The sequence below is a fragment of the Peromyscus eremicus genome, chromosome 8a (assembly GCF_949786415.1).
Source record: "Peromyscus eremicus chromosome 8a, PerEre_H2_v1, whole genome shotgun sequence".
Taxonomy (NCBI): domain Eukaryota; kingdom Metazoa; phylum Chordata; class Mammalia; order Rodentia; family Cricetidae; genus Peromyscus; species Peromyscus eremicus.
In genome coordinates this window covers 79,976,064-80,037,011 of record NC_081423.1, presented here as the reverse complement: position 1 = coordinate 80,037,011, position 60,948 = coordinate 79,976,064, and the positions used below count along the sequence as shown (strand labels likewise).

Sequence of the window (60,948 nt, the reverse complement as noted above, 5' to 3'; positions counted from 1 at the left end):
CCTAAGAGTGAGCTCACATTTGGAAGGCCGTAGGCTGAGTAGCCTTGCTCTTCTACAGAGGCCATCCCTCTCCAGAGCTGGCAGCTCTCATGAGCAGCCTGGAGACACACATTCCAGGCCTACCAGCAGTGTAGAGCCAGGCCAGAAGTCCCATGGCCTAAAGCCAGCCCCACACATACACTCCTGTAACACTAGCACTAGGGAACCCAGACCCAGTGACATAGTGACATCAGAAAAAAAAAAAAAAGAAAAGAAAAGAAAAGAAAGTCCAACATCCTGTTGTCCGGTTCTACTCCCTGGGAGGGGTGACAGTGGGCTTGGTAGGTAAGGCCTGTCCTTTGAGAAAAGGGAAGAGTCTGATGCCAGAATAGTAGAGCAAACCTGGAGCAAAGGTCACCTGGAGGAGTACTTGGGTGGGGGCTAGGAGACAGGAACAGTGGCCCTATCCTTCCCTCCTTAAAAAAAAAAAAAAAAGGAAGTGAAATTCATATAACATAAAACTGATATTATATTAAAGAATTCAGCAGCATTTAGTAACCCCCCCACACACACCCGGCTTTTTTAGTGTGCTCAGCAGTACTCAGCAGTAAAAAGGAGGAGCTGTGTCTCCTTCCCCCTACCAGACCTAGTGCTTGGGGAGCTGCCACTGGCCATTTAAATTAATGGCCAAAATGCCAAACAGGCCCGGAGCCTGGAGCAGCCCATGACCCCGCCCCAAACCTCTCAGCCAGCCCAGGAAAGAAACCCAGAGCCCTCGACGCCTCCCAACCTTCCAGAATCTAGGATCATCCATCTGCTGACTCTCCACCATCATAGGGAGCCCGTGCCTGAACCCCTCTGCAAACAGTGTAGGGGGCCTGAGCTCAGTGGGAGGGGATGGATCTTGAGGGGCCAAGACCCCACACCAACTGGTGGAGGCAAAGCCCCTGAGAGGAGCCTGAAGCAGGGAAAAGATGCCTATGTGGACAGGTTCAGCACTTCCAGGTACATCTAGTGACAGAAAAGCCAACTCCACCACTCCAAACCCCACCCAAGGACCTCATACAAGCAGCATCCTTGGGAGCATCGAGGGCACTCCAACCCCATCCATTGCTGCCCCTCTTAGAGCCAGGGCTCACAGCCAAAATCTGGGCCCCCTGCTCACTGACCTGACTGGCCAGGCTCTCTGGGGTGTGCAGAGTGACAGGTCTAGCAGGGTACCTTTCCCTGGCCGCTACCCCTAGCCTGCACCCTCAGTGTCCAGCCAGGAACCTGGGTTAAAGGCAGGCAGCCGCCCACCTAGCCAGAGGGGCAGCGCTGCATTTGGGGCGCATGTGGCGAGCCTCCTAGCCCACCCCATCTTCTCATTGCCGTGAAATGGTGGCAGCAGTTGCTGCGGCTGCTGTAACTGGGAGAAGAGGCAGACAGGCTGGGAGAAGTCCCTTGACACGTAGGGGGAAGGGCCGCTGTATCTTGAGTCCCACTGGAGGGTGGAGACCTGGGGGACAACGGAGTTGTACGGCTACCCCTTCATTCTGCAGAGCCCGCGTCCCCTCAGGCCTAGGTTTAGCGAGCAGGGGCTGGGAGCTTGCCTTCCCGACTGGAGATGGGGTTTCTAAATGTGTGTGTGTGGGGGGGGTGGCGTAGAGGGCACCCTCTGCTCGTGCCTCCCTGGCTATCCGCGATGGGGGAGTGCCCCCGAGAGCGCGCGTGTGCATGGGTGCACCAGCTCCGTGTCGCACGGCCCCATCCCTTTCCTCCAGCTCGGCCCCGCCCAGAGCTCCCGCGCCCGCACCCCTCCCTCGGAGTCCGGCCATCACTCCTGCCTCGCCCACCCTCGCCGGGTCACCGCTCCCGCAGCCCTGATTCTCAGACACACGCCCGTACCCGGCATCCACTGACCTGCTCCATGCTGCGACCACTATGCTGTCCTCCGCTCGCTGGCCCCAAGGGGCGTAGGGGGCGGCGGCCCCTCCATTCACCCTGGCCGGGCAGCTGCACCCGGCGACCACGAGCCACGCCAGGAGCGCCTGGACTCCGCCGCCCGAGCCTACCCCGCCGCGGGCTCCGCCCCGCCGCAGGCTCCGCCCCTCCGCGGGCTCCGCTGTCTCCCCCGGCCCGGGTGGGGGCCCGCGCTCCACGAGCTCACACTTCACACACGCAGACACCGGCCACCAGCTGCGCGGAGTCACACACTCTATCACACACAGAGTGCATCCCAGGGCCCCACACATCCAAGGGCTCCTCCTGCCTCCATCCCCAATGCTGCCTGTCCTGGGATCTTTACCGTGGAGAGAAGACACCGGCTCCAGGGGAAGACCCTTGTCACTTTCCTGAGGCTAGCCCAGTCGAGAGGGTCCCACCTCTCCTTTCACGGGCTCCAGAAAGGAGCTTGGCCAAGGGAACCAAGAGGCTTGGTGGCAGAGCTGACCCGATGGCCCAAATGGTAATGGGCCACTTCAGAGACTGAGAGCCAGCAGACATACCCACGGAGTGCTGAACACAGACAGGCACTGTGCCACTCTACAGGGTGATGGTGGTGAGAACAGGCGGCTGGCAGGGGTGGCTCCTTGTTGCCGAGGTCCAGCCTTTCTGTAAATGTGCCCTAAGGCCTTTGCCTGGGGTGTGGGGGTGGGGAGCAGGGACGGAGAGAGATTCCTGTCGCCCACCCAGCATGCCATGTAGCAGCCGTGTGCCAAACTGGATGATGACCTGCTTACCCACTACCAAGAAGGGGCTTTTGGGTCCCAGATGACAAGGTTCACCAACCCTGATGAAGACCAAGCAAGTGCCAAAGCGACTCCTTCTCTCTTTGGCGACCAAAAACAGGGTGTCCCTTGTCACGGACAAAGCAGGACCAAACTGAGAGGGACGTTACATGAATAGGGATAAATGAGGTGGGTGTTCTGCCCCAGGGCAAGAGTGGAATCCAGAGGGGACAGGGGAGGCAATTCACCTGCTCTCAACCGGGTAGTGGGATTCCCAGCATTCATATGCAGGAGTGGCTGCTGATGGCCCAGCCAGTGTCCAGGCTGGCAAGAAATTGACCTCACATTTCTCACCCAGTCTCTCTGTCAGGCACCAGAGGGTGAGGGAGAAGGGAGTGGGAAGCTGAAAGAGTTAAGATCGCAGCCTCCCAGACAAAGGGGGCTTTATAGGCTGGGTGTTGGGGGGAGGGCTTATGGGGGCAGGGAGACCCGAGAGAACACCCAGCTGGTTTATTTGGTATTGAAGTTGAACTTGCCAGCCCTCCTATGCCTCCATAATGCAGGATATTAGGAGCTTTGCTCCTAGGACAGCAGTAGAGTCCCAGAAGCACCCCCATCCTTGGCTGGCCCTGGTACCACCCACATACTCCCCACGTTCTCCACCCAGCTGACTGGCCTCCCTCAGCTTCACTGCCATGCCCTCTAGGTGGCCTCAGGGCCCCTGTCTGCTACCCAAGGGTCCTACTGGCTGCCTGGGGAGGGAGGGCGGTCTTGGGTAGTGTCACAAGGCTATGGGGTCAATGGACCCTTTGTCCCTTTATATGAAGTCTACCCTGGACTAAAAAGACAGGAGTGTACCAGCAAGCAAGCACGTTCCCACCCCCAACTGGCCTCTTCCAGACCCTGGAGGAGCTGGACTCTGGTTGCGGAGGCCAGACTGTATTCTTTCCCGTTGGCGTTCCTCTCAATCTCCTTCAATGATCAGGAAATGAAAGCAGGGTGGCTGGAGGAACCCATTTCCAAGCTCCTGAAATTGCTGCTTGGCCAGAGCTTCGCAAGGTCTATCCCTAAAGATATTGGTTCTGGCCAAATTCATGGTGGCTTGATCGTGAAACCCCAATGTCAAATTATCAACACACTCCAAAGTGGGGGCGTGGCACATACCTTTAATCCCAGCAATCGGGAAGCAGAGGGAGGCAGATCTCTGAGTTTGAGGCCAGCCTGGTCTACAGAACAAGTTCTAGGACAGCCAGGACTACACGGAGAAACCCTGTCTTGGGGAAAAACAAACAAACAAAACACACTCCAAACACCATAGATATACAAGCAGAGTCCTTACAAAGAGGAGTTGTACCATCCAGCATCTCTGCCCAGCCTTTGGGGTCATTACATGTATACCTAGTTAAAGCCCATAAAATTATCTTACCTGGTGGGGGGTAAGGGGACCTCTGGACATGCTCTTACCCTTTTGCACCCTGCTTAAGCCAGAGTCTGCAGCAGCAGCAGCACCTCCTGAGGGTAGAGCAGTGGGGAAATGGGCTGGCATAGCCAGGCCACTTGGTAGGAAGCTTACTTCAGTTCTTTTCTCAAATTAAAAGACAAAAAGACACTCTTGCCTCCTAATGAGTGTGTTGGGCACTTTCAGCTTCCTAATATTTTTTAGACAAGGTCTCACTTGTAATCCTGGCTGGCCTCAAACTCACTATGAAGCTCAGGCTGGTCTTGAACTCATGGCATTCCCTCCTGCAGCTCTCTCCTGACTGTTAGGATTGCAGGTATGAGTCACTATCTCCAAGCCCCCTTTTAAAGAAAATGTTCAGTTCCGATCAGCATGGAATTTTCCAACTGTCCCTTGGTGACATCTGTCAAAAGGAAAACAGACCAAGATTCAAGTCCACAGTCTGCCTGAATGGCCCTGTGGTTTTGGACAAGTCTTCTCACATCTTTGCACTCTGACAGAAAACAGGTGACAGTAGCCCTACCTCACGAGATTGCAGAAAAGATCACACAAGAATATGGGCAGAAAGCACTGGGTCCACACGAGTCACACACACACACACACACACACACACACACACACACACACACACACACACTTCGTACTTCCTGCAAGCGCTGAATTAATTCAGCTTACGTTATTTTTAGCCTTAGAAGCAGGAGAACGTTTCTGACCTTGTCACTCAGTTCTGATAGTCCGTATCCTGCTAGGCCACCTGGTGTTCCTTTTTGGGGGACCACCTTGATCAGCCTACTCTGCCTTCCCCCCTCTACTGGGGCGTGGAGAACCCTGAAGGGAGAGAGGAGGGTGGCCCAGGAGGGAGTGAGAAGGGTGAGAGGGAAGCGCACGGCACTCCTGCACCTGCTTCTTTGAGAACAAAGCCAAGCATGATGCAATCTGGCCCAGTGCAGCTGAGGCTGCCAGGCCCGGAGAGGGAGCGTGGGTGTCAGTCGGGAAAGGTGGCAGGCACCAGAGTGCACACAGGTGTCCCGGGACGCCTTACTCGGGACTCACAGCCAGTCACGGGGAGGCCCCTTCCTACGACTCCTGGATCCCTCTTGAGGCTCCTCCCCCAGGGTCTGGCCCCTCCCCAAATCCATGCAGCTGCTTCCTAGGCAGGAGCTTGACATGATGCAATGAAGACCTCAGGGCAAGCAGCCTTCTCCCCTAGGCGAGGGCTAGACAGGAGGCCCAGGAGTAGCACAGGCCCGGCTGGCCTTCCCCAGCAGGCCTCGGGGTGCCTGTTGTCCCTTGTCATCGTAGAGAAAAAAGGGCATATCCTCCAGAGGAGGTGGGGAGAGAGGCTGGGGGAGACCCAAGGGCCGAGCCGGGCGGGAGTCCCAGCATCTGTCACTGGCCATCGTCATGCTGTAAGAGTGGCACCCACCAGTGTGGGATTGTGGGCCTCAGCTCTGCACACCACCAGTGAGTCTAGAAGACATGGCTCTCTCTGCACCTCAGAAAGGGGTTTTGTCCCTCATGTATGGTCAGGCAGAGGATTCGGGACAAGCCAGGGTCCCTGACTGGCCAAGGTGAAATCTGACCGCGTAAGAGGAGGATTGGAGACGCTGTTTGTGAATATTTATCCCAGCCTCACCCACTACTACCAGCCTGAGAGTGCAGCTGGGTGGCCTGGCTTAGAGCAGCCACTAGGTGGCAGGAGAAGCTTTGAAGGCTCACCTGGCTTCGTCCACTCCCACCCTCCGCCCCAGAGTCCCCAGAATCAGGTGACACTAAGTTCCTGTCCTGCGTCCAGCAGCTGCCTTGGAATTCCTTCCCGGCTGAAGGTTCACTGCTCAGTTCAGTCTGGCCAACCTTAGTCCTGAGTGTTCCAGGTAGGCATTGGCACCCACAAGGTGCATCAGAAAGGGGCATGCCCTGTCCTGATCAGGCTTCTCTTCAACCACTTGGGGCGGATCCAACCTGGTGCCAAGAGTTCAGGGGTTGGCAGTGTGATTGCAGCCCAGAGCTCCCGCCAAGCCTGAGTCCCAGCTCACCACACTCAGCAGCTCTTCTAGCCTCCTCACACATGCTGGGTTCTCCCCTGACCATTGCGGCTCAAAACTCATCCAAAAGTGCTTGCTTCCAGTCCAGTCTGGTTTCCATCCCAGCCCCCTATTCAAAGCCCAGAGGTGATTTCAGCCAGGAGGATCTGTCCATGATGCTATTCCCCCTCAGTCTAACTGTGTACCCTCTGTGTGTCTGTGTGTAGGTCAGAGGGCAATTTTCAGAAGTCAGTTTTCTCCTTTTCATCATGTGGGCTCCAGATCCACCATATATATTCCAAGGATTGAACTCAGGTAGTCAGCCTTGGCATCTTTACCTGCTAAGCCTTCTCACAGGCCCTTACATGTGGTTTTAAAAGGATTTGTTTTGTTTTGTTTTGTTTGAGACAGGGTTTCTCTGTGTAGCTTTGTGCCTTTCCTGGAATTCACTCTGTAGCCCAGGTTGGCCTCGAACTCACAGAGATCCACCTGCCTCTGCCTCTGCCTCCCGAGTGCTGGGATTAAAGGCATGTGCCACCACTGCCCGGCCTAGAAGGAATTTTTTATTTTTTATTTTTTTAGACAAGTGTAACAGGCTTTTTCTTTTTGAGCCACCAACCAGCTCCCAAATCATGGCATGGAGACTTACTAGTTATGAATGGCTTTGTCTTAGCTCTTGTTTTAATCTGTTTAATCTATATTTTAAGATTTATTTATTATGTATTCAGTGTTCTGCTTGCATGCTAGAAGAGGGCACCAGATCTCATTATAGATGGTTGTGAGCCAACCTGTGGTTGACTGGGAATTGAACTCAGGACCCACTGGTAAAGCAGCCAGTGCTCTTAACCTCTGAGCCATCTCTCCAGCCCCCATCCCACCCCTTCTCTTGAGCCTAGATTTCTCCTCCTACTTGTTTTTTATGCTGGCTAGTCCCATCTATCCTTTCTCTGCCTAGCTATTGGCCGTTCAGCTCTTTATTAGACCAATCAGGTGCCTTAGGGCAGGCAAAGTGAAACAGCAACACATCTTTATATAATTAAACAAATGCAGCATAAACAAATGTAATACATCTTTACATTGTTAACAAAGGCAGCAGAAATAAATGTAACACATCTTTACATAGTTAAATACTCCACAACAGACAGGGTCTCACTATGTAGCTCTGGCTGTTCTGGAACTATGTAGACCAGGCTGGCCTCAAACTCACAGAGATCTGTCTGCCTTTGATTACCTAGTGCTGGGATTAAAGGTATATGCCAGCATGCCTGGTTAGAAGGAATTATTTTCTTAAAGATTTGTGTATGAATGTTTTGTCTGCATGTATATATCTGTACCGGGTGTGTCTGGTACTCGTGGAGGCCAGAAGAGGGCATCAGACCCCAGGAACTGGAGTTACAGATGGTTGTGAGCCACCATGTGGGTACTGAGAACTCAAATCTGGGTCCTCTCCAAGAAGTACTGTTAGCCAGTGAGGCATCTCTCCAGCCCCTAGAAGATTTTTTTTAAAGGATGGCAGGAAAACAGGAGGCAAGACCACTTGGGAAATTGCTGAAATTGTTTGGATAAAAAGGGAGGATACTCAAATTTCACATATGGCAAGGTTGTTTTTGTTGTTGTTGTTTTTTGTTTTTTTGGTTTTTTTTTCCTAACAGTCCTAGCTTCTATGGAGACCTGAGTATAGGTTAACGGTGCAGAAAAAGAAAAAGAAAACCCTTCTGAATCCTTTGGGAAGGAATCTCAATGACATGACAACTCACTTGTTGTGAGCTTGAATGAACTCTGAGCTTTTGGCTGAACAACAGAGAAAAATTATGGGTGCTTAGAGTCCAATTGGCACAAATAGCAGAAGAGTCATGAGGTGTAAGATGCTCATTCTGAGATGTGGGAGGAGGAAAGATGGAGAAACACTTTCCTTAGGTCCCCGCCGCCACCGAGGGATATGGGACAGAACAGCAGGAGGATCTTCTACACCATTCCTTGCCATGGACTTGTAAGTCAAGCACGTGCATGATGAGCTCTGCCAGGGTAGGGGATGGGACAGCCTTTGGGACACAAGGTAGCAGCCGCAGTGGACCAGATCACAGGAGGTTGAGGTGGTTTCAAGTTGTAAAGAACATTTTGTGCACAAGTTTACAAAGGGATGCTCATCTTCCAAGGGTTTTATGGCCCAAGTCAGAGGGGACCCAGATCTAGCTTTCCTAAGCTTAGAGTCCAACAGGCCTCACCATGTTGAGTGATCTGGAATTAGAACAATGAAAATTAGTGCTACATTTGGAAAGTAAACTCTGATAACACACTTTAACACCCTAGATGAGGCCTGGCAAGCTCAGGTGCTTCTGGCCAAGATCTCTTGTGATGGGCTCCCAAATGGCTAGTGAAGCCTCCCTGTAATACCGTTGATTTGTTGTTGGAACCACCTCTTCTTTCAAGAACAAAGGACGTTTTACTCAGGCATTCCTGTCACCGTCAGACTATCAGGACCAGTTTCTTCACAAGAGCTGCATCTCCAGAACTGGGGCCAGCAGAGACTCCTAGAGGCCCGCCTCTGACGAGCCCAGTGACGAGGCTTCGCAGAGAATTCAGCAGGAAACCTACAGACAATTTCCAGGCAGCACATTGGCCCCTTAAGCAGGAAGCAGAAGACTCAGGGGAAACGGTAGGTCGGGTTAGTGGTTCCCAGTACACACCTGCATCCATCGGAAAAGTGACACCCTTGCCCCAGATCTGGGAGGGCCAGGCTGGAAAAGCGGCAAGGAAGCCTTTGGCTAGCCTCACCAGGATGGCTACTGCCACATAAAAGTGCCACTCCACACCCAGACAGGAAGGCTTCAGGCACCTGCCCTCTCTCCCCAAGGCTCTCTGGAATGCTCCTGCACTTTCTAAGGCAGATCTGGGGAGTGGCCATGAGCCTCAGGAATTTTCCAACAACTCTAAAGATGGCACTGGGTGTGTTCTGCATGGTTGCCATGCCCGAGAGTAGATGAAGAGTCAGGAGAGAGACTGAAAAACACAAATCCCAGTAACAGATCATTTCTAAACATTTTTATTTCAAATCTCTTTTCATCCCTCCCCAAAAAGACATGGGGTCGGTACAGCAATCATAAAAAGGAGATACAAACACAAGAGTCAAATGTCTCCCGCACTGACACTTACAAAAAACTGGGAATTATACACAGGGTTTCCAAACAGGACCTGCAGCAGCTACTAATGTCCCTTTACAAGAGTCAAACATGCCTATTAATACAGTATTTACAGACACCCCATTCTGGAACTAATCTACAGGGACATCCCAACACCCACCCCTCTATGCCCAGAAAAATACCAAAACACACCCAAAGTGCATTTGTTTTGTTTATATCAAAACATCTTTCCCTCTCCCCATCCCACCCCAGACCCCCCACCCATTTAAGATTGGCCTGCAAGTCTATTTTAACCATTTAGTTATTTTTTATACTTTATGAAAATAAATTATACAGCAACTATTTTAATAAATTAAGCACAAAAAGGGAGAATAAAGGAGGAAAACTAAATGGGAAGACAAACACCAGGCCACGCTTTGGCTCGGAGGGCAGGGGTGGCTAAGCAGGACAGAGTGGTTGCAGGGGTATGGCTCCCCTCTGGTGAAGAACCCCCTAACCACTGAGTCCAGAGTGACACCCCTCAGCACGCAGTCTCTGAAAACTACCAGAATGCACAGTGCCTGTGCCATGCAGCACCAGTGTGGGCGTCTCAATGTCTGGCCTGCCCAGAGCGGCGCCTGGATCTTGTCTGTCCCTCTCGGGAGCACCAGGGATGGAGTGGTCAGAGCAGCCCACTGTCCACTGAGCAGTGTTCACAGCAGGGTCCCCCCGTGGGCTGAAGAAGAATGTCTTGGTTTCCCTATCTGTCTCCAGAAGCAGAGGCCATCGCAGTCCAGCTGCGATCCAATGTTGCTGTCTGCCCGCTACAGCTGGCTGCTTTCCTTGACTTCTCGACGCCTCTTGGCATTGTGAGGAGGATCAGTGGGGCCCAGAGCAGCTCCAGGGACCCTCTAACCCTCTGAAGATGAAATGGGAGTGAAGGCATGTCACAAACTCGGCATGCAGGATTGGCTTTCCGGAGGTAGATGAAGTGGAAAGGGACAGGACAAAGGACAGAAAAGACAAGAGGACACGGAAGCAATGAAAGGTCAAGGACACACGGAATCTGCATGTGAAGAAAGGCCCCTTCTCTGGCAGATTACAGAACCAGCACCCTATTTTCAACTGCAGTCCGGAGTCCCAGAGCTCTCGCTGATTCGATCCCATCTCCCTCCCCAAACGCTGTTCTCCACTGCTTCAAGGAAGGCCTTCTGGCACTCTGTACTGAGCACAAAGGCTGCAATGCCAAAACAGGATGTACCATGGGGACTTGCAGACTTGATTCTTGCGGCCCAGTAATTCTACAGCTATCATAATGGGGCACACCTTTCTTTTTTTTTTTTTTTCCTTTTTTTTTCTTTTTAATACAAAAGGTTTTACTCCCCAGGAGCAAATAAATCATCTGAACTACTGATAAACACTGCTGCAGTGAAAAGAAAGACGGCTACATGTATGCAATAGCACAAGTTCAGTGAGGACAGCTGTGCTGAGGACCAGACAGAAAAACCACGCATCCACTCCCTCCTCCCACAAACCAAACCAAGAGGATTCCCATAGGGAAAATGTCTAACTCAAAGCTCTTCCCCTCCACACAGGGGGCATGCCATACTCTTATTAAAGTGGAAAACAAATCCTAGTCCCCGCTAGTGGAGATGTTCCCAACACCCCACTGCAGGCAAGACCTCTACAAATGAGGACTCACACACAGATCTCTAGACCTTGCTGCAGCTCCTTAGACTTGACCTCTGACTCCTGGGCTCAAAGGTCAGGAGAGGCAACAGGGAAGGAAAATATCTTCCCTGGGGAAGTTTCTCCTGTCCCTACTTCCCACTGGAGTAGGGACTTCCAGCAGGCCATGCCCTTCTAGGAGCATGGGGAAAGGCTGAAAGGGTGGTGGCTCCCTGGGGTCCTTCCTGGAGCTAGACTGAACCATTCCCCAGTCCTTATGGGATGTGCATCAGAGGGGGATATGTCGACATCCCATCACTACTCCCTGCTTGGCCTCAAACAACAGCTTAGCCTAAGGGACAGTGGGAAAAGAGAAACAGGAACTAGGGGTCACTTCCAAGCTTTTTTCCAGAGGCTGGCACTGCCATCTACATTTACTTCACCCTGGCATCAGCCTAAACGTCCAATCAGGACAGCTGGACCCGAGCCAAGCCCCTGCTCTCCCCATGCCTATGCTCCCGCACAGACATGCATTTCAAGGAAATCTAGGTTGCAGCAGCAGCTGTCACTAGCTTACACTGGCACATACCCGTCCTGAGGAAGGTTACAATAGATGAGTTATAAACAAGGGAGGGTTACATAGGCTGCGGCTGGGAAGGACAGTGACTCTCCCAACCACAACTCAGAAACCCACAGCAGGTCTCTAGAAGTGATGGCCTTTCCTGGTTTGTGACCAAAGACAAGTGACTCCCTTCGTGGACTGCATTTCCACTAGCACTGTCCAGCATGGGCAAAGGGCAAAGGCCAATGCTGACTTCTGGGCTTGCTCCTGCCCCCTTCTCCAGCCAGCCTGCAGTCCAGGCAACTGCCTCAACTGCTCTCCCCAAACATCCCCTTCTACACAAGGTCCCCCGGGTGCCAAGCCCTGCCTCATAGAGCTGTCTCCCACAGTGCTCTGCTCTGCAGCCCACTCTGCCAGGGAAGGGTCAGACCAGTTGGGCTGTGTCTGACATACATGCAGATCATGTCCGCCGTACAACATGCTTTCCCAGGACAAAAAGGGCAAGGCTACCCATGCTCCGCAGGAGGTCTGGTTTGCACCTGAATATAAATTCTCCACTGGTACCACAAAGGTGTCTGCCAACTTCTGGTTTTGCCCTCCACCACACCCTCACACCTCCTTAGCCTTCAGACCTGATGAACTACTGGGAGGTTTGAGTCTAGACCTCTGCAGTCAAGTAGGACTCCGATGCTGTTATTTAAGGCAGCTGCGTACTTGCCACACACAGACATCTCCTTCTGTACATTAGTTTGAGTGCTCTGTTACACTGCCCTCGCCTACAACCTAAAGCCCCATCACCCCAGAGCTTTCCTAGACCATCTGGTCTACCCTGATCACGCCCACTCTGTCTTTAAAGATGGTCCTTGACCTTCTGCTGCGATGAGTCGCTCCCCAGTTCCCTCCTATGCAACAGTCACTTTGCAGTTCCCTCAAGGAAGGGATCTTGTCTTCTACCTCATATGTCCTTCCACACTACCTAGCTCAGAGCCATGCAAACACAGGATGAAAACTACTTTTTAAATTATGGGTGGCTGAAATTGGAGACAGAATCCCTCCAAACTCCATATTAACCACTTGAAGATCTCTGTGGATTCTAGATTTGGGGCTCTATTGCAGAGCGGCCCTTTCCGTACGTATGATGATGAGTGACCTGGACCCTCCAGAGGCAGAACTTACAGGTATGCCAATCTCTGAATCATGATCTTATGCTGTTGGTAATATGATGTCAAGGAGGAAAAGAGTACCATGAGCCCTGTCACAAGTGGGCTAGAAAACACGTACACAGTTCATTTCTTTACAGTCTTCTAAGGAAGCACATTTCCTTTCTGGTTAGCTAAAGGAGGAAGAAGGTGACTGACTCCATGCAGAGGGAACCCACAGGGCTTCACCCTAAACCATCCATAACTCCAAACCTGATGTTCGGTTTGTTATATAAGGCAGATACAAGCAGAGAGAACTCACAAGGCTGTCATATGGACACTACAGGAGAGTAAGGAAGACCCAACAGCTCCACCATCCATCTTGACAGTTACTTCTCCCAGAGGAACTCTTTAGGAGAGCAAATTTATGTAGCCTATGACTGGCCGTGGCCAGCCTCAGACACAGAGACAGCTCAGCACTGAAGTTCTTTCCTCCTCCACAGCCCTCTGGAAAACAGGCAACTTTCAAACTAGCATCAGTAAAGGAAGGGCAATGGGGTCTGACTCAGGAAATGGCCGTGTTGCAAGAATGAACATGGGAAAATGAGGAAGCCCTTGCCACCTCCCATCCCAGAGGTGGGACGATGGTGATAAATCTGTGATTGTGAGACTCGATGCTCTCTCTCTCTCTCTCCATTAAGGCTGAGACACGAAGGCTCCTTTAGAGACACAACAGCTGTTTCTCACTTCCTCCACATCTCCTCCCGCTAGCTGACAGATGGGGTAACACCAGCTCCTCAGCTGTAGGCATGCTTTGCCGTAAAGAACCTGGAAGCATGCTCCATTAACCTCAGCAGCCTAGGACTGGAGCTCTGAACGGCCCAGGTGACAAGAACCACCACTGCCTTGACAGCTGGCTGAAGCAATAGGAGTGTTGTTATAACCCAAGTGAAATGCAGTTACTGAGGGAAAGGGGTGAGGATGGAGGGGTTCTGCCTCGGGTCTCTGAGCTTAAGGAATTGAGCACAACAAAATGAACACCGATTCCACGAGAGGCGATTCTGAAATCAGGTTTGTAACCTGAAAAGGAAAGGAGTGGGGTCACCATCCCACCAGCAAACAGGACCAGCCAGTTTCTCTTTCACCCACCAGCCCTTCTCTCATCTCCTACTGAAGCTGGAGACGAGAATCTTCAGGAACTACCAATCTCATTCCTCTCTGCTTCTCCGGCTCCTGGGCCCTCCTCCAGGTTCACAGAGAAGCAGACTTCAAGGCTGCCTTTGGCGCCAGCTGAACCGCCAGCCTTCCCTCACCTTCCCCTGACCTGCTCATCCCAACACCACTTTCAACTCAATGGGTATAAACCCCAGCTGCCTTCAACTGAGTTTTCTACACTGAGAAATGTAAATAGCAAAACATAACTTCTGAAAAGAAACAGTGTTAAGACTTCTTCCAGTTTTCCAAGGAGCTCATCTCTGGGGTGCACAAGGTTGGGTAGAACAGGGAGCCCCACTTGAAGGATGGTTGTGTGCTTCTTCCAAGCCCCAGAGCTGCAGGGGAACCAAAGTCTGTGCCAGGAATCACAACCCTCTCTCTTCTCTCTTTCTGCCAAGTTCTTCTTTTGTGGTAGGTTCATTTGGTTCTTCAGACTGGAGCTTGGCAACCAATATGCCTAGGTAAAAAGGGAAACAAAACAGAACAAAAACCACAGTTCAAGCACAGTAGCAGACCCAAAGGGAGTGAGAGGAGAACACGGCAGCCACTGTGGGCAGGAGAAGAGCAGCCTCAGAGCAGCATGGCAGCCGGACAACCAGATGCTTCCACGAAAACTAACAGCAGATGTGCCAACTGCCTCTGTTCCTTTTGGTCCTTGTTCTGTCTCACAAAGCCACAAAGGACATGAACACTCTTCTTGGGAAAACCCCCAAGGATTTCTTTCAGCTGCCCACCCTAACACTCTTCTCTGGGTTAATTGTATTTTCAGTCCTATTTTGTCCTCCCATATAATGATGTCTGGAATCCCCAACACCGAGGCCTTCTGAATGTGCTCCTATTAATTGTGGGTTTCCTGCAGGGCACAGCACCCACAGAAATCATTTTCTAACTGAAAGATCCTATTATTTTTCAATAGGGAGCTGGAGAGATGGCTCAGAGGTTAAGAGTTCTTACTACTTTTTCAGAGGACCTGAGCTCGGTTCCCAGCACCCTTATTAACTCTGGTTTCAGAGGGTGTAAAGCCGCCTTCTGGCCTCTACAGGCTTTTATATGCATAGGTGTACATTAAATCAAAAGGCCACACACACACACACACACACACACACACACACACACACACACACACACTTTAAAAAAGGAGCAGAGTCCAGTAGATGCTTCTAGTTCCCTATAACCTTTCCATTCTGATCTTTTTATTTTTGAGATAGGATCTAGATACAAAATGCATGGTGGCTGGACATGGTGGCACTCAAAAGGGAGAGGTAGGCAGGTCTTTGAGTTCTAGGCCTGCCCTCATCTCCAAAGAAAAGTCTTTTGGGCTGGTGAGATGGCTCAGCAGATAGTCACCTGCTATAAAGCCCAGGGTGGTCTCATGGAAATGGAGGTCCTGGCTGGAGAGAAGGCTCTGTGGATAAAAGCACTTGCTGCTCTTCCAAGATCTAAGTTCAGTTCTCAGTATCCATGATGTGTGTGTGTGTGTGTGTGTGTGTGTGTGTGTGTGTGTGTGTGTGTGTCTGGGGGGCGGGGGAGTGTTTAACAAGTACCTGTAACTCCAGAGCCAGGGAATCTGACACCCTCTTCTGGCCTTTCAAAGTACTTGCATTCATGTCTACACACTCCTACACAGTAACATAATTAAACAAAACCTTAAAAAAAAAAAATAAAAAAAAAAGGAAACAGATCCTACTGCTTTTATCTTCCATGTGCTGGGATTACAGACATGTCACCATACCCAGCTCCTGCCCTAATGTTCTCTGTAAGGCCACTACACAGAGAACTCTTCCTATGCTTAAGTACTTGGATATGCTAGAAATCACTTCCAAGGCACACAACCTGCATGTAACTAAAAATCTGAGCAGTTTTACATCCAGACCAGAACCCTTAAGTCAGAGCTCCACAGCATTCTGAAGCAACCATCTCTTGGTCTCTGATAATACTTACTAGCATGGCTCTCCTGCTTTTCCAGAGCCCAGGAGACACACACTAATTTACTTCGGTAGAAAACGTAATGGTGGGGCTCAAGAACTGGCTTAGCCTTTAAGAACACTGGCTGCTCCTCAGAGCACCCACATGGCAGTTCACAACTATTTGTAACTCCAGTGCTAGGGGGTCTGATGCCTTCTTCTGGCCTCCCTGGCCACTAGGCATGAATGTGGTACATAGATATATATACAGGCAAAACAGCCATATGCATAAAATTTTAAAAATCAAGGAAGAAAACACGGGACAGTAACTCTAGGTGTCGAGTAACTAGAGCTCCCACTTTAAGACGGAGGAGCACATGAGAAGGACAGATTCAGTGCTTAGAAACAACTTCCAGGTTAACACCAGACTGGCTGGTGACCTGGGATGGAAGGTGAGTATGTGCAGTCGCCAGCATGGCCAAAAGCAACAGTCCCATAAATCTACTTCCTACTGAGGCCAGCCTTCCGGTGTTCACTTCAGTATTAAATAAGCCAGGTGTGCTCGAGCTTTCTAATCCCAGACATTAATCCCAGAACTCAGGAGGCAGAGGTAGGCAAATCTCTGTGAGTTTGAAGTCAACCTGAATTCCAGACCAGCCAAGGCTATATACTGAGATCCCATCTCAAAAAAAAAAAAAAAACTAATTAGACCACACATAGTAGTATATCATGACATAGTAAGACCCTAGCAATAAACACAAATAAATAAAAGAACAAAAAACCAACCTAGTTAGAGGAAAACTATAGAGATTAGTTTAGGTCTTGCATGGGGCATGAATATGGTTCTAGGGGATCTGACTCTTCTGGACTATATGTGCACCTGTGCTCATATGTGTACCACCTCTCCCCACACATAACTAAAACAAAAATAAAATCTTAAAATAAATAAATAAATAACTAGACTCCACTGGCACAGAGGTATGGTGATGTATGCCTATAATCCCAGGACTTGGGGAGATGCAGGCGGAACAACCAGGAGTTCAAGGTTAGCCAGAGCTACATGAGACTGTCTATAAATAAACAGGATTGGCAAGATGGCTCAGTGGTTTAAGGCACCTGGAAAGACTGGTGACTTAAGCTTAATTTACCATGTAAAGGTGGAAGGAGAGAACTCCTTGACCTCCACACGCACACACTACTACAACTGCTACTACCAGTAAAGACAAGAATTTCCAACACAAACCAGTATTCAAAACAACTTACAAAGAAAGAGTAGACCTCAGTAGGGCAGTGGGAAAACGGCCTCCGACTTCAACCATTCCCTCACTTATTCTTTTCTTTCTCTTTTTCATTATGTGTATATATATATATGTGTCTGTGTGGGCTTGTGCATGAGTACAGAGCCTTCAGACACCAGAAAAGAGTGTTGAAGCCCCCTGGAGGTGGAGTTATATATAGCAGGTTGTAAGCTGGTGGACATGGGTGTTGGAAATTGAACTCAAGTCCTGTGCAAAAGCAGTATGTGGCCTTAACTGTTGAGCCTCCATCTCCGAGAATATTTATTTATCTATTTATTTACTTACTTACTCACTTAAATGTTGGTGTTGGGGGAGTAGAGTTTGAAACAGGGTCTCGTGAAGCTGGCCTCAAACTTGCTATGTAGCTGAGGTCAACCATGAGCTCTGATCCTGTGGCCTCTACCTCCTCAATGCAGGGATTACAGGTATGTGCCACCTTGCCCAGTCTAATTTATCCTTTTGAACATTTACTTTGTGGTGGTTGAGAAAAGGCAGGCTGCTTTTTCTCATCCCCCATCTCAAGCTATGGGCCTCAGTGGAACTCTTACTAAAATCATGCCTTTTGAAAATAAAGGCATACGTGAATTCCTTTCACGTTTATCCCCCACCCTTTGGGCTCTTGCTTTCTGTGTCATGCATGCAGTATCCTGGAGATCAGCTCTACCACATATGAGAAGCCACATCTGCAGTCACTTGTCTGCCTTCCTCATCGTATGCTAGTCCACCCCTCCTGCATATATGTACGTGTACCACATGTGTGCCTGGTGTCCATGGAGGCCAGAAGAGGGCACCCCACCCCTTGGAACTGGTGTTACAGATGGTTTTGAGTTGCTATATGGGTGCTGAGAACTGAACCTGGGTCTTCTGTAAGAGACTTAAGAGCTCTTAACCTGTGGGTGCAACCCCTTTGGCAAACCTCCATCTCTGAGAATATTTACATTGATTCATAACAGTAACAGAATTACAGTTGTGGAGTAACAACAAAAATAATTTTATGGTTGGAGATCCCTGCAACATGAGGAATTATATTAAAGGTCGAAGCATTAAGGTTAAGAACCACTGCTTTAAGCCTTCACGTCTGTTGTGTTTTTTTTCAAATGAAGTATGTACCTATTAGGGAACCAAGTATCAGACAAATGCGTGGGTCAGAAGTATAGGTCAGAAATATACTCAGGAAGTAAAAAGGCAGGGTGTTCCTACCTTTATGTTGAACAGCAGAGGCCCTCGCTGCTACGTGGAGGGTTCCACCTCTTGCTTCTGTTTGGAAATGAGCTGCGCTTCCTTTAGGGACAGGTATACCTCTTCCTGAGGATCATAGTAGTAGAACTTTCGAATGTAAGAGATCAGAGGTCTGTGAAAAACAAGGGGACACTTCTCAGGAAATTGATGGTTGTTTCTTTTAAGAAACCTCTCTTGCTGAACCCTCCCTTCTCCATTCATTTATACGGCTACAACTACTGAACAGCCTTTGCCAACCTGACCAAATTCTCACCTCACTCCTTACACACTCGTCTCCCTTACTCTACTGCACTGCACTCTGCCCAAGGCCTGCAGAGTGAGGCCAACATACCTATCTTCCTCCCTTTCTGCTGCAATGATACAGCTCTAGAGTTAAGTGCTAAGACACAGAGAAACGAAAGAACACTGCCTACAATTTTATGCTGGGCTGGGCCTCTGGGAGCAACTTGCAAGCTTCAAAGGCATTTCTAACCCACCACCCTGCCCTAACCCTGATGACCCCATTGTACTTAGGCAGTGGGAGATCCGGGATATGATCTATTCGGACAAGCTGCCGGATCCGGAATCTGCAAAGATGCTGGAGGGACTTGACATTGCTGAATCTGGACACTGGATAGAGCAGCTGAACTGGTGTTGGTGGCAGTCCTTCAAGAATGAAAACAAAGGAAACTCCTCAGAGAGAATAATAACACAGCTAACTACAGCTCCCCGAGGAAGAGAAATGCGGGGCTGTCGTGGGGTTGCTTTAGAGTTCATGTGTACACTGTGCAAAAGCCCCCCTAAAGGGCTGTGGACAGCATCTGTGAAGTACTACTACCATAGTCTACTCAAGGGAATTTAGTGTCCTCTGCTAACCTCCCCAGCAACATTTTGGTTTGGTTTGGTTTTTTTCCCAGACAGGGTCTTACTACATAGCACAGGCTAAATTGAAACTCACTATATAGACAGGCTAGCCTCAACCTAGAGCAATCCTCCTGCCTCAGCCTCCTGAGTACTGGGACCATAGGTGTGAGCTACCACACTTGGCTTCCAGAATCACTCCTAATTGTGGAGAACAGCCCAAAAAACAAGGCCAAGCTAAAGACTCCTTGGGGCCAAAGGGCCAAGCACAGGCCTGAGGTTCTCAGGAAAGGACAAGAACCCAAGTTTCCGGAGCTATTGGGAATGGGAGATGGTTGTTCAGTATGATCTAGCAGTATCCTGAACACCAGGGCTCAGGATGTTCAGAGGTACCATGGCTTGAATAGCCTTTATTACCACAAAGGATGTGCGGTGAAGTTTAGTCCTTGTTGCAGAATAATCTTTTTGTACATAGTGAAAATGTGTCTTTGTCAAGATGCCTTCTGGATTGGTTTAATAAAGAGCTAAATGGCCAATAGCTAGGCAGGAGGTCTACGTGGGACTTCCAGGCAGAGAGAACTCTGGGAAGAAGAGAGGCAGAGAGGCCATGGAGATTCGGAACAAGTCAGACATACAATACAGAACGGGATAGAAGTAAAAGCCACGTGGTAGACTATAGATTTAAATATATGGGTTAAGTTATAAAGCTGGTGGAAGAAGCCTAAGCTAAGGCCGAGCTTTCAGAATTAGTAAGTCTCTGTGTCATTACTTGGGAGCTGGCTGGTGGGACAGAAAGCCTCATACAAGCCCTGTCTGCAGCAGTGCTGGTGTAGAGCATTTAAGCTCGGGAAGGCCCCCCAAGATTCCAACTGGAAGCAGAAAGGAGGGCAGGCGGAGGTGGAACTGGTGTCAAAGGCACCACTCCTGCACCTGTCTTTCCAGGCCAGCTCTGCACCCTCCTCCCTCACTGCCTTCCTTCCCACCCCTGAAGCACGAGGCTGGGTCACAGGAACAAAGATGAGGATACTTCTGAGAGAACTAGAGCAGCTTGAGCAAGCTGAGTTCAAGAGCATGCCAGGCCCCACAGCAGACACCACCACATGGATCAGCAAGCTCTGTGCTAGGGAAGGAAGCCCAACTCCCACAGTCAATGCCACAGAACCCACCAAGAATGGCAGGACACTGAAACACGTTCAAATGAAAGAACAATGTCCTGATTCTGTAAATGAAGGGACTATGGAGAGTAAGGGAAGCAAACTGAAAAGTTACTGAAGGAATGCTGTTTTCTGGTTTTTCAAGACAGGGTTTCTCCGTGTAGCCCTGGCTGTCCTGGAACTCGCTCTGTAGACCAGGCTGGCCTCGAACTCAGAAATCCACTCTGCATCCCAGAGTGCCGGGATTAAAGGCACATGCCACCACACCCAGCTAGGAATTCTTTTCTTAGCCATAGTCCTATTCAAAGAAATACTGCAGACAGGACTGGAGAGATGGCTCAGTGGTTAAGAGCACTAGCTGCTCTTTCCAGAGGACCTGAGTTCAATTCCCAGTAATCATATGGTAGCTCATAACCATCTACATTGGGATCTGATGCCCTCTTCTGGCATAAAGGTGTACATGCAGATAGAGCACTCATACATTTAAAAAAAAAATCTTAAAAAAATGAAATATTGCAGACGCAACTGGTTAGAAAATACTAAAGGCAGCCTGCCTTCAGCACCTGCTCCACCTAAAGAAAAGATCATGGTGTGGCTCTGCCACAGCAAAGGGAACCTTGGGAGAAATGTTCTTCTTAGGTGGCTCCTCTGAGCATCTGCCCTCTGGGAAAGGGTATCTCAGTCAGCCAGTGCTGATTTATGCATGACCAACTTCTGCTAGACACCTCACCCTGACAGACCAAGGCTCCTATTCTGAAGGTCTTTAGTCCTCCTCCTCCATCCAGGTGGCTGGCTTTTTTTTTTAATTTAAATTTTATTTTTTAATTTTATTTATTTATTTACTGTTTGTTTGTTTGTTTGTTGTTTGTTTTTCAAGACAGGGTTTCTCTGTGTACCTTTGCGCCTTTCCTGGGACTCACTTGGTAGCCCAGGCTGGCCTTGAACTCACAGAGATCCGCCTGGCTCTGCCTCCCGAGTGCATATGCCACCACCGCCCGGCTAAATTTTATTTTTTAGTGTGTGTTGTGTGTCTCTATGGCCTCCACTCCTAGGAGGCCAGACGTGGGTGTCAGAGCCCCTGGAGCTGGAGCTGGAGCTACAGGCGTTTGTAAGCCACTGGGAAGAGAAACTCTAGTCCTTTAAAAACAGCAAACATTCTTAACAGCTCAGCCATCACTCCAGCCCCTTTCTCCGGGTTTCTGTTCTGTTTTGTTTTGTTTTGCTGAGGTGAGGGCTCATATAGTCCAGGCTGGGCTCCTTCCTCCTCTACCTCCCAAGTACAGGGAAGCAAGCAGGCAAGGAGAAAGGGAAGGAGAGAGACAGAGAGGGAGAGAGGGAGGGAGGGAGGGAGGGAGGGAGGGAGAAGAGAGGGAGGGAGGGAGGGAGGGAGGGAGGGGGGACAAATGGGAGCTCAGTAACACAAAACAGTCAATTTTGGGAAGAGGAAAGATTTCTTTGGCTTCTGGTTTTGGAAGCTCCAGTTCACACTTGCCTGGTCCCACTGCTTTTATGACTTCACAGTGAGGCAATACAAGGTCAGCAGAGGAATGTGTCACATGAAACTGCCTTTCAAAGGCGAGCATCAAGAAAGGAAAAATCACAGCTGAGGTCCTGGCATGGCGATGCACCCACTCAGGAAGTAGAGCAGACTGGTCTCTGAGTTCAAGGCCAAGGCCAGCATGACCTACATAGAGACCCTGCCCCAAATTAATCCCAGCATTCACAGGGCAGAGGCAGGCAGGTCTCTGTGAGTTTGAGGCCAGCCTGGTCTACAAATCGAGTTCCAGAACAGCAAGGACTGTTACACAGAGAAACCCTGTCTTGAAAACCAAAAAAAAGAAAAAAAAAAAGAAAGAAAGAAAGAAAAAGAAAAAATACTATGTAAAGAACTCTTAAAACTCAATAACAATAATATATATCCAGTTGAAAAATGAACCAAGTGGGGGTACTCAGTATAGCACAGTGCCCAGCACCCCAAAATGAATGAAGTTTAAAAATAAATAAATAAGCCAAAGTCCTGAGTGTACAGCTGTTGTCAGTGTTAATCGTCACTTGATCTATCTAGTCCCCTAGGAAATGGGCCTCTGACCATGCCTGTGGAGGGTCATCTTGTTACAGTAAGGGGGAAGACCCACCCACCAGTCTGTAAATACAGAAAGGGAACTGAGCAGCACCACGAGTTTATTGCTCTATTCCTGGCTATGGAGAAAACGCAACCGGCTGCTTCAAGCCTCTGCTACCCTGACTTTCCCATCATGATGGACTATATTATCGGACTCAACTGTGAGCTAAAATGAACCCTTTCTCCTTTGAGAGATGGCTCAGCAGTTACAAGTACTGGCTGCTCTTCCACAGATTCGATTCTCAGCACCCACATGGCAGCTCACAACCTTCTCTAACTCTAGACTCAGGGGATCTGCTATCTTCTTCTGGCCTCCTTGGACACCAGGCATACATGTGGTACACAGACATACATGCAGGCAAAACACCGTACACATTGTGCTGGCTAGTTTTCTGTCCATTTAACCCTAGCTAGAGTAATATCAGAGAAGGGAACCTCAAGTGAGAAAAGGCCTCCATAAGATTGGGCTGTATAGGAAAACTACTTTGGCTATAGGGCATTTTCTCAATTAGTGACTGACGGGGGGGGGGGGGGGGCACATTGTGGGTGGTGTCACCCTTGGGCTGGTGGTCCTGGGTTCTATAAGAAAACAAGCTAAGCAAGCCATGAGAAGGAGCAAACCAGTAAGCAGCACTCCCCCATGGCCTCTGCATTGGCTCCTGCCTCCAGGTTCCCACCTGGTTTGAGTTCCTGCCTTGGTTTTCCTCAATGGACTGTGACGCAGGATAGGTAAGTCAAACAAACTCTTTGCTCCCTGTGGTAGTTTGAATGTAACTGGCCCCCAAAAGCTCACAGGGACTGGCACATCAGGTGTGGCTTGTTGGAGTAGGTGTGGCCTTATTGGAGAAATGTGTCACTGTGGGGATGGGCTTTGAGGTCTCAAGATACCGCCCAGTATCTGAGATCACTTCCTGTTGCCTGCCAAAGATATAGGACTCTCAGCTATCTCTCCAGCACCATGTCTGCCTGCACAACGCCATATCCCACCATGTAGTAGGACAGGCCCACAGGGTCGAGGAAATTGGCTCAAATCATGCCGAGTCTACCTGAGGGCCTCACAACAGGCACTGTCGGAGTTATTGATCGTGCTCAGCCAATGAGGGATGATCACGCAATGCCACCAGATTAGGACACAGCTTGGGTGCTGGGAGGAGGGTATAAAAGAACTTCCCCGTTACTGAATAATGCGTTTGCTGGTGTCTGTGTCATTGACACTGCACCTTCTCACCCCCTCCCCTGAGGGAGCCATTAGGATCCAGCAACAACACCATGATGATAATGGACGAAATCTCTGAACTGTAAGCCAGCCAATTAAATGCTTTCCTTATAAGAGTTGCCATGGTCATGGTGTCTCTTCACAGCAACAGAAACCCTAACTAAGACACTCCTCAAGTTGCTTTTTTTCCCTTGGTTTTTCAAGACAGGGTTTCTCTGTGTAGCTTTGGACCCTGTCCTGGATCTCGCTCTGTAGCTTTTGATCATGGTGTTATATCACAGCAATAACAACCTAACTAAGACACATATCATAAGAACAAATTTATCTATCAAAGAAAAACACTTCTTTTAAGTTGCTTTTTATATTATTTTTATTGTAGTTTTAATTTTTTTTTTTTTTTTTTTTTTTTTTTTTTTTTTTTAGACAGAGTCTCACTATATAGCCCTGGTTGCCTAGAACTCACTTTTATTTATTATGTACATGTACGTGTGTGCCTGTCTGAGTTTATGTGCACCGTAAGTGTACACACACCCATGGAACCCATAAAAGGGTATTGGATGCCCCCTGAGTTGGAGTTCCACACAGGCAGTTGTGAGACACCCAATATGAGTGTTGGGAACTAAGTGTGAGTTCTCTGCAAGAGCAGTATGCACTCTTTTTTTAAAAGATGTATTCATTTTTATTTTATGTGTACGAGTGTTCTGCCTACATGTAAGTGCACTACATGCATGCCTGGCCAGAGGAAGTCAGAAGAGGGAGCTGGAATTAGAGACACTTGTTAACTGCCATGTGGATGCTGGAACTGGAACCCAGGTTCTCTGCTAAAGCAGCAAGTGCTTTTTACCACTAAATCCTATCTCTGGCTTCCCTTAGATTGCTTCGGAATATTTTACTATAGCAAGAAAAAAAGAAACTAAGTTAGAAATTGGTACCAGGAGTGGGGTCATTGCTGATATAAACCTGGTTATATGGTCTTTAAGTCACTGAACCTGTTTTGTGGCTAGAATAAAGAAGAGTTTGGAACAGTGTATTTAAAAAGCTGGAAGCAGAGCTTAACAGGCCATTCTCGTGGGAACTTGGAAGGCAAGAGTACCCGAGGAAACTTGGACAGTGGGGGCCCACTCATGAGGTTTCAGAGGGGAGTAAGGATTCTATCAGGAACTGGGCTAGAGGCCATTAACGTACTGTTTCAGCCAAGAATGTGCTTTCATTCTGCTTATGTCCTGAGAACCTGAGAAAAGTTGAAAGCTAATGGACTAATTTGTTTGGCATAGGCCATTTCAAAACAAGAGAGCATTCAGGCCAGTGCTGAGAAAGCAGCTGTGACTGTTAAAGAACTCAGCACCATTGCAGAGATATCCTATCTGCACTTGCACAGCAGGAAAGGGATCCTGAGGGAACATCTTACCCCTTGGAGGCCCATCTTGTGAAGACCCAGGTTCACTTAAGCTCACAGGCCCTGGAGCCCTTGAAAGCTGAAGTGTGTGTCTTCTTTGATTCTATAGGAGCTCACAGTTAAAGATTTTGGACTTAAAAAAAAAAAAGTGTTGATGGGTCAGCAGGGTAGCTCAGTGGGTAAAGGTGCTTGAAACCAAGTCTTATATTGTATATAGCATGGCCATGAGCACGGTTAGCATGGTCACTTTAACAGATTTATAACCACCCAGCAGATGGGCCTTGAGCATGCCTGTGTAGGATAATCCTGATTATTTTAACTGAGGCAGGAGAATCAGAGTTCAAGGTCTGCCTCAGCTATATAGTCAGTCTGAGGTCAGTAAGGGCTATAGGACACTGCCTAGGAGGCAGTGGGGGGTGGGGTGGGAAGAAAACCAAAAGGAGAGTCCTATCTAACAATAAAGAGGGAAGTCGGTCGGGTCGCGGGCTGACAGTGCTCAAGCTCTGCCTGTGTGGTGTTCTCCTTATACCTAAGGAAGTGGTGTGGGTACCCCTCCTCCTCCAAACATCCCAACTGGATCAGTCCATCTTTGGATCCAATAATGATTTCACAGGACATTCAGAGAGCCATACTGAGCTACGATAGGTAAATTCCAGACAGAACAATATTTTATTTAAAAATATTTTTGAGGCAGAGTCTCATTCTATGGTGCTGAACTTGTTATATTTAAAAATCTTGTCCCAGCAGGGTATGGCAGCATTCAGCTATAATTCCAGTACTTAGGAGGCTAAGGCAAGGGGATTGCCACAAGTTCAGGACTAGTCTGGGCTACACACTGAGTGCTGAGACCCAAGTTCATCTTCAGCTGGATAGTGTGCATGAAGCCAGCCTGGGATACATGAGACATACCTCCCAAAGCAAACACACACACACACACACACACACACACACACACACACACACACACACACAGAAAGAGACAGAGACAGAGACAGATAGACAACTGAGAATGTGATTCCATCACAGAGTCTGCCCAGCTCGCCCACGACCTGGGTTCAGTTCACATCCTGAGTGCTAAGATTACAAGTTTGCCCACTACACTTAGTTTATGCTGTGCTGGGACTGGGGCTTCATGCATGCTGGCCAAGCAATCCACCAACTGAGTTAAATGCCTAGTTCCATTATCTAAAATTGTAATGGACTAATCAATTAGCTAACTTTGAGGTGGTTAAAAGAATTAAGAGATATGTAAACTAGAAACCTGACCTACCACTTAGTGTATAACAGGCACTCAAAAAACAGTAGCAAATACTACAAACTCTAGCCCATATACAATGTTAGAAATCTCAGCTGCAATTTCTGAAGATGAAGCACATCTGTGGGATAAAAAGAGCTGTTCTGGTGGAGCCAGGAGTCCACCAAGTCTCTCAACAGTCTGCAAGCAGACACTCCAGAGCACTAAGACGTCTTGCTGAGACTGCCTACTTCACACAAGCAGGGCTCATTACTCCGTCCCTGAAAGTCACTCCCAGGCTTGCTGGTCGTTCTCCCTTTGTCTTTCTGCCGTCCCCTCCTTAAGGCTATGAGCTGCCTGAGGGCAGCGACTGGCTTACTTTTTATACTGAGTTACAAATAAATGTTTGTCAAATAAATATCCATCATATCCACAAATGTTAAAAATTGCTAAGCAGAGTCAATCCTCAAGAATTCTAGCATTTTCTTTCAACTAAGAGAAATGCACGCGCCCCCATGGTGTTGGCAGCTCAGAACCAAATACCAAATGAAGTGAGAATTAATACAGTTCACACCCTGTCGTGCCTTATTTAAATCACCACCATTATACAAACATCACTGTCACCTGGCCCAATCCTGTTCCTGATGTTCTGCCCAAGGCTCCTCAGCAACTCCTACATTTCAGAGCAATTTCTTGGCACCCTGCTCAGGAAGTTAATTTGATTCAAAGTGAAAGCAAGAAGCTCTCACTTTAAGTTCTGCTTGTATCCTGCAAATTCCTCACATTCATGTGCCTGTTAGTTTTCTTTACCCAATGCTACAAACCAATTTCCTCTGCCTCCTCTGACAGAGACTAGGCAGGTACATTCTTGAGTGAGCTGGCTGACTATGTGACCACACCGGTGAAGCCAAGAACAGGACAGTGCTCCCAAACGGAGAGAAATCTTTGACTTTAACAACAAGTAGGATGTCAATATACCAAACAACAACTACCACCGCCGCCACCACCCCTTCTCTTCCTCAGTTAGTCCAGTATGGACAAATCTATAGCCGATTCTTCTCATAATCAACCGAGCCCAGCCCCTGGACTCACTCACCACTCACTGCCTTTCTTTCTTTCTTCCTTTCTTTATTTCTGTTTTGTTTTTTGTTTGTTTTGTTTATTTTGTTTTGAGACAGGGTTTCTCTGTGTAGTTTTAGAGCCTGTCCTGGAACTCGCTCTGTAGACCAGGCTGGCCTTGAACTCACAGAGATCCTCCTGGCTCTGCCTCCCGAGTTTTGGGATTAAAGGTGTGTGCCACCGATGCCTGGCCACTCACTGCCTTTCTGTGAGCCCACTCTCACATCCCTGTCCCTGAGGAAGTGACATGAGAGTTCTCACTTTCTGTTTCACAAGTAAGAGGCAAGACACCTGTAACAGCAGCAAGGAGCCATCTCAATGTCAAATGGTACAAGATGCCTGGGTTTTCTTCTTCACGTGGTCAGAGAAGTAGAAATCATTCTTCAGAACATTGTAAGATGTTCTTACAATCTTACAATTGTAAGGGCTGGGATTATTCAGTGGACTCTGCAGGAAAAGGGGTTCCTACAATAGCCAGCTCAAACAGTTTCAGCTGTGGCTTTTGTTTGGGGCTGGGATATTCTAGTAGAATACTAGATCATAGCCAAGTTAGGTTTAATAGTTAATATAGCTAGCAGGAGGCTGAGGCAAGAGGACCATATGTTTAAGACCAGGTTGGGCTACACAGAACGTTCAAGACCATCCTGAAATACACCAAAGTCCCTGTCTCAAAAAAGCAACAATAATAATAATAACTATAACTACAGCTTTACCTGGAACCCTGGATCTCAAGAAATAGAGAAATTTCCCATTCTTGGAGTGCATGATGGCTCTCTTAATGAACTCTACCACAGACTGACAGCGATCCTCAAACTTGGGATGGCACCATAAGCTGAAGGTTCCTGAAATGGAAAATTAAAGAGTAAATTTACAAACGTTTTTGGTGGGGTGTGGTAAGACATTCTCATCATCCCAGCACTCATGGGTCTAAGGTAGAAAGATGTGAGTTAAAGCCAGACTGGGCTATATAGCAAAACTCTAAAAATTAAAATAAACAAACAAACAAACAGAACCTCAAATGATCTGAGAGGCTGGTGTGAACATTTTAATTTTTTTTTTTTTTTTTTGGTTTTTCGAGACAGGGTTTCTCTGTGTAGCTTTGCGCCTTTCCTGGGACTCACTTGGTAGCCCAGGCTGGCCTCGAACTCACAGAGATCCGCCTGGCTCTGCCTCCCGAGTTCGGGGATTAAAGGCGTGCGCCACCAATGCCCGGCTTTAATTTTTTAATAATTAAATTCTTCTTCTTTTTTTATTGGTATTTCAAGATAGGGTTTCTCTTTTTAGCCCAGGCTGTCCTGGAACTCAAAGAGATCCACCTGCTTCTGACTTCTGAGTGCTGGGATTAAAGGTGCAAGCCACTACCACCCGGCCTAATAATTAAATTCTTAAATTTTTTAAAAATAATTTTTAGCCGGATGGCGGTGGCACATGCCTTTGACCCCAGCACTCGGCAGGCAGAGCCAGGAGGATCTCTGTGATTTCGAGGACAGCCTGGTCTACAGAGCGAGATCCAGGACAGGCACCTAAACTACTCGGAGAAACCCTGTCTTGTAAAACCAAAAAAAAAAAAACCTAAAATCAGTCTTTCCTTCTTGAGCTTCTTCTAAAACCCACACCCAGAATCCTGGCAAGTTCCTACCTCCTCCAACTCCAGAGCCCCAAAGTTAAAGGAGAACCTGAACGCCTATGACTTAATACAAAAAGACCACATTCATGATAACGAGTCATTTCAGGGAACTGCAGAGCAGAGTCTTTGGAGTTACTCTTGTGGTATCACTAAAATGATGAGGGCATGTCCCACTGCCAACAGGCACCAGAAACAAAGCTTCTTTCTAACAATCCCATTATGTAAGAAGAAAGGACCTTTAATTTATTTATTTATTATGTATACAGAAGCTCAGGCCAACTACACTGATGTATGCTGGTGTATGTTGCACTAGTGAACAGGAAAGCCTGTCTTAAGATGAAAGGTACAGACCAACATGTAAGACAGTTGTCCTCTAACCTCACAGGCACCCTGTAGCTCACTGTCTGTCTCTCTCTCACTCTCTCTCTCTCTCTCTCTCTCTCTCTCTCTCTCTCTCACACACACACACACACACACACACACACACACACACACATACACACACACAGGCTGGAGAATTGCCTAAGAGGTTAAGAGCACTCACTACTTTTTGCAGGGTTTGGTGCCTGGCACTCATATCAGGCCACTCATAACTGCTGATAATTCCAGCTCCAGGAGACCTAACACCCTCTTTAGGTGGTCATACACATATGCTCAGGCCCACACATAAAACAAAAATAATGAAACAAATAAAAACTTAAAGAGAAGGTCAGGGGACTAAGTTAGCAAAGGCAGGAAAGGCAAGCTGGAGGAAGGCCTTCTCCAGGGGCAGCACCTCTCACCTCTATAGTGCTCCATCCTAGTGTGATGGGTGATACCCTGTGATCGAAAGCTGAGGCTCAGGATGTAACGGGGATCAGAGCTGTCTCGTACCAGGAAAGAACCATCTGGCTTCCCTTTCAGCTTCATCTCTGCATCTTCCCAATTCATAGGACCCCAATACCAGCCACACTATAAAAGACAGGAAACAGTAAAGGAGTTAACAGAGAAATGCCAACATCTTGGGCACACTCTATCTTACCAGGGGAGATTATCTGAGAAGGTAAAATCCATTATAACACTTGTGCCAACCACAGCAGTGAAAACCAAGCTCCTTATGCTTTAGTCCTCCGGGCACCAGAAGACTAATTCTACATTTTATTACCAATGGTCCTACAAGGACAAGAAGGAACTGGGTCAGTTTACCTCGCAAAACCATCTTAGAATATTCCAAATACGTCTCTACAGTCCTCCTTCATTGGGTCTAACTTTTTCCCTCCAAATTGGGTCTTCTTACCTTTCCTATGGAGTGAACAAGAGCCTACTGTCTAGGCACTGTGACTAGAAGCATAGAAACTCCTCTTCCTCCACAAACCCAAGGACAGCCTAGGCCTAGAGCTCAGGTGTGGGAGGGAAGGTGAGCTGCCAGCCCTCAGGCAGGCATCACCACATCACCTACCTTCTCCAGCTCTCGAAGGCTGGCTGCAAAGCTGCTTGAGTCGGGCCGGTAGAGGGGACACTGGAGGTGCTGGGAGGGCTGGCTGTGCAGGGACTCTGACGCTCTGAGGGGAGCGATCCGGGGAAACGCATCTGCAGGCAAGAGAATGGAGGAGAGCACTGTTTTATCTCCACTGCTCCTACTCACAGGCAGACTTCCCCTCCCCACAAAAAAAAGAGAGAGAGAGAGAGAGAGATGCTAACTGAAGGAGGACAGGCATTAGACGCTAAGCTGGGGAGGGTGGAAGCCAAAGCGGTGGGAAGAGCTGGATGGGCTGGAACAAAAAGCTGTGTGGGCTCGTGGAAGCTGTGAAGGATGGGGGGGCATTCAACCCCAGGAAAGCAGTCGGGAGCCGCTCACTAACCTGACTAAGGTGACTACTTCAGGGGCTTCACCAGCCTAGAGCGATTCCAACTTCTCCCACCTCGAAGTGAAGTGCCTACGGTAAAGCAGCCTTGGAAATAGAGACTCGCTTACTTGCCCAGGGACAGTAATGATTTTGCCAGGCAAGTAGAAAAGAATGCTGATTTTTTCATTCATTTTATTCCTTGGGTACCGGAGGCTGGCAAAGCAGGTGTGGGCTACTAAATGCTTGGTACTTATTTACAAGGCTGCGGTAAATACCAAAAAGCTTAGGAAAAAATACAGAATTCTGATAACCAGCAACATAGTCAACCTCTTCACTGAACTGACATTAAGGCAGTTTCTTAAGTGATATCTATTCAGAGACTGCAAAACAGCCCCAGAAGCAGAGACCAAACATCCCAGTCTTTTATTTCTAAGAAAAACAAGATTTACTTCCAGAAAGAAATAGGTTAGAAAAAAAATATGTTTTGGACTCATTTTCAAGTTCTAGTCTAGCTAAGGGGATAAAGATCTCCTAAACTGTAATTTCCATAAACAGACTTCTCCCATCCTTCCACTCTTATAAGTCTTGCCTCTCAGCTAAGCTAACCTGGGGCGTGGGGTGGAGGAGGCGGAGGTAGGGGGAAAGACTGCAAGGAAGACCCCATCGGAGCCACAAGGACAGATGTAGGCAGCGTCCCACTGATATCATCTAGAAGAGAGAACAAAAGCAAGAGCTTCAGCAAAGAGCATACAACAGCACGGGGAGGGCACGGGGAGGCAGAGGAGGAGGATGTCAGCCTGCCCTCTGGGGCAAGGTAGCCCGGCCTCCACTGGTCATCTTTATGAACCAAGGGCAAGTCATCCTAGCCAGCTTTGCTTTGCTTAGAAACTGGGAAAGTGATGTACTCCTAAAACAGCTCAGTCGCAGCACACTGAGGGCAAGGGAGATGTGAACTGGTCAACATGTGGACAGTAAATACTGCTGCATGCAGATAAAATGCCCCCCATTTACGTGCCTACAGATATGACAGAGGTGGAGAAAGGGATGGGGAATAATTGGGTCATCAACAGAAACCCAGAAACTAATCTGGCTCCTGACAAAAGAACAAGTCCCTAGAGCTCACCCTCCCTCTAGGGCAGGACGGCAAAAGGGCAGGTCAGAGACTATACCTAGGAGGCTGAGGCTTCTTCTTGGAGGAGGAGGGGGAGTTGGAGGGTGTGGAGAGGTCAGGCCCCGCTGAGAAATGTCCACATCCACAAGCGACACTGTCTCACCTGAGGGAGTCACACAAGCATGTTACAGAAGCCCCGTGTCCAAAGCTGAGACCAAAAGGAGAGAGAAACAAAGAGCAAGCAAAGGAGGCCAGAGGGCTGAGGGCCAAGGGTCCCAAAGCTTTGCGTCTGATGCTCTCCAGGCTGGAATTATCCCAGCCCCAGTCGGCTTAGAATCCAGTTGTTCTCAGGTTAGTGTGCTGGCTCAGAGGTTAAGAGGCTGGCTGCTCTCACCATGGACCCAGGTTTGCTTCTCCACACTCACATGGTGGCTCACAACCATCCTTAACTCCAGTATCAGTGGATTCAGCACCCTCTTCTGGCTTCCACAAGCACCAAGCTCACATATAGGACACACATACATGTAGACGAAACAACTTACATACATAAAATAAGAAAAATAGGGATGGTATAATGGCTCAGTAGGTAAAGGGACTTGCTAACAAACCTGATAATCTGAATTCAACCCCCAAGCCCTGCATGGTGGAAGAAAAGAACTGACTCCTTTTTCCCCCCGAGACAGGGTTTCTCTCTGTAGCCCTGGCTGTCCTCACACTCACAGAGATCCGCCTGCCTCTGCCTCCCCAAAGCTGTTATTAAAGGCGTGCACTACTACCACTGCCCAGCAAGAACTGACTCTTGATAATTGTTCTGACTTCTACATTTGTGATATGGCACAGAATCAATAAATAAAATGTAAATAAAAAGGAATAAAACAATAAAACCTAAAAATTTTCTTTTTAAATCCTATCATTCCAGGGCCAGAGAGATGGCTTGGGGTGAAAAGCACTGGCTGCTCTTCCAGGACCAAGATTTGATTCTCAGCACTCGAATAACAAGCAGTACCAGCCTGTCTGTAACTCAAGTTCAACATTTCTGACGCCCTGTTATAGCCTCCATGACACCAGGCACGTAAGTGGTACACAGACATACATGTACACAAAATACATTTTAGAAATAAAAATCTACACAGCTTTAATCCCAACACTCGGGAGGCAGAGGCAGGTGGATCTCCTAGTTCAAGGCCAGCCTGGTCTACAGAGTGAGTTCTAGGACAGCCAGGGATACACAGAGAAACACTGTCTCGAAAAACCAAAAAAAAAAAAAAAGATTGGCATTTTAAATCTAATTAATGTTTTTTGAGGTAGGGTCTCATTGTGTAGCCCTGATTGGCCTGAACTCACGACATAGATCAACTGGCCTTGAACTTGGCAATCCTTTCTCTGCCTCCCATGTGGTGGAATTACAGGAGTAGGTAGGTTTACAACATCCAACCAAAGACTATTTTTTAAAGGGCTTCTCAGTCACAACCAAGTAGGGCAGCTGGCTTCTCAAGATTTGAGACAATATGAAAAAGACCTTTTTACAGCTTCTACTCAACCAGGAGTTTTATATGACTGACAGAACAGAAGGTCTCTCTCTCAAAAGTTCCCCATAATATCAGATGGCATGGCAGTGACCCATTACCAAAAGGACACTCAACAGTCTCCTTCTTTAGCAACTGTGTTCCCTGCTGCAAGAGGACACACTTAAATTAGACACACTGAAGAACACTAACAGCTGCATGAACTGCTAACCCTAAAATGGTAGACGACAAAAGCTCACACAAGCCCCTTTGCCCTAGTCTTTAAACTAGACCAGACGCTCATGGGTCATTTTTTATTAGATAATCTATGAACTTCCTCGGAAGCTGGGACAGGAATTATGACTTCGAGAAAGTCTTTTATGCATTGCAAGCCTATATCTTTGTAACTCTTGCCTTTAATTTACGTGTAATGACCCTGAACTTCATAACTGCTACGGCTACCCAATTACCAAGAAGCAAGCATCTTTACCTTCAAGCATCTGAAATCAAAGGCACACTCCATATGCCATAAAAACAGCCTCACCCCAAACCCAGGGGGCACGGAATAAAGGAATTACTGCAGACGGCCTGGAAGGTGCCTGGAGCTCCCCCAGCAAGGCATGTGCAAGCATGTTCCCTGACAGTCTCAGAACACTCCCACTCTCAGTTATCAGAAAAAGAGAAAGACGTGATCCTTACCTGTGAACAAGGGGCTGAAAGAGACCGGAGAAAAGGCACTTTGAGTTCTTGTCAACCTGGGTTTCCTAGGAAGTAAGAAAGTACACAGAGAATAAAGGGGGAAAATGAACACATATGCACTTAAATCACTAACACTGGATTCCAGATGTCCTGAAATACAAAGCAAACCCTTTATTACAGATATGTTGGCAACACTTCCGTAATAAAGCCTAAAATTTAAAGGAGAATGAAATAAATTAAAGCAATTCCTTAAATAGATTTGGCTTCACCAGCCTAAAAAGCAATAGCAATCCCTTTGGATCCTTCCATGCCCAGCACATAAAGACCAAGCACCTTGAGTGGTAATTACTAAGTCTATTTCCCAGGAAGGACGCTGGATGCAGAGTTGACTTTCATGTGAAAGCCAAGCAAAAGGCTTTAGGCCTGAGTAGTTGCCAGCTTGGAGTAACAGCTTTCCCTCTGGGCCTGACTCTAAGAGAAAAGGTTCCAAATGGAGTCAGGGAGCCAGGGAGCACACCCTGGCCTGAGCATCACACTAAGACACACTGCCGTCTTCATCAGTGAATCCCTCTCTGCCCAAGGCCCTGGGATATGAGCCTAGGCCATGGCTAACAGGGCCTTCTTCTGCCTGTACCCAAGTACACCCTCCCCCAAGTCACACAGCTCTGCCTCAATGCTCCCCAGCAACCATTCAATTACACACCAAGGTACCAACTATACCTCCTTCAAGTAGCTTTTCAGCAAACAATGAAGAGCAAGAGATGCCAACACAGACTTTCCAGGCACGAATGTATTAGCCTTAAAACATTTTGTCATTCACTTCAAGATGACAAAGATTTTACTGAGGTGATACAAATAGGCTATGGGCTTATGAAAGGTGAGGGTAAGTTCTGATAAAGTCTAAAATCCCATCCCGGAATTGACTGTCACTAGACATTACACTTATAGCTTCACAATGACTGACTGCAGGTGTCATGGCTGGCTCACCCCCTAGACATATTGTGATACAAAGGATCAGATGGAAAGTAAACTCTTTTTAACTCTCCACTGCACCAGCAGAGTGAGAAAGCACACAGAAAATAAGGGAGAAATGAACACCACACAAGTGTTTAAATCACTGAACTCTGCATTCCACATGTCCTGAGACACGAGGCAAACCCTTTATTACAGAAGAAAAGAAAATCTAAAATGAAGTCCTCTTCAAAATTATTTGTTTTTAAGGGCAGTAGTGGTACACCCCTTTAATCTCAGTACTCAGGAGGCAGAGGCAGGTGGATCTCTGTGAGTTTAAGGCCAGCCTGGACTACAAAGTGAGTTCCAGGACGGTCAAAAAAGAAAAAGAAAAACATAACAAAACAAAAGCTTATTTGTTTTCAGGGCCAAGGTGTAGTTTAGTTGGTAATGCACCTGCCTATCATGTACAATGTCCCAAACTCAACCCCAGTACCATCCCCCAAACAAAACAAAAGCATGGTTTTTTAAATGTGTATTTGATTTTATTTATATACATGTGTGTTTGTCTACCACATGTATATGAGTGGCCAGTGAGGCCAGAAAAGGATATGGAACCCCTGAACTGCAGCTTTGGGCTCTATGAGCTACTTTGGATGCTGGGAACTGAGTCTGGTCCTCTGGAAGAGCAATAAGTGCTCTTAACCCTCGAGCCATCTCTCCAGCCTCAAAACAAAAACAAAAATGAAAAACACGTTTATGCTTTTTTGTTTTGTTTTGTTTGAAACACAATCTCATGTAGCCCAGACTAGACTCTAACTCACTTAGTAGGTGAGGATGAGCTTGAACTCATGATTCCTTTGCCTCTCTCTCTCAAGTGCTGGGTCTACAGGTGCATGCCAGTATGCCCAGTTTTGCATTTTTGTTTCAACTTTTTAGATTTTACATTTTTTTTTCAGATTTTTATTCATTTTAATTATGTAGAAAGAGCTCAGAACTGGATATGGTGCTACATACTTAACAGGCCTAGCACTTGGGAAGCAGAAACAGGAGGACTGTCACAAGTTCAAGGGTTAGTTTGGGCTATAAAACAAGACCATAGCTTTACAACAGCAACAACAACAACAAAAAAGGCACAAAACCTTTAACACTCCTTTAGTTCCAGCACTTGGGAGACAGAGACAGATCTCTGTGAGTTCAAGCCAGCCTGGTCTATATAGTGAGCCCCAGGGCCAGCCAGGGCTACATAGACCGTCTCAAAGAAAGAAAGAGATGAAACACAGGCAGCTTCCTTCTTAGAGGTCTAATAATCCACACTTGAAACATCCACAGCCCACACAGGGACACGGCCACATAAAAACAAGCTACAAGCACACATGGTTTCCGTTTATAAAAGTTGCTCATGACTACAGCTTAGTGCCAGCAACCCAAAGGACGAGAATGGAAAGTTAATTCCACTGGACATGAACTTAAAGCAGCCGAGGGGCTTCCAAGCAGACTTTTATTTTATAACTTGTGGGTATAACATTAAACTCAGCAAGTAGACACCCAAAGCACTGGCCTTTCAAAAGGTTCACACCTCAGCCAGTTGGCAGTTTGCCTCTTTTCAAAGGAAACTGCATCACTGTGCCATCTGCCCATGCTGGGGACGAGTCTCTTTAGTGCCAAGCTCTGAAGAACGGCAGTACCCAAATGCACACGTCTTGCGGAGGCCTTCTCACTCCAGCTCATCTTCTCCCCCACCCCCGACATTTTGAAGAAGAAAAATCATAGTTTCTAAGATCTAGAAAAAGAAAAACATCTGAATTTAAACCCAGGCAGAGCCATCTCAGAGTGCTAGATGGTTTTTGCTGGCAAAGAAGGGTGCTTCAAGGCTTGAAGCTAAAAGGTAAAAGGTCTAAGAGGTTGAGAGGCTAATAATAAATATGTGTGCTTCCTTCTCTCTTTGGGAGGATGCTGCCTAACTAAAAACCCATTTTCTATCTCAAGGACCCTGTGAGCATTCTGATGGCAGTCTAATGAAAAGGCCAAGCTAGATGACTGAAAAAACAAAGCAAGGAAATGATCTCACACAAAAGTAAGGATGGCAGTTACCTGGGGGCCTGGGAGGGGGTATAACGAGAAGAGCAACCCTTGAGCCTAGATAAAATATGGATAATACTATACCTGTTTGCTAAGCTTAATGAGTAGTACCTGGATATGTATTTATTACTTTAGTACATATATTTTTTAGATCTCCTTTTATATATAGAAAATATCTGGGATGATAAAAGCCCATTTCTAACTAAGATAGTTGTTTTTTTTGTTTGTTTGTTTTTTTTTTTTTTGAGACAGGGTTTCTCTGTGTAGCTTTGCGCCTTTCCTGGAACTCACTTGGTAGCCCAGGCTGGCCTTGAACTCACAGAGATCCGCCTGGCTCTGCCTCCCGAGTGCTGGGATTAAAGGCGTGCGCCACCACTGCCCGGCATAACTAAGATAGTTTTGGAAAGCAACAAGAATAACAGATGAATTTTTCTTTTTGAGATAGGGTTCTCATGTTGGCTCTGAATCCGATATGTAAATGAGGATGACCCTGAACTTCTGACCCTTCTGCCTCTGTCTCCTCAATGTTAAGACTACAAGCATGTACCACCATACACTGTCTATGAAGTACAACATGCCCGGTTTATGTAGTGCTGGGGACTGAACTCAGGGCTTCATTCATTAAAGGCAAGTACTCTACCAACTAAGCTACATACATACATCCTAGACCTCCAAATAAACATATTTTGTAGTGCTGCTAGGAATCCAATCCAGACCTTTCAACATACTAAACAAGCACTCTGCTGATTGAGCTACATCCCCAGCCCAAATACACATTTCAAAGTAATCCTCCATACTACACTCATGGGTTGGTTATTCATGTCTTCCCACCTCACCTTGAAAAACACTGGGGTACAAAATTAAAGTACTTTTAACTCTGCCAGAGGGCCACTTACATCTTAGAACAGACTCACTGGAGAAGGATTTGGTAGGTCATGACTCAAGCAACAGGACAGATGGGTTTAGGTGAGTCTTTTTGGGGGCTTGCTGTCCTTGAGTCAGGTAAGTCATTACCTGAGTTGTAAGTAAGAGAATGTCTCTGTCCATTTCCATTCTGCAAACTATAATCTGCATTTCAACAGATAAATGAGATAAAAGGAATTAGAAGCGCTAGACTAAACAGGACAATAGCACAAAGATGTAATCATTGGCCACTTTTCAAATTCCTAGGAACCTAAAATCAAACAATGAATCATGTCTACCACTCCTGTCCATTAATCCCTTTATCCCTAAAACTTTACAAGTATCCTTTCCTAAAATGCCTTCTAAACTAGGATGTCCAAATACTAGATTGTGTAGCTCCAATACACCTCTGACCCTGCTAATGCACTCAGTGCCAAGATAGGCAGCCTGTGCCATTTCCAACACGTCATAAGCCAGTGTGTCTGTTCGTGTGCTACAGGCACAAAAACCATGTGTTCATTTTTAGTTCCAATACACAGACATCTGTGCAGCAAGGTCAGATCCAAAACTCCATCGTAAACCAACTCAAAAACCGATGGAGGGAACTTCTAGGGATAAGCCAAGGGGTGTAGTCTAATGCCTAAAACCTCAGGAATGATGTTGGCAAGGAGAATGTCAAAGGCACAAGACTCAAGTGGACAGACAAAAATTTTAAAGCCAGAGAATTTATTCTGAGAGCTGACAATCATAAGCAATTTGTAAAAAGATAGTTTAAAAGGCCAACAGAGTGTGAAACAAAAACCCAAACATAGCTCACCACACCACACTATCACCTTGCTCTCGGCATGTCATGTTATGACTCAAAAAGGCCCCTTTGAGCCTGGCTGTTATGGTAACACATGACTATGATTCCAGCACCTAGGAGATGGAAGCAGGAGGATCAGATCAAAACCAGACTTGAACACATACATAGTAAGTTTGAAGCCATCCTGGGCTATATGAGACCAGGCATAATGGTATATATCTATAATCCCAGAGCTCAGGAAGCTGAGGCAGGAAGATCAGCTCAAATTGGAAGCCAGGCTGGGCTACATGGTGAGTTCAAGACCAGTCCAGACTGCATTGTGAGAGTATCTCAAAAAGGGGCTGAGGGGTGAATCAGCAGCTGTTACTTGCTGCTCTTCCAGAGGACCTGGAAGAGGTTTGGTTCCCAGCACCCAAACTGGGCAGCTCACAACTGCCTGTAATACCAGATATATGGGATTCAAAGTCCTCTTCTGACCTCATCCGACACCTACATATATGTGCACATACATACTGACATACACATTTTAAAAAATTCTTGTTTAATAAAAACCAAAAGTAAGAATAAAGAAACAAAACGGCAGCAAAATACACCCCTTCTCCTGGATCTCAAGACCCAAAGAAACAGGAAGTTTCTGATGTTGGCCAAGTCTACCCATGACAGCCAAAGAAGCCTCTCCATCCAGAATTGCACCTTTTTTCCCAAACAAATCAAAAATCACTACCGAACTGCTCTCCATTTCTCCACTACACAACTGTAAAGACTGCCAGGAATAGCCTCAACTGTGAAACTCAGTAAACAATCCTAAGGACCAGGTACCTATTCCCAACTGAGTGTGTTAGTGTGTAACGTTTCAAACAGGGCAGATAGATGTTATTTTTCACCAAATCTGAAGGAAGACAATCAGCTCAGCATATGTGAAACAGACAAGGGGACTCCACTGGTTTTCCTGAAATAGCAAAGTTCTATATTATACCAAGGCCCACAGGCATGAAGCCCAGCTCTCTGAATTCTGACATATGCGTGGTATGAGGCCTAGCCCAGCTCCTCAGTACAGAAACCTGATTAGTTGGCAGGCTCAATCTTACTTCATTTTAAAGAATTTTCAAAGCTAACTCATACTATTTTTTTGATTATTATTATTTTTATTTACTTGAAAAGAAATTTTTGAGACAGGGTCTTCCTATGTAGCTCTGGCTAACCCGTGACTTGTTATATAGACCAGGCTGGCCTCAAACTCAGATATCTGCTCACCTCTACCTCCTGGGTGATGGGATTAAAGGCAAGTGCTACCACCGCCTGGCGACATTTATTTCTTTTTAAGAGGTTAGGCGTGGGTGCATATGTGCCACAGCAGGAATGTGGAAGTCAGAGAGAACCTGTAAGAGTCAGTTCTCTCCTTCAACCATGTGGGTCCCAGAGATTGGCTCAAAACTCAAGTCACCAGGCTTGGCAGCAAACACCTTTACCTGCTGAGCACCTTGGTGACCCCCATACTCCTCTTTTACTTTTAAAGATTTATAGTTTTTACGTGTGTGCGCGCGCACGTGTACATGCGGGCATGCGTACATGTGCCTGCTGAGATCAAAAGAAGACACTGGGTCCCCTGCAGCTGGAGTTACAGGTGCTCTGGAGCTACCCAACCTGGGCGCATGGGAACCAAACCCAGTCTTCTGCCAGATTAGCAAATGCTCTCAACTCCTAAGCCATTATCTCTTAAGACTCGTACATCTGGGCAGGTCCACGTAAGCAAATCCAAAGCATGTGAAAGAAGTCGAGGTGTGCACCAATAGAACATGCAGACTGCTAAGCCTTATAAAAATGATTGTTAGGAAATACTTTCTCATCAAAAGCAATAGCTGTGGGAAAAGTGTAGATGGCAAAGGCAGATGTTGAGAAGAGTAAAGAGAATTATGCCTAGAGGTTACCATAAATGCCCCAAATTACATAGCAAAGCCAGCAGAGACCCATAATTAACTTCAACCAACACTGATGTGGAAGCCTCCTAACTGGCAAAGGGCTGAAATTTCCCAGTGCTTCAGGTACTACCATTTAAAACATGAGAACATGTGAAAACTCCGAGCTACTGTTCTTCCCAACAAGGGAGGGCTTGCTTAGGAGACGCAGACCCACAGAAATCACAACCACCCTGGCCAGACTTACCAAGGTTCTCACAGCCTCGAGGCTGCCAGCACGACTGGCACATAATAAGCATGGAAAAGCTAGCAAGCAGCACCAAAGCTTAGCACAGGAAAAAAAAATGTACCAATTCAATCTTATCGCTTTTCTTCCAAAAAGCACAAAATATTCCATCCAGTTTTCTCGTCTTCCTTCTATTCCTCTAAGGACATGAACAAGACAATTTATAGCTGTCCCATTTCACAGATGAAAATGACAAATCTGCCCTCCATCTCACAGCTAATGCTGAAGTTCCAAATGGAATCCAGACTTTCCTAATTCTCTATACAACATGCTGCCTCCAAATAGCAGTCAACCAAATGTTTACACACAAATACCTAGCTCTTCTCCAATTCATCAGAAAAAGCTCTTGGACCAAAAAATGTATTTCTCCAGTGCCCTGAACTAAGCTTCTTTGCAGAGGTACAGCCTAATTTGCTCTGCAGCAGAAATCTGTATTGTGCTTAGCGTGAGGGTTGGTGATAGAGCAGCCAATGACCATTAAATTCTGCTTCCAAAGGCAAAAAACCGTACAATGTTATATGCCTTTTCCACTTCCTAATCTATTAGACGTAGCAGCTAATTTCACGCCACACCTCATACTCCACGTCTCGGGAATCTCAGACCAAGTCCTGGTCAATGTGCAACAAAGGCAAGACAAACCCCAAGAAAATTATCAGTCCATCCTATGTAATTACCCACAGCTTCAATCCTGCTGTCCACCCTCAGCTGAGCAAATTCCATCCATATTGGTAAGTGGAGCATCAAATACAGAAACTACCACTGTTAGGGGAAAACTGTTCCAGCAGCCACACACTTGTCAAGACCTGAGCTCTCAGCAAGAGTTCACCCAAAAAAAAGGACAGACTACCAGGAATTTGGGTTTGGTCCATGGCACAGCTATTTCTGAATATCTGACAGAACCTACACCTTTTATCTTGGAGTACTCAAGTTCCCTTCAGAAATCCACATCCAAGAATGAGTGGTTTGCATCCAGGATCAACTGGGGAGCATTAAAAAAATTCAAATAGTAGGGGCTGGAGAGATGGCTCGGTGGTTAAGAGCACTGGCTGCTCTTCCAGCGAACTCAGGTTCAATTCCCAGCACCCACATGGCAGTACACAACTGTCTGTAACTCCAGTTCCAGGGGATCACGACACCCTCACACAGACATACGTGCAGGCAAGACATCAACGAACATAAAATAAAAAATTCTAATTGGGCCCCAGATATACTTACCTTTCACCCCAACCCCAAGAGATTCTAGTGCTCAGCAAAGTTATCAATGTATCTGCTTTTTGGCTCTGGTTTGTCACTGTCAGTATGTGTCAAGAACATATCATATAAACTACACCAAGACCAATTCCAGCCAGGCAGGTGGCAACAGGCCTCTAATCCTGGCACCGGGAAGGCTGACTCAGGACTGAGGAGGGTGAAATAGGAAGATCAAGAGATCTAGACCAGTCTGGGCTATACAGTGGATTCAAAGCAAGCCTGATCAGCATAATAAAACCTCGTCTCAAAACAAAAGCCACCAATTCAACTCCAAGACAGAGTCAGAACTACAATTCACAATCACAGTTCTACCACAAGGTAAGTCTCATTAGTGGATGCAATAGCTAACCGTTTTCTAAACTGATACTACAAAACTATGCTCTTCTGTCAAAAGTCCATTCACTTTTTAGAAATTCAGGGTGGGGGGGACCTCAAAGTCTAAGTTTGGAATTGTAATTAATTGGCCTAGAATTCAATGTGTATACCTCACTGAGCACTATCAACATCTGTGTGAAAGTGAGAGAGCAAGCATAAAGCTATTCTCAGCACACACGCTTTAGATAGCAAACATCTAAGAACAACCAGAAGAATATTAAGAATGGAGATGCCCAGCTGATTGTTGGCCAGATTCCCCAGGCCATTTTGCATGCATATACGTGTGAAGAGAGTGGAGGCAGGTGCACAGTGAGACTAGGCAAGATGGCCAAGATAATAATAGGCAAGTGATTGACACTAGCTCTTTGGCCCCAAGGCCACACATTTCCAGCAACTTCTCAGCAGTGTTAGTAATGGTAGACAGACACCGGGGGTGGAGGTGGGAAGCTTAAAAAGTGGGGCCAGTGCAGGAATGGTGGGGCAGGGCTTCAAATCATTCCCAGCAAGAGACGCTAACCCACTGAGTGTGTCACCGAGTGCGAACTCTCCAAGAGTGAAAGCTGTTTCCACAATTAGCTCTGATCTAATACGAGATGTCACCACCTTTAGTCCCAAGTGTCTGCCTTCTCCAGAAGTCCACAGCTTGAGAAGTGACAGTATTGTGTTAGCAGCAGTAGTAGGGGCAAAGAGAGAAAACGGAATAAGAAATGGAAGTTTGTCGCCTGCCCCCCGCCCCAGCCAATCTCACCTCCCCGCATCCAGCTCCCGGCCCGTAGAGCCTCCCATGTCCGTCAGGCTCGCAGCTGAAGCTGCCAGATCTCCAGAAGGCCTCTTGCCGGTCCCATCCCCACTGCCTGAGCCGCCGTTGCAGCTCTTCGTGCGAAACAGGCGACTGAGGCGGATTTTGAAGGAGCCCTTTCGAGAAGGGCCCGCGAGGGGCCGGAGGGGCCCGGGAGGCGGCGGCGGTGGGGGAAGTTGCTGCTGCTGCTGCTGCTGCTGCTCCCCTCGGCTCAGGCGCCCTGGAGGGACCAAGTCTTGCAGCGGGAAGGGCACCGGGGGTAGTTCGGGGCCCGGGGGCTGCAGCAGCAGCCGGCCACCCCCTCCTCCTCCACGGCCCGGGCTGCTGAGCTCCTCTTCTGAACAGCTGTTAGTCTCCAGGCTCTCGGCCTCCGATTCCAAGCCTTCTAGGACCAGCAGCGCGTCGCTCGTCTCCGTGGGGTCCTCCCCGGCCTGCGGGGCGGCAGCAGGCGGCGGGGGCTGCGGCGGCGGCGGCTGCGGGGGGCACGGGCACGGGCAGCAGCCTCCGCCGGCAGTCTTAAGCCCCGGCCCCGCAGGCTGCCCGAGCCCTAAAGCCGCCAGCTGCGCCTCTAGTCCAGACACCGGACCCCAGGTCCGCTCGAGCGCCAAGCCCGGAGGGAGGGCCTTGGGATCCAGCGCACAGCGGTGCCGGGGGCACAGCAGTTCCGAGGGTCCCGGCTCCGGCGCCGCCTCCGCGTCCTCCTCCTCCGGCGGCCGCCCCACGTTGCGGAACACCATCAGCTGCGGCGGTCGGGCTCCCCGCGGGCCGGGCCGCGCGAGGAAGGGTGGCGGCGACGGGCCATGGCCCGGGGGCGGCGGCGGCGGCGGGCCTGGCTCGGGGGCCGCCTCTCCATAGCCGAGGAGGCGGCTCAGGACCCGGTACGAAGCGGCCGCCGCCGCCGCCTCGCCGTCCCGGAGCTCGGCCCCCTGCATCAGGGTGAGGGAGGGAGGGCGGGCGGCTGGGAGCCGGGCTGGGTGGGGACTAGGCCGGGCCCCGACGGAGCCCCGCCCGCCGCGGCCCCCGGAGCGACAGCGTTAACGGCCGCCGCGGCCTCTGCCTCATAGAGGAGGCGGGGGGCGCGCGGAGCGCAGCGCGAGCCCAGGCCGCGCGCAGCCGCCGAGGACCGCCCCCTAGACGTCACTTCCTGGCTAGGTCCCGCCCCCGTCCCCGGGGTACGCGGCGTCAGCCTCCGCTGAGCTTGACGTCGCTCTCGGCTCTGGTTGCTATTGGCCGTCAACTGGTTCGGTGGCCTGCTTGGTCTCCGGCACCGACCCCTGCCTTTTCACTTCCTGGGCGCCCAGGCCCTGTCCACCCTTCCCTGTGGAGCGAGGCAGGCCTTGGGACCTGAGTCTGGACCTGGGAGAGGGTCGCCGCCCTTGGCACTGTCTGTGGGTCTGGTCCCCTCCATGCTGCTTGGGCTGTGTGGCCTTGGCCAAGTCATTTCATTAAATCTGTATCCTCTTTCCTGGCATCCGAGGAATTATGGAATGACTATATGAAAATGTGTTCTAGATCCGGCGGTGTGCTGTTCCGTGATAAACAACTGGTTTTTTGGGGGAAGAAAGGGTGTGTATATAGTTACATAATTTTTACCATCTCTTTGACTGAGATAAAGGATATGTAGTACACAATTTCCAAGAAATAATAAAAGTATGCAATAGCCAATCCTGTATGACTGATTGCTAAATGCATGCTTCTGCTGGTTGTCACAGTGTGTGTGTCATGTTGAGGAGAGAAGCCAAGATGAGCCATGTGCTAAGTAAGCATCAATTCAACCACCAGAGCTCATTCCCAGCCCTTCCCAAACTGCTTACAAGTGACCAAGGAGTGTAACTGTAACAAAAATTTTTACTGATATTTTGCTCTATTGATGCAAGAGGACAGAGAAAAAACGAAGACAAATGATCAAATTGTCAATAATGGGGACAACTTTGCTGAATCAGAACTGGTTTCAATGACTAGAAGGGTTTCTTCAACTTTTTGTGTTATTCCTAATGTAACACCTACATATGTACAGGAGGTATAAATCAGAAGCACTCGGATACTCTCCATCACTTAAAAAAAATGTGCGTGCATGCGTGTGTGCGTGCGTGTGCGTGTGCGTGTGTGTGTGTGTGTGTGTGTGTGTGTGTGTGCCCCGAACAGAGCATCAGATCCCCTAGTAATTTTTCTGGGAACTGAATTCCAATCCTCTGCAAAAGCAGAACATGCTGTGAACTCTCTCTCCAGCTTCCTCCATCACATTTTTTTTTTTTTTTTTTGAGACAGGGTTTCTCTGCGTAGCCCTGGCTATTCTGGAACTTCCTCTGTAGACCAAACTCACAGAGATCCACCTGCCTCTGCCTCCCAAGGATTAAAGATGTGTGCCACATCACCCAGCTCCTCCAACACTTTTTTTCTTTTTCTTTTTCTTTTTTTTTTTTTTTTTTTTGGTTTTTCGAGACAGGGTTTCTCTGTGTAGCTTTGCGCCTCTCCTGGGACTCACTTGGTAGCCCAGGCTGACCTCGAACTCACAGAGATCCGCCTGGCTCTGCCTCCCGAGTGCTGGGAGTAAAGGCGTGCGCCACCACCGCCTGGCATCCTCCAACACTTTTTAAGTTAAGGTGACTAGCAAACAACAAATCAAGCACCCGTTTGTAGCGCTTGCTCTGCAGCTAATGTCCACCCTCTATTACTAAACTCAGGAAGACATGAGCTTTAATGTACCATCCTTCATGTAGTAGTTTCATTACATACAGTGGGCTGAAATAATCCCAAGAGCACAGGTAAAATTATGTGTTTGGGGCTACCAAGGTGGCTCAATGGATTGAGGCACTTGTTACTAAGCCTGAGTTCTATCCCTGGGACTCATGGTGGAAAGAAGACACCACCTCCTGAAAGTCGTCCTGTAAACCTCCATATACATGCCATGGCACATGCAGACACACAGACCACACAAATAAATGTAATAAAAATTACAAGTTTTGAGAATATAGTACCTTCGCTTTTTGTTGTTTCTTTTGTTTTTTTGAGACAGAGTCTCTCTACATAGCCTGGCTGTCCTGGAACTCACTATGTCCATCAGCCTGGCCTGGAACCCAGAGATCCTCCTGCCTCTGCCTCCTGAGTGCTGGAATTAAACATTTGCGCCGCCACCACCTGGCTATGTGTAGTGGTATTTGCTCTGCCCATGACCTTGGGCTATATGGGCTATAGGGCCTGGAGGAGGTGGTGCTTTTTTTTTTTTGGTTTTTTTTTTTTTTGGTTTTTTTTTTTTGGTTTTTTTTTTTGAGAGAGGGTTTCTCTGTGTAGCTTTGCGCCTTTCCTGGAACTCACTTGGTAGCCCAGGCTGGCCTCAAACTCACAGGGATCTGCCTGCCTCTGCCTCCCGAGTGCTGGAATTAAAGGCGTCCGCCGCCGCCACCACCACCTGGCTTGAAGTGGTGCTTCTTGCTATTGTATGTGACCTCTCAAAAGGAAAGGGAGATATATGTGTGGTGGTATTGTGTTCCCCAAAATATTGTGTACCCTAATAAACTTATCTGGGGTCAGAGAACAGAACAGCCACGGATCTCTGTGAGTTCAAAGCCACACTGGAAACAGCCATGCATGGTGACTCACACCTTTAATCCCAGGAAGTGATGGCAGGAAGCAGAAAGGTATGAAAGGCGTGAAAACCAGGAACTATTGCTGGTTAAGCTTTTAGGCTTTTAGCAGCAGTTCAGCTGAGATTCATTCTGGGTGAGGACTCAGAGGCTTCCAGTCTGAGGAAACAGGATCAGCTGAGGAATTGGCGAGGTGAAGCTGTGGCTTGTTCTGCTTCTCTGATCTTCCAGTATTCACCCCAATACCTTTTAAGATTCATGCTACATATATGTTTGTTTTTTAATGTGTAAGTTTCTATACATATATATAACATATACATAGAACACATATATAACATGATATATACATAACATTATATGTGTCTACATACATACATACACACACATACACATATATTGCTAGGGATTGAACCCAGGGCCTTGTGTATGACAAATACTCTACCTATAAGCTCTACATCCAGTCTTATAAATTCATACAATTTAAATTTTTTTGTGTGTGTGTTTGTTTTTATTTGTTTTTCCAAGAGAGGGTTTCTCTGTGTAGTTTTGGTGCTTGTCCTGGATCTTGCTCTGTAGACCAGGCTGGCCTCGAAGTCACAGAGATTCACCTGCCTCTGCCTCCTGAGTGCTGGGATTAAAGGCATGTGCCACCGCTGCCCAGCTTACAATTTAATTTTGAATAGTAACTATGATTTTGGTTTTGTTTTTTAAGTGTATATGGGTGTTTTTCTTGCATGTATTGTCTGTGTGCCACATGCCTGCCTCGTGCTCTCAGAATCCAGAAAAGGGTGTCAGATCTTCTGGGACTAGAATTACAGAGAGTTGTGACTACCACGTGGGTGCTAGGAATAGAACCCAGGTCCTTTGGAAGAGCAAATCTCTTCCAGCCATCTGAGCCATCTCTCCAGCCCAGCAACTATGTTTAACAACACTTGATCTTAGTCAGAAGGCCAAGAGGTTATTATGTCTAATAACTGGCTTACAAAATCCCAGAAACTGCCAGGTGGTGGCGGCACATGCCTTTTATCCCAGCACTTGGGAGGCAGAGGCAGGCCGATCTTTGTGAGTTCGAGGCCCAGCCTGGGCTACAGAGTGGGGACAGCCAGAGCTGTTAACACAGAGAAACCCTGTCCAAAAAAAAAAAAAGTCCCAAAACTTGAACAATTGAATTTCAGAGGCTGCCATAAGTGTGCCCCCTAGCACCACTAGACCTCACTTCTACGTCTGAAAAAGGCAGGCAAGCCTTGTAGCTTTGCTTACTTGGCAAGGATGTTGTGAGGAACAAATAACACCAAGTTAATGAGACCAAGTTTGTGTGGAGGTGTCACTGGAGGTGGACAGACCAGACAGGAACCCACTGCAATTGTTCCTGTGGGAGATGTTGAGGTTCAGAGTGGATAAGGAGGAAGGAGCAGCTAGCAGAAGTTAGCAGTTTTAGGAGCAGAAGGAGCTTTGAGGGGAAGATTAAGGAACCACTGTGTTGTGTGCTTGGTATACGCACCTACAAAAATTAGGTGCGTTTGTATGTTTGTGCATGTAGGTGTGAATGGGTGTAGAGGACAGCGGTTGATGTTGAGCTCTCATAAGTATACGGACTTGACTTCGGATCCCTAGCACAGTATAAAAGCCAGGCAGAGCAGCATGTGCCTGTGATACCAGCCCTGGGGGTGGAGTGGATCCCTGAAGCTCACTGACCAGCCAACCTAGCCACTTTACCATCTGAGCCCTCTTCCCATCCCAGAGGAGCCCTTCAGAATGGAAGTTAGCTCACAGCCTGGATGATAAAGATTTATTTATGTCTGTCTGTCTGCATGCATGCATCTCTGCACACCAAAAGACTGCATCACATCCCATTATAGATGGTTATGAGCTGCCATGTGGGTACCGGGAATTGAACTCAGAACCTCTGGAAGAGCAGCCCATGCTCTTAACCACTGAATCATCTCTCCAAAACTTTCGAGTCCTGCTCAACCTGTTGAACGGTTCTGAAGAGGGGGAGTGTGGAACTGGGAAATGCTAGGTATGAAGTATAGACATAGCCGGGCGGTGGTGGCGCACGCCTTTAATCCCAGCACTCAGGAGGCAGAGCCAGGCGGATCTCTGTGAGTTCGAGGCCAGCCTGGTCTACAAAATGAGTTCCAGGAAAGGTGCAAAGCTACACAGAGAAACCCTGTCTCGAAAAAAAAAGAAAAGAAAAGAAGAGAAAAAAGAAAGAAAAGAAAAGAAATATAGATGTAGAAGAAGAAAAAGACAGAGACACAGGATAGCTTTGGGAGGTTTCTGGGTTAATACTGCAGACACAAGTTTTTTTACTCAGAGCCTTATATACCCAAAGTAAGAGGGGCAAAAAGACCTCCCCCTTTGAAGGACCTCATGGTTCAAGATAGAAAGTACAGTCAAATGTAAACACCTTCTTAGTACTCAAGACCACGCCTTCCAGCAAAGTACCCCATAAACAGGCCTTGACTTATAAGACACCTGGTAACCACGCCTTTGGCCAAAACATCCTATTGTGCAGCCTTGCAGGGAGGGAAAACAAGCTCGGACTCTCTGACCTTGAGTCTAGATGGAAACAAGCCACAAGCTGGGGTCTCTGTGGGTCCCCACAAACCTGCAGCCTATGACTGTAATTGTGCATGCCTTCTTCATTCTTAGGATAGAGAGAAAGCTCCTTTGTGAGACATACAGGACCCTGGTGGTCTCCCTGCTTCCTCTCTCCCACACACTGCCCACCATGCTGTATCTTGTCTGTCCCGGGCAGCTCAGTGACACTGATCTCCCACATGTATGGGCAGTTTGTGCATTATTTACCACCCTCTTTTTCTTCAGTGTTAGGGAGCAAATCCAGAGTTTATACCTCCAAAGCAAAACTGTAGCTCGGCCAGTGAGCAACATGTCCCGCTTATCTGATCTCCTTTCTTGGGTAAACGTTCCCTCTTTCTGTGTTTTGTGAACTAGCCAGCCTTCAGATGAAACTCTCCTCACTACACCAGGGAGATGTGCCTTCTCTCTGAGCTTGAAGACCAAGTCTTTTTGCACTTAATTGCACGTGTATGATTGGATTAAAAATCTGTCCAGGCTAGAGAAATAGCTCAGCAGTGAGGCGCACAGACTGATCTACCAGAAGACTCAAGTTCAATCCCAGCTCCCCACATCAGGCAGCTCACAGCCACCTGTAGCTCCAGTTCCAGGAGATCCCATCTCTCTGGCTTTCATGTGCACATACCCACACATGATGATTAAAAATAAACTAAATTGGGGGCTGGAGAGATGCTCAGCACTTAAGAGCACTGACTGCTCTTCCAGAGGACTCGGGTTCAATTCCCAGCACCCACCTGGCAGCTCACAACTGTCTGTAACTCCAGTTCCAGGGGATCTTGTTGGGATTCTGCCACGCTCCAGCTGCATGACTGCACATGCGCAGTTCAGGAGCTAGGCAAGGGGTCTTGTGTCTTACGTCAGCAGTGTGTGCTGGTGATTACCTACGCACGGCGTGGTCACGCAATCCATGCATGTGTGGTATAGCTTTGTAAGCCCACCTGCGCCTTAAAGAGCTGAACACAGGGCTGGAGAGATGGCTTAGAGGTTAAGAGCACTGTTTGTTCTTCCAAAGGTCCTGAGTTCAATTCCCAGCAACCACATGGTGGCTCACAACCATCTGTAATGAGATCTGGTGCCCTCTTCTGGCCTGCAGGTATATATGCAGACAGAACACTGTATACATAATAAATAAAAATAAATCTTTAAAAACACACACACACACACACACACACAACTAAATAATTACATCTTAAAAAAACAAAAACAAAAACTGCCTCTCCTGGGCTGGAGAGATGGCTCAGAGGTTAAGAGCCCTGCTTGTTCTTCCAAAGGTCCTGAGTTCAATTCCCAGCAACCACATGGTGGCTCACAACCATCTGTAATGAGATCTGGTACCCTCTTCTGGAGTGCAGGGATATGTGCAGACAGAACACTGTATACATAATAAATAAATAAATCTTAAAAAAAAAAAAAACCTGCCTCTCCTACTAAAATATAAATTCTAGAAGGCTATGTTTGTTCTCTGTCTCTTAATGTCAGAGACTCTGCCTGACATGGAGTAAGCCCTTGATATAGAAATACAAAATTGTTGTGCAATTTAAGCCTCATAAAAGATCCCTGATTCAAATCCACCTCTAATTCTGTACAACAGAATTAACATCCTCTTTTGTAAATGAAGAAACATTTTCTGACATGAAACTGACATGAAGTGAGTTATTCAGCCATGGTCAATCCCTTCGAAAATGCCATGGAATTTACACGTGGTGGTCTGCCTGCCAAGATTTTCTTCTCTACCTTCCTCCCCTCAGCTACTTCTCACATCAATCAGATTTCTAGACGGAAGAAAAGGAAGGAAAGGATGAGAGAGAAAGAAAGGGGAAGAAAGTTAGATGCTATAGAAGCCCAGAACACTTGCTGCCTTAAATAAAAAGCTTCCAAAGATCCCTGGCTCTCTGGGAAATGTTCCGGGCACAGAGATAATGCCATGAAGGCAAGGACAATAGCTCTGCAGCACCCCCTGCTGTTCAGATGCTTTCTTTTCACGCCGAGAAGAGGCTACTTTCGTCAGCCACGAGGTAAATGGCACTATTATAGAGCCCACAGAGGTAAAGGGCACAGCTCCAGGTAAGAAAGAGAAAGGACAAGAACAAAGGAAAAAAAGAAATAAAGATAGAGAAAGGAAATACCACCTCTCTTTATTTCCTTAATAGTCCAGGCCTGTACCCCATGTCCGGGAAAAACATGAAAAAGGAACCTTAATTTAACACTAGCATTCAGGAGGAAGGCAGAAGTAGATGGATGTCTGTGAGTTTGAAGCCAGCCTGGTCTACATAGTGAGTTCCAGGACAGCCAAGAATATATAGTGAGATCCTGTATCAAAAATAAATAAACAAATATGCAAATAAAATGAAAAGAAACTTCTGTGTGACTTAGACTCCTGTTAAGTTGGGTTGTTTTGGAACAGGTCTCCCTATGCAACCAAGACTGGCTTGGAACCCGTGAGCCTCCTGCCTCCAAGGCTCTCAGCTTCGAGTGAGTGGGTCTACGCCTAGTCAGTGTTCTCTAGAGAAACAAAACCAATAGAATGAGTATATATGTTTATAATAATTTTAATATATAATAAGGAATGTATAAAATATGCTTATACTGAAACAGTAACAGTTGTCTCACACCTGAGAGGCTGAGAACCCCCTAGCTGCTCCGTCCACGGGCCAGGGTACCTCAGCAGTCCCAATCTGGCACCAAAAACGGGAAGAGCTGCTGGTCCTCAGTCAATGATGGAAGTCTGGAAGTGCTGGTTCTAATTCAACCAAGAAACAACTGCAACTGCAACAGAGTAACTCTGCAACAGGAGAGAAGACCGGCTGAGCAAAAGGTAGATGATCTTCCTTCAGCCACGCCCCCTTCCAATCCAGACTGCTGCCCCAGCCACGCCCCCTTCCAATCCACACTGCTACCAGAAGATGCTGCCCCACATTCTGGGTGGCGTGGGTCTCCCCACATCAGTTAAGGCAATCAGGACAGTTCCTGAGGAGAGGTTCCCTACTCGGGTGATTCTAATTTGTGGCAAATTGACATTAAAAGCAACCATCCCACTTTCGCATCTCTTTCATTAAAGTCTGTAAAAGAAGTTCTTATAAGCCAGATATGGTGGCACATGCCTGTAACTCCAGAACTCCTGTAGCTGAGAGAGGAAGATTGTGAGTTCAATGCCAACCTAAACTATAAATTGAGACTGGGGGTATGTGTCCCACAGTTGTAGGATCTTAGCACTTTAGTGAAAAGTTTTAGGAAGAGTGATTTAGAGATCCTCTAGGAATGCTGAGGTTCACTTAGTCCTGCTACAAAGGCCAAGGTCTGTGATGCAGCAGACACTGTTCCTGCTGTTCTAAACTCTGTGGCTCATTTATTTCTAATTATACCATGGCTTGGAGATGTATGACCATCCAAGCATTGGTGTTCCTGCTGAGGCAATAACAGCATTTGAGTGGAGGAGTTCAAAACCAGACTGGGAAATATAGCAAGACCTCACTTCAAAAATAATAATAGTGCCGGACATGATGGCATACGCCTTTAATTCCAGCACATGGGAGGCTGAGGGAGGCAAAACTCTGTGAGTTCGAGGCCAGCCTGGTCTACAGAGTGAGTTCCAGGACAGTTAGGACTACACACAGGGAAACGCTGTCTTGAAAAACAAACAACAAAATAATAATAATAATAATAATAATAATAATAATAATAGTAATAACACAACAACAATAATAATAGTAATAAAAGAGGCTGGGAGTAGTGGCATACTCCTTTAATCCCAGTAGCTGAGAGGCAGAAGCAGACAGATCTCTATCTAGTCTACAACTGTAAATTCCAGACTAGCCAGGGCTACACAGTAAGACCTTATCTCAAAATAATAATAAAGTCGCCGGGCAGTGGTGGCGCACGCCTTTAATCCCAGCACTCGGGAGGCAGAGCCAGGCGGATCTCTGTGAGTTCGAGGCTAGCCTGGTCTACAGAGCGAGATCCAGGAAAGGCACAAAGCTACACAGAGAAACTCTGTCTTGAAAAAACAAAAAAAAAAAAAATAAATAATAAAGTCAAACATGACAATACACACCTGTAATGTCCACACTTAGGGCAAAGATATCAAGAGTTCAGTGCCAGCCTGGGCTGCACAGTGAGAGTCTGTCTCAATCATTATCATCTCTGGATCTGTGTGCCATTTGTAAAAGTGGGTCATTCATAATCCCACTTTGACAGGTTTGATGTGGGGATTAGATGGGGGAAAAAAAACATAGTATACATAAGTGACCCCAAAAATTCTACCAGGGAACTCCTACAGCTGATAAACTCCTTCAGTAAAGTGGCAGGATACACGATCAACTAAAAAAAAAAAAAAAATCAGTAGCCCTCTTATACACAAATGATAAAAGGGCTGAGAAAGAAGTCAGAGAAACATCACCCTTTACAATAGCCACAAATAATATAAAATAGCTTGGGATAACACTAACTAAACAAGTGAAGGACCTGTTTGATAAGAACTTTAAGTATCTAAAGAAAGAAATTTGAAGAAGATATCAGAAAATGGAAGGATCTCCCATGCTCATGGATAGGTAGTATTAACATAGTCAAAATGGCATTCTTACCAAAAGCAATCTACAGATTCAATGCAATCCCCATCAAAATCCCAACACAATTCTTCACAGACTTGGAAAGAAAAATACTCAACTTCATATGGAGAAACAAAAGACCCAAGATACCTAAAAGAATCCTGTATAATAAAACAACCTCTGGAGGCATCACCATTCCTGACTTCAAGCTCTACTATAGAGCTATAGTAATAAAAACAGCTTGGTACTGGCATAAAAACCGACATACAGACCAATGGAATAGAATTGAAGACCCTGACATTAATCCACGCACATATGAACACCTGATTTTTGACAAAGAAGCCAAACTATACAATGGAAAAAAGAAAGTATCTTCAACAAATGGTGCTGGCATAACTGGATGTCAATATGTAAAAGATTACAAATAGATCTATATCTGTCACCATGCACAAAACTCAAGTCCAGGTGGATCAAAGACCTCAACGTAAATCCAGTTACACTAAACTTGATAGAAAAGAAAGTAGGAAATACTCTTGAACGCATTGGCACAGGAGATCAATTCCTAAATATAACACCAGCAGCACAGACACTGAGCACAACAATTAATAAATGGGACCTCTTGAAACTGAGAAGCTTTGGTAGGGCAAAAAAGAGGAGGGTTTCAAGACATGGTTTCTCTTTGTTGAGCTGACTGGCCTGGAACTAGCTGTGTAGACCAGGCTGACCTCGAACTCACAGAACTCTGCCTCCTGAGTGCTGGGATTAAAGGGGTACACCACCTGGCAGTTTCTGTATTTTTAAAGTCTAGGCTGGGCATGGTGGCTCACACCTGTAATCCCAGTACTCAGGAGGCAGAAGCAAGAGAAATTGAGGCCAGCCTAGGCTACAGAATGAGGACTTGTTTTAAAAACAAAGGGTCCAGTGGATGAAGCTCGGTCCTTTTTAAATGCTTGCTTAGCACGCCCCAGGCCCCAGGTTAGGTCTCCAGAACTGTGTCACCCTGGGCAAGGGGGTTCACACCTGCAATCTCAGCACTTGGACGGTAGAAGGAGGGTGAGGTCTTTTTAGAAACATAACAAGTTTGAGACCAGTCTGCTACTTATAAATGTAAGTATAGTATATGATATCCTATCAAAAACAAACGAAGGGGCTGGGGCGGGGTGGTGGTGGCACTCGCCTTTAATCCCAGCACTCGGATTCTGGCAGAGGCAGGAGGATCTCTGTGAGTTTGAGGTTAACCTGGCCTACAGAGTAAGTTCCAGGACAGCCAAGGCTACATAGAAAAACCCTGTCTCAAGAAACAAAAACAAAAACAAAAGAAAAGGATGGAGGGGAGAAATGAAGAAAGTCTAGGTTATGGGCCACAGAGATTCCTGAGGGTTTTCTCTCTAGTCCACTTCTCTCCCCCACATCCCTCATGTCCCCACTTAATTTCCACAGCAGTATTGTTTGCAGAACCACGCATAAAAGAAGGGAAGCTTTAGCAAACAGTCCCCTCCCCGTGGCTTCCTGCACACACGGTGATCTACAGCATCCGAGTATTAGTGAGCAAAGCTGGAAGAGAAGGAACCACTGTCTCAGGTGAGAACCTCCTCACTGACGGCTCATGATGTCCTTGCCAGCAGGAGCTTTGTTCTAGGGCTCCTTCCAAGAATCTACACCCTCATAGACCTGAGAAAGCTGCCTCAGACAACCCTGACTCTGGACAGCGGGTTATGCTGACTCCATGGGGAAAGGAGGCCAATGAGATGGCTCCCGGCTCCACAGATAAAGGCATTTGCCACCACACCTGACAACATACGTTCAATCCCTGGGACTCACATGGCGGAAGGAAAGGACTGAGCCCCACAAGTTATCCTCTGAGCTCCATGAACATAAATACACATATGAAACAAGTGAGTGTAATAGTTTTTAAAAACTGGGGCTGGAGAGATGGCTCAGAGGTTAAGAGCACTGACTGCTCTTCCAGAGGTCCTGAGTTCAATTCCTAGCAACCACATGGTGGCTCACAACCACCTGTAATGAGATCTGGTGCCCTCTTCTGGCCTGCAGTCATATATGCTGTATACATAATAAATAAAAATAAAATCTTTAAAAAAATAGTTTTTAAAAACTGTAGAGGGAAGCCTATGAGGTATAAAACATAGGGAAAGCTGACATGGTAGCTATGGAGTGAGCATGAATATATACATAAACATACATATACATATATAGTGGTGGCTGTGTACAGGGTTAGCAAGAAGGCTCAGCAGGTAAAGGCACTTGCCACCAAGACTGCCAACTTGAGTTCCAACACCAGGACATACAGGTAGAAGGAGAAAACAACTTCCCTCTGACCTCCATACATGTGGTATGTTGTGGCACATACAAGGCCCATTCTCTAATACATAAACAAATGTAAAAACCAATTGGGCAGGGCACTGTGGAAATGTCTCCATTGCTAAAGCACTTGCTGCGTAACCACATAGACCTGGGTTCCAGTCCCTGGTACTCATGTAAAAAGCTGGACTCAGGGGCTGGAGAGATGGCTCAGAGGTTAAGAGCACTGGCTGCTCTTCCAGAGGTCCTGAGTTCAATTCCCAGCAACCACATGGTGGCTCACAACCATCCATAATGAGATCTGGTGCCCTCTTCTGGTGTGTAGTCAGAACACTGTATAGACAATAAATAAATAAAATATTAAAAAAAAAAAAAAAGCTGGACTTAGCCACATGCACCTATAATACCCAGAGAGAGAGACAGGAAGAGCTCTGGGATTGGCTGGCCAGCCTTTGTTCCCCACATACACATACATCTTCATACACAGAGACACATAAAAAAGGTTATTGTGAAACTATTTATTTTTGTTTTTTGAGACTGGGTTTCTCTATGTAGCGCTGGCTGTCCTGGAGCTCTCTATGTAGACCAGGCTGGCCTCAGACTCACAGAGATCTGCCTGCCTCTTTCTCCCCGAGTTCTGGGATTAAAGGTGTGCGCCACCACCGCCCGGCAAGGTTCATTCTTATTAATGATTAAACCTCTGTTTCTCAAGAATTGGGCTGTGCCCACCTGTAACCTTAACTACACATGGTTCTGTACTTCCTGTTCAGGGAAACAGCAACCATGTCTTTGTTTCAAAAGATTGCTATGTCTACCTTGTTATGCCTATGTTATGCTTTTTTTTTTTTTCTTTTTCAGTTTTTTGAGACAGGGTTTCTCTGTGTAGCCCTGACTGTCCCGGAATTTGCTGGCCTCAAACTCAGAGACCTGCCTGCCTCTGCCTCCCAAGTGCTGGGATTAAAGGAATGGGTCACCATCACTTGGCATGTTCTGCTTCTAAAACCCCACCATTTGGAAACCTTCTACCCCTGAGCTATAAAAACCTTAAAATGTTGATCTCTTGAATCTCACTTTTAGGGGGAGATGGCCTGTATATACAAATTTTAAAAAGCTTGTTTTAATTAATTTGGCCATGAAGATTTGGGTCAATACTCTTTCTCCTTGAATCTTTGGAATTAATTCTAGCAAGATGACTGAACAGGTAAAGATGCTTGTGGTCAAATCCTGACAATCTGAGACTTGAGAAATGGCTCAGCAGTTAAGAGCACTGGCTGTTCTTCCAGAGGACCTGGGTTCCATTCCCAGCACTTACATGTCAGCTCACAACCATTCATAACTCCAGTTCCAGGGGACACTCTCCTGGCCTTCTTGGACACCATACATACAAATACAAATTTACATAATGGGAAGAGCGCCAGGCAATGGTGGCACACCCTTTTAATCCCAGAACTCGGGAGGCAGAGGCAGGAAGAGCTCTGTGAGTTCGAGGCCAGCCTGGTCTACAGATTGAGATCCAGGACAGGCACCAAAACTACACAGAGAAACCCTGTCTCAAAAAAACAAAAAAAACAAAAAAAAAAAAAAAGAAAAGAAAAGAAAAGAAAAAAGGAAGAGCTGCATTTAATTCCAGTAGTCATGAGGCAGAAACAGGTGGATTTCTGTGATTTCAAGGAAAGCCTGGTCTACACAGAGAATTCCAGGCTAGCCAAGGGTACATAATGAGACCCTGTCTCAAAAACCAAATAAACAAGCCGGGCGGTGGTGGCGCATGCCTTTAATCCCCGCACTCGGGAGGCAGAGCCAGGTGGATCTCTGTGAGTTTGAGGCCAGCCTGGACTACCAAGTGAGTTCCAGGAAAGGCGCAAAGCTACACAGAAAAACCCTGTCTCGAAAAACCAAAAAAAAAAAAAAAAAAAACCAAAAACAAACAAAACCAAATAAACAAAACAGACAAAAGGAGGCAAGGAGAAAGAGAGCAGCTAGTTTTCACGAAGAAGGGAAGGAGAAGCCGGGATATAGAAAGACAGAAACGTGCAGGCATCAGGAGCACACTGCTAGGACGCAGCTAGCCCTTTATTATGCCCATTGCAGCTGCTCCCAGGAGGCCAAGTGGGGCAGAGGGTGGAGAGAGGGACATGGATTCATCTGTGGTTGCTATGGCGCCCCAGGCCGGATTTGCCCATCTCTACTAATGGAGCGAAGAGTAGAGGAAGGAGGGAGGTAGAGAGAGGACAACTGGTCCCCTCCCTTCCCCTCTTTTATCTCTGGAGCAGATGTGGGGTGTACATGTCTGGAGTGGGGGTGTCTGCATACTGGATCAGAGGTGGAGAGAAGAGTAGTATGCAGGATTAAGAGGTTTTTGAGATGGGGTGGCACATTGAGTGAGGGGGGACAGGCCATCATACCTGTATCCAGAAGCTAACTGGTAACATTAGAGAAAAAACCAAAACAGGCTAGATGGTATTAGCATGAGAGAGAGGAGGGAGGGAGGGAGGGAGGGAGGGGAAGAGGTGTGGAGACAGACTAGATACCAGCCTCTCTCTGCCTGCATTCTCCTGAGCCACCCAAACCTCTAGGCAGCCTGGATTCCAGGGATATGAGAGCTGCCGAAGAATGGGCACCAGAGCAGTAGTCACGCCTTCTCTTGTTTGGGGGCTGCTGAGTTGCTGTTTCCTTTGCGACTGGGCTCTGGGGAGCCAAAGGCCCTTCCGCTCTCTGCCTCCTCTGTCCTCCCAAGCCAAGCCAGGACCTGGGCCCACATGGAAGCCCCCTCAGGGGGCCAACGCAGCCCTGGCTTTTCTCTACTCTGGAGATGTTCATCACCTGTCAGGGGCTAACTGCAGTGAGAGCTACAAAGTCCGTGGGGCGGAAGGCAGGGTGGGCATCCCCCCAGTCCTACAGAGAGCAGCGGGCACCCTGGCCCAGGCTGCCAATTTCCTCAACATGCTTCTACAAGCCAACGACATCCGGGAGTCGAGTGTGGAGGAGGACGTTGAGTGGTATCAGGCACTTGTCCGAAGTGTGGCAGAGGGGGACCCAAAAGCCTACAGGGCTCTACTGACCTTTAACCCTCCACCAGGGGCCAGCCACCTTCAGCTGGCCCTGCAGGCCACCCGGATGGGGGATGAGACCATCCTTCAGGACCTGTCTGGGAACAGGGTACAGGAAGAAAATCCAGAAGAGGACCTGGACAGCGTTGGCTTGCAGAAGCGAGTACTGACCAATGACCTAAGGAGCCTTGACAGCCCTAAGTGGCCACGGGGAGATGGATATGTAGGAGACATCCATCAGGTGAAGCTGTCTCCTCCCTTCCTGGAATGCCATGAGGGCCGGCTCCGTCCTGGCTGGCTAGTCACAGTCTCAGCCACATTCTATGGACTCAAACCAGACCTCACCCCGGAAGTCAGGTAAGTAGGATTGGGAAGGACTTGATGGGTTTGTGAGGATGCACAGACCATTTGGCAAAAACATGTGTGTGTCTGGGGAGGGGGCACAGATGTATGTGTGCATTCAGTTGTGTATATCTATAACTATCTATTAATATTCTCAGTGTGAGTATGCATGCTGTACATGAACCAGTCAATTTATACATATTTATCTGAACATCTATTGGTTTGTTTTGTGTATGTATGTATGTCTTCATTTTATTTTGTTTTCTTTTCTTTCTTTCTTCCTTTCTTTCTTATTTATTTATTTATTGGTTTTTCGAGACAAGGTTTTTCTGTGTAGACTTGGCTGTCCTGGAACTCTGTAGACCAGGCTGGCCTTGAACTCACAGAGATCCATCTGCCTCTGCTTCCTGAGTGCTGGGAATAAAGGCGTGCGCCACCATTGCCCAGCTTTATTTTGTTTTCTAAGACAGTTTCTCATGTAGCCAAGGCTAACCTGGAACCCTGATCCTCCTGCCTCCACTCTCCAGGTGTTGGGACTACAGGCATGTGCCTGGGTATCTCTTGATGTTGTTTATATGTTGAGGACAATGTGTGAAAGTCTATGAGCATGTGCATACACATGCATCTATGTATGGGTACGTGCGTGTGCAAAGGGTGAGGATAGACAGGGACAGGTCTTGGGTCTCATGGCTCTCAGGTCTGGGGTACAGACAGAAGAGGTAAGAGAGAACTTGATAGCCTGGCAGTGGTGGCACACACCTTTAATCCCAGCACTCGGGAGGCAGAGGCAGGCAGATCTCGGTGAGTTCAAGGCCAGCCTGGTCTACAAATTGAGTTCCAGGACAGCCAGAGCTACACAGAGAAACCCTGTCTAGAAAAATGGAAAAAAAAAAAAGAGAGAGAGAGAGAGAGAGGGAGAGAGAAAGAAAGAGAGAGAACTTAATGACAGCAATAACCCATGTTCCTGGCTTCTCAGA

At 47.4% G+C, this 60,948-nt stretch overlaps 2 protein-coding genes across 3 annotated transcripts in view; one reads left to right on the top strand and one right to left on the bottom strand.

Moving 5' to 3' along the window:
• Positions 1-14,080: 14,080 nt before the first annotated feature.
• Socs7 (suppressor of cytokine signaling 7) lies at positions 14,081-44,638 on the bottom strand. 2 transcript variants are annotated; one of them, XM_059271647.1, is made up of 10 exons: positions 43,481-44,635; positions 34,164-34,228; positions 32,018-32,122; positions 31,455-31,556; positions 30,461-30,591; positions 29,805-29,973; positions 28,109-28,237; positions 18,824-18,959; positions 18,276-18,426; positions 14,081-14,330 (listed from the first exon to the last, which is right to left on the bottom strand). In XM_059271647.1, the coding sequence occupies exons 1-9, from the start codon at positions 44,461-44,463 to the stop codon at positions 18,306-18,308; spliced, it is 1,941 nt and encodes a 646-aa protein (XP_059127630.1). In that variant the 5' UTR covers positions 44,464-44,635; the 3' UTR covers positions 14,081-14,330; positions 18,276-18,305. The 2 variants fall into 2 exon arrangements, with proteins under 2 accessions (XP_059127630.1, XP_059127631.1); XM_059271648.1 differs by lacking the exon at positions 31,455-31,556 and having other exon boundaries at positions 43,481-44,638.
• Positions 44,639-59,192: 14,554 nt separating this feature from the next.
• Gpr179 (G protein-coupled receptor 179) overlaps positions 59,193-60,948 on the top strand; it is a 16,807-nt gene continuing 15,051 nt past the window's right edge. Inside the window, exon 1 of the mRNA XM_059269652.1 lies at positions 59,193-59,986. Within this exon, the coding sequence (XP_059125635.1) occupies positions 59,193-59,986 (794 nt within the window). The remainder of the gene's footprint in view (positions 59,987-60,948) is intronic.

Coding starts and splice junctions, on each gene's coding strand:
- Socs7 (XM_059271647.1), bottom strand. CDS start 44,463: ATGCAGGGGGCCGAGCTCCGGGACGGCGAGGCGGCGGCGGCGGCCGCT. Junction 32,123..34,163: donor TTTCAGCCCCTTGTTCACAG/GTAAGGATCACG, acceptor TGACTCCCTCAG/GTGAGACAGTGTCGCTTGTG. Junction 31,557..32,017: donor AAGAAGCCTCAGCCTCCTAG/GTATAGTCTCTG, acceptor TCTCTCTTCTAG/ATGATATCAGTGGGACGCTG.